The 72,089-nt window shown below is 40.8% G+C and overlaps 3 protein-coding genes and 1 long non-coding RNA gene across 4 annotated transcripts; 3 read left to right on the top strand and 1 right to left on the bottom strand.

Moving 5' to 3' along the window:
* Positions 1-16,986: 16,986 nt before the first annotated feature.
* LOC141361451 (uncharacterized) lies at positions 16,987-22,767 on the top strand. Its single transcript, XM_073862767.1, has 2 exons — positions 16,987-17,164; positions 17,731-22,767. Exon 2 carries the CDS (start codon positions 17,953-17,955, stop codon positions 22,765-22,767), a length of 4,815 nt encoding a protein of 1,604 aa, XP_073718868.1. The 5' UTR covers positions 16,987-17,164; positions 17,731-17,952.
* Positions 22,768-34,862: 12,095 nt separating this feature from the next.
* LOC129435495 (uncharacterized) lies at positions 34,863-35,486 on the bottom strand. Its single transcript, XR_012367444.1, has 2 exons — positions 35,189-35,486; positions 34,863-35,094 (listed from the first exon to the last, which is right to left on the bottom strand). It is a non-coding gene; the product is annotated as an uncharacterized lncRNA (long non-coding RNA).
* A 2,970-nt stretch (positions 35,487-38,456) lies between these two features.
* On the top strand, positions 38,457-41,801 carry LOC141361627 (uncharacterized). Its single transcript, XM_073863186.1, has 2 exons — positions 38,457-38,531; positions 39,110-41,801. Exon 2 carries the CDS (start codon positions 39,305-39,307, stop codon positions 41,666-41,668), a length of 2,364 nt encoding a protein of 787 aa, XP_073719287.1. The 5' UTR covers positions 38,457-38,531; positions 39,110-39,304; the 3' UTR covers positions 41,669-41,801.
* Positions 41,728-46,169, top strand: LOC141361729 (uncharacterized). Its single transcript, XM_073863429.1, has 2 exons — positions 41,728-45,441; positions 46,020-46,169. Exon 1 carries the CDS (start codon positions 41,728-41,730, stop codon positions 44,230-44,232), a length of 2,505 nt encoding a protein of 834 aa, XP_073719530.1. The 3' UTR covers positions 44,233-45,441; positions 46,020-46,169.
* Positions 46,170-72,089: the final 25,920 nt, after the last annotated feature.

Raw genomic sequence — 72,089 nt, 5'->3', positions numbered from 1 at the left:
ATCAACGCTGCAGACCCTGTTTTAGTTTGAGAATTCAGTAGAGATGCGCGGTTGGCGGTTACAGCCGCGGACTCCGCGGTTAAACCGTGGATCGGGCGGATGACGTGAAGAAATGTAATATTTTAATTAAATTCGGGCGGGTGAAATATAAAAATATAAATATATACATTGTTAAATTGAATTACCTACATCCTAAAATAAAACGAGCACACTTTAAACGTCAAATTTTTATCAGGCATTAATTTGGCCCATAGTTGCGTCTCTATACATGCTACTATCAGAGATGGCGACGCATGTGAAGGTGGTACGTGACAAACTGAAAAAGGGAGAACTAAAAACTAAGGAAAAAGAAGGTAGGAAAAGTGCTGCCTGGAATAAATTTTATGAAGTTGTTAATCAGGATGACACAAGTGCAGGCTATGTCATTTGCAAAACCTGCGAAGCTGTTTATGTGCATGACAGTCACAAGACGGGTACGTCTAACATGGTGCATCACACGTGTGTTAAACCCCAAACCTCCACGAACACACTGACAAGTTTCGTCTGTCGAGATCCCAACAGAGTACCACAGGATGTCAAATCAAAGCTCACAGATGCATGTGTGGACCTGTGCTCTATTGATATGCGCCCGTTTGATATAGTTTCTGGTAAAGGATTCCACCAAGTGGCCCAGACGCTGATTGACATAGGAGCTAAGTTCGGTTCCATTGACGCTGGTGCTATCTTACCCCATCGACAAACTGTGTGCGATCGGGCAAAGAACCAGGCTTCCATTGATAAGCAGAAGCTTTCGGAGGCCATCCAGAAAGCTATAAGCAGGTGGTATTGCCATAACCACAGATATGTGGACCGATGAATTTAAAAAGAGGTCATACACCGTCCTTACGTGTCATTACATCAGTCAGTGGAAGCTGGAAAATCGTATTTTGGCAACGGTAGAATTTGACCCTACACTAAAAAAAAACAGTGAAAACCTTCATGAGCAGATAACCAGTGTGTTAACGTCCTACGGAATACAGACAGACAAAGTAGTGTTTGTCAGTGACCAGGGCTCAAACATAAAGGCTGCACTCCGGTCCTACCACTGGATTCCGTGCTCCGCACACATCCTCAACACGGTGCTGAGACATACGTTCTGTACAAAGGGTTACTCCGAGTCCGATGGCATTGAAGACGTAGTGGACATGATCGATTACTGCAAAGAGCTTGTTGCATACCTGAAGAGAACCGGTGCGATCGCCAGCTTAAAGCACACCATGAATCAAGAATGTGATGTTCGATGGAACAGTAAAGTTACTATGTTGGAATCGATACAGAAACAATACAGGGACATAAGAGAGCTGCTACAGAAGAGAGACCAAGAACATCGCCTTAATGGCATCCACCAGGATCAACTCACACATTTGATCGACTTTCTCACCCTTTTCAAGTTAGCAATCAGCGAGCTTGAAGGTGAACATTACCCAACCATTCACATGATGTTGCTCTGGTTTGTCAAGCTCAAAAAACACTGTGAGCCCAAATTTGGAGACCCACCTTATATGAAAAGTCTCCGCTCTCGTGCGTCTGCCCTTCTCGACGAGAAGATGCACCCTACTGCTACACATAAAATTGCCACTTTTCTCCACCCGAAATTTAAGTCCCTGAAAATGCTGGTAGAAGAGGACAGACGAGAAGTGATTAAGCAAGTTCGCGAACTTCTACCAGAGGAAGGCGTCCATCTCAGTCATGATGGAGAAGGAAGCAACCTTGTCACCGAGCTAATGCCAGCAACAGAGCAAGGTGCCGAAGGTAGGTCGATGCTTTGCCTATAGGTTATTCAGTTTAATTTATATACTACTGTGCAAAAGTTTAGGGTCACTTGACAAAATTTTAACTGTTAAAAATAATTTAATCTGAAGATGTATGGTTAAATGCTTGAAATTACTTTTGTAGACAAAATATACCTGTGCCAAACAGATTAATTTTTGTTATTAGAAAACAAAAATTTTATTTTAAAATATTACTTTTGAAAAAGATGACTTAACACTGAATATTGAAGAAAAAGCAGTCAATAAGAGCCCAGATTAAATATGAATTTATACTATTTAAATAAACTCTTTAAAATTCATCCTAAATGGAAAATTTAAGAAGCTTAAAGTGCGTGTTGCAGGTTAACCACCACTGTCGATTAATGGGTACATAAATCACTCAAGATATGTGTATAATTTTTAAAATGTCTCAAAAATGGTCTTAAAGACCACTTTTTTTACGTTTTTGGTATTAACGGTTTTTTAACGCAATTCTGCGATGACGTCACGTTGGGGAGAAGTGGAGAAAGACTCAGCCAGAGCCATAGAGATGAGACATTTATTGCTGTTTAATACTTACGTATATAATTTGGAAATCATATATACATCGTAGGAAATATATAATGTGTTATACTGCAAAGTTACCTTGCTAATTATTATTTATGATATATGTGGAGATAAATAAAACTTCGCAAATCTGCTGATTTGATCCATTCATGTTCTGACCACCAGGCTAGAGATTTTTAAACATCCTTAATCCACACTTACTAGTCTATCAAATAATATCTCAAATATATTGTTTTGTGAAATAAAAGGATGCTTTGTTATATTGTTTATGCGATTATAACGAATCACACGATCATTTTATACGCAGAAGCAGTCAGCAGCTGCAGCACACTCGGATCCGACCGCATACATACTGTAATAAACAGGCGTTCGGCGGCTTTTTACATCACGACAGACTATGCCATTTGAGGAGGAACCGCTCATTGATCACCGTATTTTTATAAATCCTGTACATGTTTGGACCTGCCGAACAGGTTGAGCACTTTTATATACTTTGTTGAGCAGAGAGGCTGCCTGCACATCATGCCGCCAGACGGTGTGCTAATATAACTCGAAATGTATAACTATTATCAGATCAGCCCGGGAAAGTCCCGACTCTCTCGATTGCCATTCCGCTACTGGCTGTAAGAAAGTGAGTGCGTTTGGGTCGCTGGTACCCGCGAACAGACGTGACGTGCTTCACTCACCTTCAAGGATTAGAGACATGCTGCCAAAACCGTTTGTGCTGAAGATCGCATAAAGTTACACCCATTTCAGGCAGGATCATGGACCCCCTCAAGCCAGCATGCACGAGTATGTTAATTGTTTGTTTACTTTCTACACGAAGATATGCTAACCTTATGCTATCTGGCTGTCTGCCTATCTCTCTATACTAGCCTATCCATCTGTCTATCTATCTATCTATCTATCTATCTGTCTGTCTGTCTGTCTGTCTGTGTCTGTCTGTCTATCTGTCTATCTATCTATCTATCTATCTATCTATCTATCTATCTATTATCTGCGCTATCAGAACTGTACTTTACTCGTCTTTCTCTAGTCATTCTCAATGCTCTCAAGGCGGCTTTGGTCAATTCTCTCCCCAGCGTGACGTCATACAGTGCGTTGTGGGGGAAAGGAGAATCATTGCAAACCACTGTACTTTTTCATACTTTTTCGGGTTTTGTGATACCCAACAACATAAAATACAATGGATAACAGTTTAAATGTTTATTATCAACAAGCAAATTGCACAAATTTGTTGAAAAATTTTACCTGCAAAACGCCCTTTAATTCTTGAAAAAATAACACGTATACGGTTTTGCAATTTTTAGGCAAAGGGTGACTGCACTTCAGATAATAAAATATAACAGAGTTTTGATTAATTTCGGATGCTTTTAGTCACCAACATAATTCTCACAGTTACCTTTGTGTTATGCCATAGTTTGGACGAGTTTATTATTATTCTGTAATATGGAAAACATATAACTAAAGAACGAGTAACCCCAAACTTTTGACCGGTAGTAATAATTAATAATTAATTGAGAATTAACAATTATAATAATAATTATTATTAATAATTAATAATGAATTAATCAATATTAATTTTCAATGGTATGTTTTAAGGTATGGGCGCACTAACGAAAAAGCCAAGGATAGACTTCACGGAATGGGAGGAGGAGGATACAATTACCGTGGATGAAGTACAGGAGTATTGCTCTACAAACTTCCATATAGACGGATCAGCAGAAGAAAATCTACTTTCCTTTTGGGAGAAAAAAGGCCAGTCATTCCCACGACTACAGCACCTTGCTAAGAGAATTTTATGCATTCCAGCAACAAGTGCTGCGAGCGAACGCTCCTTCAGTGCAGCAGGGCGCGTTATAGAGGCAAGGCGCTCTCGCCTGAATCCTGACACTGTAGAAAAATTCTAACTAGACCTACGGTTATATTGATATTATGATATGATACAGGAAATTAACCTGGTCAGAATTTACGCTTGTTTAAACACATGTTTGTATGTTATTTTCTAATTTAAGTTTGTGGGGGTGATTGGGTGATCGATAACCTTACGATGCACATGTAGCCTATATGCCGTTTTATTTTATTTATGTTTTTATTTAAACGGTTTGCAAAACATAGTTTGTTAAAGTTCTATGCCTACATTGGGATATTTCTTTATTGAAATATTTTTCCTGCCTGCTGTTTGTTTTGGCATATAGGCATTATCTAGAAATAAGAATAAAAGTTCATCTGTGTCGTGGAATTGGTGTTTCGATGTTTCACTGCAACCACACACACACACACACACACACACACACACACACACACACGCACTACAGGTAACAAAAAGTTAAGTAAAATTAAATTGAAAGTTAAATTACGTAGCCTGCCAGCATTTTTTCCTATCAATAAGAAAGAAGAATAAGCTACAGTGAAAAAAGAAGGTAAGAAAAATAGTCGGAAAACTGTTATTAGAACATTGATCATTTATTAGATGTGACTGGCAAGTTTGGGAGTTGTTATTAAAAATGTGAACATGCACGTTGCACTGATGTGCGGTGGACTTTCGGAAATGAATAGAGTCGGCGTTTCTTTAATACCGAGGCCCCATAGTTTGTTTTGTTCGGCATGCTCATGCTGGTATAAAATGAATTGCGCTGTCTGCCTTAAAAAGACGCGCTCTCTTCCTATTCGTTCTGGGAATAGGCGCTGCTGGGTTACAACATGATGTAGGATTTTAGCCTTTTAATATCTTTCCTGCATTGGACCAGTCTCCTTTCTATAGAACAAGCAAGAGCTTTCTAGCCTCGTGTCATCAGTGCCTTGCATCACCCATAGACCTTAAAACATCCAGCGGATCGCGGACGGGTGCGGTTTTTTAAATTGGTCAAAAAACGTTGTGTGGATGGATGGCGGGTGGATGATAAGTTTTGTGATGCGGTTACGGTTGAAAAAATAGCCCATCCGCGCATCTCTAGAACTCAGACGTTGCGCTGAGTGTAAATGTAGATGGAGTCTTATGTAAACGAACAGCTGATGTTAACGTGACAGCGCATCATTTTCAAAGTAAAAATTATTTTATTCAGGTAAATGGAGGTTTGCAACGGAGGTTTTGACAAAAATAGTAAACATCTACCAACCAGCTATTATACACGATATAGGATTGTTTTAACATGTATCATCATATATAATGTCTATTTTATATTTATGTTTGAGTATTGTTGGGTTTAAATATTGTTGTAATGTGTTTGTTTTGTTTAAATCAGGGACGTCACTAGGATTGGACGACAGGGGGGGCTCAGCCCACAGAGTATTTGTAACTTGTGTTTGCAAAATTTTTGCACTCACATCTGAGCTACAATTATGTCAACAACCAGTCAAGAAACCAAGATGTTAACAAGTAAAACATGACAGACATATCCTCCTCTTCCATTTCTACTCTGTTAAATAAAAGTTACTGTAATGTTAGCTTTTAGACACATCAAAGCTGCATGGGGGAATTTAGGCCAGACTTTGCTCCTGATTAGTTATTCTATAAGCAATGACTTAAATGCTATCTGCAAATTGGTCACATGAAACATCCAAAATGTCCATAAACAGAGGTCAGACAGCTAAAAAGTTGGTAAGTTAAACAAATGAGAAAAAGCAGTACAAGAAATAGAAAAAAATTGGCATCACTGCATACTTTACCAGGTAAGCTATTGACCAGGGCTCTCAAGTTTTGAAGACAGGCAAGAGTGACACCCCTCCAAATACCCCCCCCCCCCCACCACCCCAAATATTATTTAACTATTAGGTTGTATACTACTAACCTTATTGCAATCCACTATTCTATTGTATTCCCTGTGTGTCATATATGGGACTAATTTTCATTTGGGAATGGAGATTTTTTTACAATGAAGACTTCCTGATTCATTATTCACTGTGTAAATACACGTACACATTTCCAGAACAAACACATCATTTTACTGTTTGCATTTCTATGCTCACATAGAAACCTTAGCCAAGGATTTTTTTTGACAAAATAAACTTTTAACCAGAAAATAAGATAAATGTGTGTGTTCACATAAATGTAAACATAAACCGGATTTGCTAATCTTATAGGTTAATATTATTAGTTGATAGCCACTGTGTTAATCTGGGAATTATACAGATCTAAAATATAGAAAAGGGGACTGACCAACAAGTGATCTACCTTAATACTGAGTTGTCAAGATGCATTATGATGTGGTTTTCAGGACAGGGTTTAGATTAAGCCAGGACAAGGCCTTAGTTATATTAGGATGTTTATGTAGTTTTTACAAGCATACCTTACAAAAATATGCAGGTGTGCATCTTGAGACAAAACAACGTGACTGATGTATTTTAAGATATGTTAGTGCAAGCTACTTTTAGTTAAGAACTAAAACTCAAACAGGCATTTTAGTCTTGAACAAGACTTAAGCCCTGTTTGGGAAACAGCCCCTATGTCTATACTGTAGGTCAGGGGTCTCCAACCTTTTTATAAGCAAGGGCTACCACAATGGATAAAACTATCTGGATGGGTACTTACTACTTTCTGATATAGTTTAATCAAAACGTTTTACTTGTTGTTTTATTTTACTTTACTTTACTTGTTGATACGTTTTAGTATTGTTTAAAATGTTAAGATAGGTAAACCAAGCCAAGCTAATATTAAAAATACCACATTGAACCCTCAAAAACTTACTAGGAATACACATTATACTACCATACCAAAGACAAATACACAGGTGCCTTACACTTTTTAAAAGGAAGGAGTTCAAATGTTAAAATATTAATATTTTAAATGAAATGAAACAAACATATTTAATAAGCTATAATTTAATTATATTATTAGATTTTAAAAAAGTTATTTTACTGCAAATATAAGGTGAAATGCCCATTAAAAGCTCAATTTGCACGTTTGATCCAGTTTTTCCACAAAAAAAAACTAGTTTTATAAAAGGATACACTTCACAATCACCTGGGCTGCGTTCAGCCCCGACAAAACGTTGCACAACGTTTATTAAACAGAAACGGTGATGCGTTGAACGCCCTGTTGTGATGACGTAAGCGTTGCAACTACGGTAGCTGAGAGGCCATTCTTTGTGTTCTTTTTTTAAATGTTTCTGAAGCCTGATGAAATCGTTATAAATGTGTGTTTAATACTGTAAAAGACCCTCAATGTTACAGTCACTGACCTTGCCGTCCAAAATGAAAGACAACATTCCAACTTGAACCCATTGAGCAAGCTGTCTCTTTACTACCGCGTGGTTTTATACATCTTGCCGCTGATTGGGCCGACATTTCTGACACACCCACCAAACAAGAGAAAACGCTTCTAAAACCTGTTGCATTCCGTTGCACACCGTTTCCAGGAAACATGTCGTTCAACCCGGAAACCGTAGCAAATCGTTGTGCACCGGTGTGAGATTGAACGTGCCCCTGGTGTTTCGCTGCATGAAATGATCTGCCTGTTGCGTTCAGTACAACAACTGTACATAATGCAATGCATCACGCCAGCACATGACTTTAAAACCTGTTACGTTAATAAGCAATATATAGACGCGTGCTTTTACTGGTGACTGACCTGCTCCCTTCCTGGAGAATATTTCTGTGATTGATTTTTGCAGCATCTCGCTGCGTCTGTCTCTCTCTCTCTCTTTCACATGTCAACCTGAGATGACTGCACGGCGGGTCAGAACAGCCGCCAGGTCAACATGGCCAGTCCGCCCTGCACACACCTTGTACTACTGATGATCGCTCTGCTCGGCCCCCTGCGGATTGATAAACGCGCTAAATCCATGCTGCTGACTCAGATCAGGGGAGGAGACGAAACTTGACGCAGCATGCCGCCTTTCATTGGTTGTTGCGTTAAACCTTACCCAGATACAATAGTGCTATTTTCTGATTGGCTATTGTGTAGCCTATTTCTTTTTTTTTGATTGGCTGATAAGTGGCAGGCTCTAGGGCAGGGGTGTCAAACTCATTTTAGGCTGAGGGCCGGATGGTAAATAACGCCATGATGTGAGGGCCGGATATTTTTTTTAAACTTTAGTGTGCTGATAATTGTGTTAATATTAACTAAACAAACCAATTAATTCGTTTGTTCAGCAAGAAAACTAGAGAAACACACAGCTCTGTGAAAACTACATTTCATAAGGTCACACTCATACTGTACATATTATACACACAAATTTACATCTGTACAAAATCCACTGGCCTTAGGTTGAAAAGCCTTAATTTAACTTCTTTTGCATTATTCCTTAATGCCAAAATTATTTATAAATCATTTACTTTTCTTTGGAATATATCTGTAATGAGAACAGTTATTTAGAAAATGAAAATGCTAGATGGGGCAGTGGCCCAAACCAAAAAGGGCACTAAGGGGGTTGGTACTATTATTATGGTTTTAATAAAATATTATGATGCGTTATATTACTAGCATGTGATTATAATGGGAAACATAATAACAAGAATTAAAGTGTGACAATCTGCTAAATATTCAATATGATTTACCTGCTGGCTTGATGGAGCTTTGAATCCATGTTTGCAATGTTGAACTGCCTTTAGCAGCCTCTCTTTCCGTTCTCTGTCGTTATTTTGTGAAGGCATTGGTGTTTTTTGTATTTTTTGTCTACAAAGTGTGCCAACAACAGCAAATTTAGTGTTTATATTAACTTAGATCTGATCGGGAACATCAAATCGATTAGACATGTATTGTAACGTTAATAAGAATGTGGCTATTTTGTTGATGTTTGCTTGCTAGCACTTGTTAGCACTTTTAAAACACCGACAGCAAATCATTACCGGAAGAAATACATAAACAAACTTCCAAATTACTAATTCTGTTGTTTAACAACTGATTTAATGTAATTAATCTACCTGTTAATGCAACGAACTTCGGAAACTGTCGTCTTCGCTCTCCAGTCAGAGAGTGGACACAGACATAGATATGTATATAAAGGCTAGATGGCTCAAGGCGGAGTCCCTAACGGCATCACCTGGCGGCCATCTTACGACAGGGCGCTCGCTCACTCGTAGCATTGAGTTTAATGGTGCAGGTACTTTTAAATGACCATAACTTGCTCAATTTTCTGCCGATTTTCGGGCGGTTTGGGTTTTTACAAACGTTATTAACGTGGCTATGATTCTGGATGCTTTAACATGTTTCATGAATTTATTTTTTATTTTTAGGATAGGTATGCAGTGTCATAGGTACATCTTTGACGTTTATAACAAACTAAACCGTTTGAAAATCGGTAAAAAATTAAGCAAGTTATGGTCATTTAAAAGTACCTGCATCATTAAAACTCAATGCTACAAGTGAGCGAGCGCCCTGTTGTAAGATGGCCGCCAAAATGCGGACGTTGCACTCAGTTGGCCAGCAGCGCGGACGAGCCATCTAGCCTTTATACATATCTATGGACACAGAGATGCTGCGTGCGGAGCGGTCGGGAAAACCCGAAGTGGATCACCGGAATAAGTGGATCTTTAGCGGAGCAGTAACAATACAACAGCAAGATTTTGGGCACCGTGTTTAGTCTATGTTCCGCGTTTTGCTGCTTTCCGCAAGTCTCTCATATTAAAAACGAACTAGACACCCGCCTGAAAGGGTTTTTAAAATATGTATTTTATATTTAATAAATCATCATGCGGGCCGGATTGGACACCTTTGTGGGCCGTATGCGGCCCGCGGGCCGTATGTTTGACACCCCTGCTCTAGGGGATACGCGCTTGATTCCTGCCGGTTTCCATAGTGAGAGCGGCGCGACCAGATAACTTTTGTGCGCTGCGGCATATATTAAATATATTATAAATAGTTTTTCTGCGTGAGAAATACAATGTGTGGCGGGAGTGCGTGACAAAAGACCGAAATGAGTGACTGTCACGCTCAATGCGTGACACTTGAGAGCCCTGTCATTTAGGGGGGCTTAGGAACATTTTGGGGTAGCTTCAGCCCCCCTAAAATAGGCCTAACGACGTCCCTGGTTTAAATTTAGTTAGCTTATTACGAAAGATAGACTGTAATTTTAAACGCCATATAGGGCGTTGTAAAGGCCAATATGATGGGAGAATTGTAATGGGTCAGACATTATTTTCGAGTTTTATTTAAGTTTTGTTTTCTACTTTAAAATGAATTTCGTTTAAGATAATTTGTCTCTTAATTTTAATTGATGTTTTGTTGATAAGTTTTGTGAATATAAATTAATAAAAACAATAAACTCAACGTCATTAATATTTAATGCTCGTTTAGCCGCTTGCGCTTTTAGCAATTTCAGCAATTTCTGTGTTGCTAGCTGAGGACGTGCACGGACCTCGCACACATTTAAAAATAAATAAATAGCCTAAATAAAACGCACAAATTACATAGTCTGCACTGGTATCATCCTGATTTACCACTTTGTAAAACTTATTCCAGGCAACCCTTTTCTGACCTTTTATTTCCTTAAAAGGAAAGGTTGATTATTTGATATACTGTTGTTGAACAGTTCAATCTACATCAATGTGCCATATTTTCTAAAATAAATTCATATTTTTCTGATTACATATTTATTTTAATAAGTCAGAAATGTCTCCGCTGTTTATTGCTACTGGGGGCGCGTGCAACAGGTGACCCAAATTATGGGTCCTCAGAAGGCTAGACCGTCTCATTTCAGTTCTCTTCGCGAACTTCTGAGCCTGCCACCTTGAAAGACAGAGTGCTCACCTTTTAAAGTCGCATGCTTTGAAGGACACAGCTAATAACAAGCAGTCGATCCGCCACCCGCCCGAATTTAATTAAAATATTATTTTTCGTCACGTCATCCGCCCGATCCGCGGTTTTCCGCGGAGTCCGCGGCTGTAACCGCCAACCGCGCATCTCTAGTTTGTGAGCTGCATGAAAGCAAAAACACTGATCAGCAACGCTGTGATTGGCCGGTTGTTACAATGGCCATAAACACGCCAATTTTTAACCCCTGCAGTCTGAGAGCTATTGATGGAAGGTTGTGAACTTTTTATGACACTGAATTTAGAATCCCAGTTAAAGCTACTTTTGTACATAAAATCACCATAAATAATGTAAAATATTCTGTAAAAATATCATCTTGATATCTTTATATGCTTGATTTAAACTTTGATGCTCCTAAAGTACTTTTAGTCTCTTTAAAAACAGTTAAATGCTATTTTGTCTGTTTGTAAGAGCAACTTAAAAAGCAGAATAAACACAGGTGGTGGTCCTCCATCTTCATGTGATGTGCTGGCAGGAGTAATGTCTCTAAACTGATTGATTGTTCAGATCATCTCTGGAGCAGTTGCTCTTTCTTAAACCTACAGCCAATGCAACACTTTGATTGCTGATTAATAAAATTTTAATTGTAGTTTATTATAAGATTGTGTTTTCCTCTCTTTTGTGCAGTTGTAGATAATACACCAACACTTTTAGCAGTTCTCAATAATGTGTTAAATGAAGTATGATGTGCAGTAAGTGAATGTAAATGTTATTCTACATCAAAAGATTATAAAGTGCAACTGTTTCTGAGCAATGCACATGACAGTAAAGAAATCCTCTCAGACAGAAACTATATGCAAGTGGTTAAATAAGTTTACTTCAATTGCATTATTCTTATATAACTGATTTCTGACTAATATTAGCAGGAATCCACATTAACTGAAAGTCCTGCATCTGCTGAGTCTGCACAGAAAAGTGTAGTAAAGAAGATAAATATATGTGAAAATATGTGCAAAAAACGTATTTGGTTATTTTGGTCATTTTTGTCACAGAAAAGGGACAGGGCAACATCTTTGTATTCAGAGTTTATATAACAGATAGAAATTACTAAAAGAACCCTTAAGCCTACTTGACAATCTAAAGACAAAACTAAAATAGGAGATGAGTTTATTCAAAGGAAACTTATTTCACACAGAGTAATATATGTTATTGTACATATTATAACATATATTACTGCTGGGTATGATTGATTGCTGTTTTTATTAATGAAAATTTAAATAAATTTAAAATGAAAGTGATCAGCATGTTTGTCTTGTCATTCATTCAATGATAATCAAATCTGTTAAACAAAAACAAGTTGCACAAGTACAGAAAAAATATATTTGTTATATTATATATTTGTTAAATAACATCGCTAAAAGATTTAATCGATCCTTTTTATTACGTGTTGAATTTGAAAAGCTCTTCTCGTATTTCTCTTATAATGGAGAATACACAACTGCGTCAGACTTTCTGTATCACATCCGCTTAAAAAGGTACAAACTAATCTTGTTTACATGAAATAAGTCTGCTCCTGAGCAGGTTTAATCTTATGGACCGGTTGCTATGACAGCAACTCTAGGATGAGCTTTGAAGAACCAAATAATCCAAGATCAAGCCAAATCATCAACAATCAAATCCAGCTAACCGAGTAATCCACGTACGAAGAACGGACTGCAGGACTCATTTTCTGCTTTATACTCATCTAGTCTTCCTCCTCTCACATACTTTATCCTCATCACCAATTTATGCTGTATGTTCACGAGACAAACACTGATATCAAGCTTGAAAAATACTACAGCTAGTATTGTAGCAACCAAAGCACATAAACGCCTCCAAAGCGTCTCAAGCGGTCATTTTTAAAACAACACCTGACGTTCAGACACCTTTGATGGAGTTCAGGGGCCTCATTTATCAAGCGTGCGTACGCACAGAAGTGTGCGTAAAGTGTGCGTAGGAACAGTTTTACCAAATTTTGTGTGGAATTTATCAAATTGCACTTATATGTAGAAATGTGTGTAAATATACGCACACCTCTGAGTATCCGTACGCAGAGCATCTAGTGGTAGAATAGCGATACTACACAGAATCATCCCCAGTGTGTAAAGAAGTGTGTATTTATTATCCACAAGCAGGTGCTAAAATGATTTGTGTATAGTAACAGCAAACCATTGTTGAAGTTAATGATTTATTTGTGATTTGTCGTCAAATTGGTGTCTACCACTATAAATGAAGCGCTGACAATGCAGTGCAATGACTTATCTTGCGTTATTGGAAGACTTGGGAAATCATCCATCCGCCGGGAGGGCGTTTCAGATGGCGCCGTTGATGCTGGTTATATGCTGCTGTCCAAGGTGGAAACTTCTGTCATTGTCTGTCCTCCTCCATTTGCACTGATATCACGTTGGTGTGCTGTGACACGTTTTTTAATTTAATGTCAAACCACTTTTTATTTCTAGGAGTGTTCTCCTATTGTACCCAACGTAATTAAAGTCACTGGTAACATGTTCCCATGCAGATTTGTTTTCTTTGTTAGTCATTCCTCGCGCATTAAGTGAACCAAACAGTATGTGTTATAAGGATTTAACCTCATTCGTAGGAACAAATATAGAAAATTTTCTACGCAATGTTGATAAATGAGGCCCCAGGATTTTACCTCAAGATTGTACAAATTATAATAATGACCGAATGTACTGTTCACTGAGTATGAATTTACTGTTTTGTTTTTACATTTATTTTGAATTAGATATAGAATGTGTTGTGTTTTATTGTAAATTTATTGTAAAGTTTGTGTTTGTCCACTAGATGGTGCAGTTTGACTCTGACGTTCAGAAAGCGTCTGACAGATAATCAACAGCGATAGACCAAAGCTGAAATATCAAGTTTATTATTTTATTAAACTTTGTGAATCTATTTACATTTCATTCAGTGTCTCAACTTTTTTGTAATTGATCACATAATCATCAAAAAGTCCTGCAGTCAGATCCTGAAGAACACAAAAGCAAAGACGTCCAATATTTGGATTTAGAGATAAATGAGCTGCGAGTCTTCAATGTTGTGCTGAACTTGAACACATTTCATTTTAAGATGAAGTTAAAAACCCCAACAGTGTAGAAGAAGAGGAATCTTGTCAGTATTTACTTCAGCTTATGATCCTATGAGATTTCTTGCTCCTCTTACACTGACTGATAAATCGCTCTTATAGGAAATGTGTAGACAGAAGTTGAGTTAAGATGAAGATTTACCCCCAACACTTCAAAGTCAGATTTAGATAAAGTCACAGATCAGATCCTGTACTGAATAATCAACTCATACGGTTAAGAGGAAGTGATGTCACTATTGTGTCTTCTTATTCACCAGCAGATCATACTGAAGATCAGACATCTTTACATCCTTAACGCCATCTGGAAGTCCTAAAATTGAAAGAGAAAGTCAATCAGATATGAGATCATCATCAGTGTCAGATGAAGAGATAGAAAAACAAACTATTAGTGCTGTCAGTCAGTGATAGAAATGAAATCTTCAACATAATAAACATGTCAACAATCTGTTTATCACATACACATGAGCTACAACAATACAAAAACACATTTCATCTATTTCCTCTGAATATTTGATGTCAATGTAAGAGATGAATGTATTGATATGTATGTAGTATAATATAATGACACACTGACAGTTTTATGAGTTCACACACAAACAGTAAGAAAATGAAGGTGATGCTTTATTTTTAAAGTCCTGGAGGTTGACAGTCGTGTAAATAAAGAGAAACAGCATCAATGTCAAAGCTCGACAGAGAGTTGTGTGAAGTGTTCATCAGATTTTAAGAGTTGACTTTCTCTTCTTTTTTCTAATCTTCATCTCTATCATTTATCATCTGTACTTTGTGTTTATCTGTTGTGTATATATTGTGTTTGTGTTGTTATTTCTGTCTGTATTCTGATGATTTGATAAATAATGCTTAAAACATTAAATAAAAACCAAGTTGTTATAAAAAGAGTTTAAGATGAACATCTAGTCAAGTGTGCATAACTATAGAGGTGTCGGCCTATCAAACAAACCCCATTAACAAACATCATATATAATGTGTAAGAAGAGTAAGATCACAGTATTAAATCCTGGAGTGAACAAACTCAACATCACAGTTAGTAAACAGACTTAGACATTGGATTGAATTCTTATTGTGTTTATATGACAAAGCATCAAGTGTTGTTCATGTACACTTCATATTTTCTGTTTGTTGGGTTTAAAGGATACACAGCCTATAACAGCATCAGATCAATTTACATTTATTTCTAATATTTATATTCTAGGATTTAAATGACACTGCATGAGTTTACTTTAAACATTTATTTAAATGAGCTCTACTCACCATACTGTCTGTAGTTTATAATGTGGATCATCTTTTAGATCAGAGATCAGCTTCACTCCTGAATCTGTGAGATTATTATCAGACAGATCCAGATGTGTCAGGTGTGATGGGTTTGATCTCAGAGCTGAAGTCAGAGCAACACAACCTTCATCTGTGATATTACACTTCTTCAACCTGTAGAGAACAGAGACTTTATGTGAATTATACAAAACTACAAAGTTTGTCCACAAATCTGTAACCTCCATCTCTTCATGTAATGTTCCTCTTTCAATCCGTCAGTAACTGAGACACTGTGTGTTTAAATGTCAAATAAATCCATCACACAGCTGACTATTAGTGTTAGATGTCCTAAACCACATGAACATTTCTTCATAAATCTGTATTGAGTTCATGACTCACACTTGTAATTCTCATCAGGTATTTGATGTAAAAATCTTCCTCTATTACAGGAGAAATATCAGCTGGAGGTAACATAACTCTCATCTTACATTTAAAGATGTTACAGTGTTTAAAGATCAATTTCACTCAATCTATAAAAACATTATTAATGTGTGTGTCAGTGTCAATGATGGATCAATGTTTTTAATCATCTTTATAAAAACAACACGACGAGGAGAAAATCTCTTCATACACAATAATATCAGCAAAGATTTCATCAAAGAAACACCAAACTACATTTTCTGACATTTTAATAGAGGAGTTTTGTTGAACGTTATGAAGGAAATTGAAATGAATCATAACTAATTATAACTAACATGTCCAGACCTACCAACCTTGGAAAAAACTTTTTGAGTAGCAACTTACTGCAGCTGTAAATATACACGTAAAATGCGTAATTTCCTGGTAATTTGGCGGTCTCTTTTAAATATAAAAGAGCTTAAAGAAGCATTTACTTGCGTTCTAGACAGAAAAACAAGTCAGTCACAAGTCAGTTCCTGAATAACACGACACAAACTTAAAAAAAGGCAAATTTACTTCTCAGAGGCACAGAACTGTTTCTGAAATGACGTTGTCCCCAAACTGAAATTAAACACAGTGTTTCACGTTTTCGCTCGTCTGTGTCATGTTGTTTGCACATCTGATATCTGAAAGCAAGGTAAAATGTGCACGTAATGACGAAAGGTGACGCGCTGTGCAATCGAGTTACCCCTCACACTTTTGAATGTTTTACTGAGATTTATAATCCCCTCCGAATTGACCATTCATATTACAGACATCCTGTGGTAAAATTACATTATGCCATCTACCCCTGTAAAACTAATCCCGTCCGAATAGGGCTTTAAATACATGAGACATTATAAAAAACAAAGAATCAACAAATAGCATGCTATATCCTTGCTTTATTTTCCAGCAGGCCTGTTGACATGAAGCTCCACTGGGGCACAGCAGGCCTACCACTACTTTTTCTTTAACACATCTAACATGAACACTATTAATATGTGTATAAAGGCCACACTTTAATGACAATGGCGCCCTCTGCCGGACATTTTATGCTACTTAACATGTGTTCTAATATGTGTTAACTGTGGAAAACTCCCTGCTGGACTGATGATCTGACGTCACTCCCTAGACTCACGTATTTGTGCACATGCGCAGTTTCGCCATTTTACTTTATAGTTCGCTGCTGACACGATTACAGCTGCTCCTGAGTTGCATGTTAATTGTATACTTTTCTGTTGTGTTGCCGTGTGCGTTATTGAGAACGTAAGTGCACAATATTATGTCAATGATGGTATTGCATGTGTCTTTATTTGTTTAGTTAACATAATAGTGTTTCTCTTAATTATAGTTCAGCATGCTCACGTCTTCTGTAATGATAATAACGTGCTGTTAAAATATAATTTAGAAACAATAGTTAATATCTTGATTTATGCATGTGTTGTACATTTGTTAATTATAATCCTGTTTAGGATTAGTTTAGTTTTGCACTAGCAATGGTATTTGCTTATTTAAATGTTGAAGCGCGTTCATTGTGCCGTTCGCGCCATCAGTCTGTCACGTGACTGTTGCACCTGCATATTGACGATATGTTCATTTGTGGTCTTAGACTGACATCTAGTGGCCAATAGATATAACTGCATTCTTTACTTTATTGGATTATAGTAATTTCCATTACTAATCAGTATTGTTTGTTGTTGTATAGCAGTTATTTATTGCATATAATTATTATACTTCAGAGTGAGTAGTTACTTATTAATCTTTAATCTGTGTATATGTGTAGTTGTTATGTACAGGTTATATTTACATATTCTGTATTTCTTTATTTACAGAAAACCACACCACACACACACAAAGACAATTGCACTAACACAAAGCACTGTATTTGCCTGCAAGAATGGGATGTCAATAAATCTGTTGAATAAATCCAAGGTTGCAGCGACTCTCTTACCGGAGTACATAGCCAGCTTGGGTAGCGCCAGCGAATAACGCACACGTACTTCACAAGTGGTCCTTCGAGCCGGATATTCCACCTGCTACCCCCTCACTGCGCTATGGCAACCTCTAAGGATGACAACAGAGAGCCAGATGTCCGAAATCGTCCCAGCAGAGTCAGGCAGCCTCCAGGGTATCTCGCAGACTATGAGCTCGGCCATTCAGCCAAACAGCTTCTGCCATCCAAGGGATCCCTCCATCAGGCTAATGAGCGTTGTGATCATACTCAGCCTGACCTCAACACGCCTGACCAAAACCTGCATAAGCTTCGCGAGGAGGAACGATGGCAACGTCTTGAAGCGCGTTATAAGGACATGAGTAAAAGGCTGGAAGAGCTGCAGATTACGATGGATAGTACTAAACGTATGCCTTATCCTCAAAGCTGCCCAGCTTATCCTTCACATTATCACCAGCATCCTCAACATTACAGCAGTCTGCCTCAGCTAGAGTTAGGCAGCCCAATTCACAGTCCCTTGGGGCATACTACCTCAGGTGTCACGTCCAGGCAAACGGTAGCTACGGATTATGCAGTACCTGTTCAGCACACACCTCTGCCTTCTCCTCATCTTGGTCAGGATACTGCTATGCATCAACGGTCTGTGCCACAGTCTGCTCTACATCAGGCTTCGCCTGCCCAGCCCGTCATGCATCAGGCTCATCCTCCGTCTCCTCGTCAGTCGCCGCTACAGTACCAATCTTACTGTCCATATCCTCCTTATCCAGCTGGGTTGTATTATCCACAACATGTGCCACCTCCACCAGGGCAACCATTACCGATGCAGCCAGCTGTGCATTATGCACCGTCCATGCCATTGGCAGACCCTACAGTCCTAGGTATCTTGGAAATGGCCATCGCTTCTTCATTTGGTATCCCTAAGCCTAAACTGACTCCATTCAGTAGTGGAAAGGAGAGTGACTTCATAATGATGAAGAAAGGACTGGACAGTGTGCTTGGTCCACACAAGCATCTATCAGAGGATTATAAGTACCAGGTGCTTCTAGAACTCCTTAAACTACCAAATGCCTATCAAGTGGCGAAGAGGTATGTGAACGATCCAACTCCATACACTAGCGCCATCCACGCCCTAGAACAGCGTTATGGCCAGCCACGGCAGCTTGTTCAAGGAGAGCTGAAGGCCATTCTCAACTCTCCTCCTATCAAGCCAGGTGATGCACAAGCCTTTGAGGATTTCTCAGCAGCTGTTAGTACCTTGGTGGGCCTGCTAGGGACTATGGATGGCCCCTCCAGAGCTGAGCTGAGATGTGGCTCTCACGTAGACACTCTGCTTAGTAAGCTGCCTGCCAACTACAGAGACGGCTTTGCTGAGTACTGCATATCTCAAGGCATCATCCGCAGTGGCACTGATAATACATACACGCTCCCTGACTTTGCTCTGTGGTTGGAAAGGAAAGCCCAAGCCATACAGGTATCAAGGAGAGTTACTGAAGCATCCAGGATGGAACATGCCCAGATAGAGCGTAGAGACAGGGCAACAAGGCCCCAGAAGTCTAAGTCTGCTAATGTCTACATCACCAACCGACAGGTGACTTCGGAGCCTCCTCACAGCCCTGACACACCCAGCGCTTATCACAAGCCAGGTCAGTCCTCTACTAAGAAGCGAGAGCGCTTTAAGCCGTACTGCCCCTACTGTTCTAATCAGGAACATTACCTCAGTGCCTGTACTGAGTTCGCCAAGCTCAACACAACGGAGAAGGCTAACTGGATAAAAGAAAAGAACAAATGCTGGAGATGTGGACGTGGACATAAACCAGAGACATGTACCTTAAAGAAGCCATGCTCTACATGTAATGATCAACACCTCATTGTCCTACATGAGGTTGCACTCCAAGCTAATCAGAGCGTCCTCACAGTTAGCACTACCTCTAGTATGGTGTATGTGGGCCAGGCTAGCCACTCCAGCCGTGTCCTTTTGAAAGTAGTCCCTGTTCAGCTTCACAATGGAGGCAGGACTCTGGATACACATGCCGTATTGGATGACGGCTCTGAACGAACCATCATCCTTCCAGCTGCTGCCAAACATCTTGGTCTCTACAAGGAGGATGAAGTCTTGCCCCTTAGGACCATTCGACAGGATGTTGTGAAACTTAAAGGTGCATCGGTGTCATTTGAGGTGTCGTCTCAGACCAACAAACAGGTGAAATACCAAATACACCATGCTTTTACCGCAGATGAGCTGAGTCTTGCTGATCAGTCATGTCCAGTGGAGTCCCTAAAGAAGAGGTATGACCATCTGCGTGGAGTACTAATACGTGGTTTCAATAGAGTACAGCCCATGCTTCTCATTGGTTCCGACCATCCTCATTTGATCACTCCAGTATGTCCAGTACAGATGGGACCTCAAGGTGGCCCAGTGGCTATATCTACACTGTTAGGCTGGGCTATTCAGGGACCGATCAACTTCTTACAGAACCCCACCAGAGAAGCCTCCTGTCTACACACAGCATTCCTGCCTTCTGCTCAAGACCTGCATCAGCACGTTGAAAGGCTTTGGCAAATTGACACATTGCCATACAGATCTGAAAAGGAAGCTGTGCGTTCTAAGCAAGACCAGGTAGCTATCAGCACACTGGAGAAGCAAACTATTCGAGTCACAGTAGATGGAGTAGCTCGTTACGCTACGCCCCTTCTACGTAAAGCAGCATCACCCAGGCTACATGCTCCTCCAGCTGCAGTAATGCCCCTTCTAAGAGCTACTGAGCGGCGCTTGGTCGGCAGACCAGATCTAGCTAAGGTCTACAAGGAGGAAATAAACAAGTTGGTGAAGGCTGGGTACGTTGTGAAGATCAGTAGTGATGAGGCAAGTCAATCCAATGAATCGTGGTATATTCCTCACCACATTGTTCACCACAATGGAAAGGCCAGAGTGGTATTTAACTGCTCATTCAAATACCAGCAACATGCTCTTAATGACACCCTGCTTCCTGGTCCTAACCTTGGTTCAACACTACTTGGTGTACTCCTCAGGTTCAGGGAGTATCCAGTCGCCATAAGCGGGGACATCCGTGGGATGTTCCACCAGATCAGGCTCCTTCGTGAAGATCAACCACTTCTCCGCTTCCTCTGGCGAGATATGGAGAGAGACCGTAATCCTGATATCTATGAATGGCGTGTCCTACCCTTTGGCACTACCTGCAGTCCGTGCTGTGCCATATACGCACTGCAGCGGCACGCCAAGGACAACAGCTCCGGCAATCAAGAGGTACTGGACTCTGTCATCAACGCCTTTTACGTGGATAACTGCCTGCAGTCTCTTCGTACCCCATCACAAGCAAAACAGCTTATTGACAAGATGAGAGCCCTGCTCGCTGATGGTGGATTTGATATGAGACAATGGGCGAGTAATCAACCAGAGGTCATTGCTCATCTCCCCCCCGAGGCACGATCAGAGGGCTACGAGCTGTGGCTGACTGCAGACAGAGCTGATCCCCAGGAGTCAACACTAGGTCTCCGGTGGCACTGCCCCTCTGACACCATCGGTTACAAGCACCGGCAAGCAGTAGCTACAGAGCCCACATTGAGAAATGTATACAGAGTGTTAGCATCTCAATATGACCCACTCGGATACATTATTCCCTACACCACGCGGGCTAAGGTCTTGATCCAGGCTCTATGGAGGAATGAGCAAGGCTGGGATGAGCCTATCACCGGTGAACTCCTCTCTGTATGGCAGTCATGGGAGAACGAGTTGTCTCATCTCCATAACATTAACATGCCTCGGTGCTACATGCCAGTCGGCTTTGATCTTTACAACTCTCCTGTGGACTTGCATATCTTCTGTGACGCCTCGGAGAAGGCGTATGGATCTGTCGCCTATCTGCGTGCCGAAGGTGATGAAGGACACATTCATGTTTCATTCGTTATGTCCAGATCTCGTGTTGCTCCACGAAGACAGCTCTCCATGCCCCGCTTGGAGCTCAGTGCTGCACTTACTGGAGCTCAACTGGCCAAACTGCTACATACCGAGCTCACCATACCTTTTAGGCAGACGACAATGTGGTCAGACTCTACGACTGTACTCAGCTGGATCCAGTCTGACTCGTCTCAGTATAAGGTGTTTGTTGGGACACGTATAGGTGAGATACAGGAGCTCACAGATGCTACTAGCTGGAGGTACGTCTCATCTGAGCATAACCCGGCGGATGACATCACACGGGGAAAGTCACTATATCAGCTGACACAACCTACCCGCTGGAAGAATGGACCAGCTTTCCTGTATGATCACCCTGCTCAATGGCCAGCTATCCACACGGTAAAATCAGAAGATGTAGGTGAGCTCAAGAAATTCACCTTCTGTGGTCAGCTGACTGTCCCTGATGCATCTACTCCTGACCCATCACAGTACAACACCTGGTCTGACCTACTTCAGGCTACTTACCAGTCCCTTCATGGGGCGGCAGCACTCCCTATGTCTGCTTCAGACCGACTGGACACAGAGGTAGTCCTTCTTAGGCGAGCGCAGAGTGAAAGCTTCCCTGAGGAAATCAACACACTGCAGCATTCTCACCCTATCCGTCCTACCAGTCGTCTCAGTCCACTTTCCCCAGAGTACGACCAGACTCTAGGCCTTATCCGAGTTGGGGGTCGTCTCCGTAAAGCAGAGGATTTGCCTGAGGACTCAGTTCATCCTATTGTTCTTGCGCCTGATCACCCCATTACACAGCTGTTGGTGCGAGACTATGATGATCGTTTACTCCATGCAGGCCCTGAGCGAATCTTTGCAGAGATCAGAAGGACCTATTGGATCCTTAGAGGGAGACAAGTCATTAAGAAACACCAGCGACAGTGTGTGGAGTGTTGCAAGTGGCGCAGTAAACTGGTGATCCCTAAAATGGCAGACCTCCCAGCCGCTTGACTCCGACTCAATAAGCCCCCCTTTTGGTCGACTGGTGTGGACTGTTTCGGACCATATATGGTCAAGATAGGACGGCGACAGGAGAAACGATGGGGCATTGTGTTCAAGTGTCTCACTACCAGGTATGTTCACCTTGATCTACTGCCTCGTATGGACACCGATTCATTTCTCTTGTCTCTCCGCCGCTTCATCGCAAGAAGAGGAAAACCCTTTGAGATCTTATGCGACAGAGGCACCAACTTCCGCGGTGGGGACAAGGAGCTTCAGGAGGCATTTGAGGCTCTCGAACCATCGCTCAAGGAACAGTTAGCAACACAGTGCATCACCTTCAGATTTAACCCGCCTCTGGCTCCACACTTTGGTGGAACATGGGAGAGGGAAATCAAATCTGTGAAGGCATCTCTCCAAACCATCCTGAAGGACCAGGCTATCCCTGAGGAGGTTCTACTTACCGTCCTAATTGAAATTGAGGGAATTCTCAATTCCAAGCCGTTAGGATATGCTTCATCGGATCTTGCCGACCCTGATCCAGTGACCCCTAATCTTCTGCTCATGGGGCGGCGGGATGCTTCGCTGCCTCAAGCTGTGTACGGCTCCAGTGATCTGTTAGGACGCCGCCGTTGGCGACACAGTCAGGTACTCGCTGACCATTTCTGGAGTCAGTTCACCCACAAGTATCTTCCTGGTCTTCAACCACGTCAGAAGTGGCGGAACTCAACATCAGACCTAGCTGTGGATGCTGTGGTCATGGTGGTTGATTCACAGCTCCCGAGAGCGCTATGGCCGGTCGGACGCATCACACGGATCATTCACAGCGATGATGGCAAGGTTCGCACTGCAGAGATCGACATCAAGGGGAAACTTTACACACGTCCTGTCGCCAAACTGATAGAGCTCCCTAGGATGCCTGACAACGAAGATACTAGCTCTTCCTAGCCCAGCAGTGACTTTACTGTTACTGCGCATTCGTCCCACGAATCCAGGGGCGGCTGTGGAAAACTCCCTGCTGGACTGATGATCTGACGTCACTCCCTAGACTCACGTATTTGTGCACATGCGCAGTTTTGCCATTTTACTTTATAGTTCGCTGCTGACACGATTACAGCTGCTCCTGAGTTGCATGTTAATTGTATACTTTTCTGTTGTGTTGCCGTGTGCGTTATTGAGAACGTAAGTGCACAATATTATGTCAATGATGGTATTGCATGTGTCTTTATTTGTTTAGTTAACATAATAGTGTTTCTCTTAATTATAGTTCAGCATGCTCACATCTTCTGTAATGATAATAACGTGCTGTTAAAATATAATTCAGAAACAATAGTTAATATCTTGATTTATGCATGTGTTGTACATTTGTTAATTATAATCCTGTTTAGGATTAGTTTAGTTTTGCACTAGCAATGGTATTTGCTTATTGAAATGTTGAAGCGCGTTTCATTGTGCCGTTCGCGCCACCAGTCTGTCACGTGACTGTTGCACCTGCATATTGACGATGTGTTCATTTGTGGTCTTAGACTGACATCTAGTGGCCAATAGATATAACTGCATTCTTTACTTTATTGGATTATAGTAATTTCCATTACTAATCAGTATTGTTTGTTGTTGTATAGCAGTTATTTATTGCATATAATTATTATACTTCAGAGTGAGTAGTTACTTATTAATCTTTAATCTGTGTATATGTGTAATTGTTATGTACAGGTTTTATTTACATATTCTGTATTTCTTTATTTACAGAAAACCACACACACACACACACACACACAGACAATTGCAATAACACAAAGCACTGTATTTGCCTGCAAGAATGGGATGTCAATAAATCTGTTGAATAAATCCAAGGTTGCAGCGACTCTCTTACCGGAGTACATAGTCAGCTTGGGTAGCGCCAGCAAATAACGCACACGTACTTCACATTAACCACATGACTTAAACTCGTCATTTCATTGGTAGACGTTAACTAAACTATATCGTTCATGTTCGGACATGTCTAAAAGCTAGAAAGTTTGCACAAGTTGTTGTCTATCCTGGCTGGCTGCTATCAGAGGGCTATTTCATAAAACTCGCTTGGAAAAGCGAGGATTAAAGTTACAAACTCGACTTGAATTAACCTAACAAATGAGGCGAGGCTAAAGCGTTTTCAAAAAAAGCAAATGAAGCTTATGCAATCCAACTAATGTGATCCAGATTTCCCTAGTCAAGATAATTGCGCGTGCACGCTATTCTTGGGCAGCCCTAGAGGTTGAGCGTGGATCAAATCGATCAAAGTTAAAGAGAAAGCGGTAATTTTTGATAAAAATGTATGAAAAATGTACTACTGACTGAAAATTATAATAATGCTGCAATAAACAAACCCATAAAATAGTTGGAAAGTCCTTATGGATTAAATCCTTGCATGCAAAAACTAAATTTAAATATTTTGTCTTATTTTAAAGCGATCACATGAAAGCATGAAATACCGTCAGAAATGATGGCCTAGTGTTTAGTGCTTTCAGCAGCTCATGTGGGAATCCGGGTTCGATCCCCGTCAATGCTCGTGTGACTATATGCTTTGCTAATTTTTATATACTGTACTTTTTAAAAATAACACAAATCTTAACTTTTAAAAGACAATTTGTAGTTTACTAAATAACCTATATAATACATATTTAGCAGATGAATGATTTTAATACATTTACAGTAACTTTAAATGTAACTTAAATGTAATTTTTTTTATTTGGGGGTACATTTCAAAAGCAGCAACTTGAGTGGACAATAAAGTAACAGGCGAAAAAAAACAAATATATTGTTCATAAGAAGTGTAGTTGATTTAAGCATAATCATAGAAGTGTCTAATCTCAATGTTAGATGTTAACTGGCAATGAGGAGAGCACTGTCATCTATCAGCAGCACAGCTTTATTCCTGCAGATGAACTGTTCTACAAAGAAAAAATGGGGTCACTGAGAGCATGGTGGGTAGACAGCATCTGCATTTCTGAATTTACAGTAGTACAAGAAATGATTGTGTAAAATCATGTATGTTACACATATTCTTGACCAATCATTATTACTTGACATGTTACTCAAAACATTTTTGATGGCAAATTATGTGTGCGTTATAGAGCCACAAGTCATCATGTTAAACCCTGGGAGTATGAGAGATTTTAAACCAATGGTTTATTATCACACTGTTAAAAAAATTAGCTGTAGTTATGTAGCTGTTTCCCAGTAACTTATGTAGATTTAAAGGTTTATTATTTACTGGCAACAGTTTGTTCAAAGTTAAATCAACATTAAACATTAACAAGTCTATGATTTTACAGCATTAAACTATAAAATAACAGCCTCATGCAAAGCATTTTGTGAACCAGAAATCCTCATCAACCTTTTTCTGTTGTTTCCTTCATATATTGGTTCCCAGAATGCTTTGCATGAGGCTGTTATTTGATGGTTTTATTCTGTAAATAAAAAGACTTGTTAATGTTTAATGTTCATTTAACTTTGAACAAACTGTTGCCAGTAAATAACATACATATAAATCTACAGTAAGTTACTGGCAAACAGCTGACAGTAATACTGTAAGTTCTACATAATTTTTTAACAGTGTAGTGTTAGGTGTTGATAGATAAAGGATCAGTTGAAGAAAAGCCTGAGGTATAAGCACATTATACTGTAAGTCTATACTGTAAGTCAGTACAAGCCTTGTGAGGTGAACAATTATTGTATGCAGGACACTAACAATCTTCTCTGTGATAAAAAAAGAATTGTAACTCATTACAACAAAATGCCAAGAGCATACCATCACATAATTATATTGTATTCCTTCAGCCATGCAGACACCATAATTTTTTTTTAATTTCAAGAAAAATGTAACAACTAGAGAAAGATACAAATACTGTAGATCTTTCAAATAATGTGCATTTTTATGCACACCATGCATAAAAAAAATAAATGACTGTACTTGACTTTTGTGTGTTGTATATTTAAATAAAATTTCCTCTTTGTGTGACAGACAATACATTGCAATTATATGAATTTAGATACATCTTAAATTTGTTAATAAACTATTATCCTTATATTGGGGTAGTTAAGATTATCATTTATATTCAACATTTGATAGGCCTATAATATACCATATTATAAAACACATGTATATAATTTATTAATTATTATTGTAACAAAATGTATCATATTTAATATATAAGTTGATTTTCTTTAATTGTTAGATTAATAGTGGTTAATAAAGTCAAATAAAATGTCAAAGAGTCAGCTGTAATAACATTGCATTTACATTTCAGTGTTAGTGGAAGTCTAGTTAAGCAACAACTGAGGCTTAGCCTGACAGTAAAGGGGATCGCACACCGGCCGCGCAGCTCAGCGCCGCACAGCGCCGCGCCGTTCTAAAAAAATGTAACACATTGTTTTCTATGAGTGTACGCACACCGGCGCCGCCAGGTGGCGCCTGTCCGCGCCGCCCAGCTGTGACTCAGGAAGTTGTTCAAATCCCTGTCGCGCCACACAGCGCCACTCACACAGTTTAACATTAAATAACATCATATTTGTCCACATCATTAATGATTAACATTGGCTGCTAACGTATATTTTACATTTTGATTTAGACGCTATCTGACGAAGCTCGCGCTATTTAAAGTGCACTTCCGGTTTACAATACCTCCGAGTTCTCCTAGGCGCGACGCGACGCGGCGCTGCGCGGCGCTGAGCTGTGCGGCCGGTGTGCGATCCCCTTTAGCCTGTTCCCGACCAGGCTAGTTTCCAAGCATAAGTTTCCATAGTAACCGGGGTTGAGCTAGTACAAGTTTGTTTTATGAAACGAAATCCACCAGCAATAAGCCAGACTTAACAAAATAAGCCTGGCTTATTCTGTAATCTAGTTTTATGAAATAGCCCTCTTGTCCCTTGTTGTGTTTCTACTATAATGATATAATGATTACAAAAACACAACTAAGAGTCCAAACAACGATAGGCAGTTGTTCTTTTGAGCTTTTTGCTGCACACAAACCCTGTGTTCACTTTGATTAGGCTACTATGGTTTTTAAAAGGTAACTTATAGCCTACATGTGAAATTAATTAATGTTAAATTAATGAAATTAATTATATATATATATATATTGTGTGTGTATTTACATTTAAATTGAAAAGTAAACCATCATGGTTTTACTACAGAGAAAGTTACATTCCTGTTGAACATCCCCACAAGGCTCATTATGTGGCTCATTATGCAACCCTTTTGTCTCTCAGCTGTCAATCACTGATTATTCAGGAGGTTTCCCGCCTCCACGCATACAGCCTTTCCCAAGCAAAAGTGTCTTAGAAATTGTAAATCAATATCTTGCTTTATGTGAACGAGTAGGCTGAATGATTTTCACATCATTTTGAAGAAAAAACTCTAGACTACTAGATCCTGTTTTAAAAAGTCTTGGGAAAACATGTTTAGAATTAGTTTTGTGGACTTATATCAGTGACTTAAAATTGTTGCTTTTTCAAAAACCACGCATAAACATTTTTCTCTCAAAAATACAAACATGTACATACATGTTGATTATATGATATTGTAGCCCAGTTTGTGCTGAACACAGTGTTATGAGACTTTTGCCATTAATATGTTTTTAAGCAACTGAAAAAAGCACAAATGTCAGTGCATGTCAAAACTTTCCCAGGGCCCTAAAAACCCCTTAGACCCCAGAGGGTTAACGACGACAGTGGGGTTACAGGCCTTAGTCAAATGGGTCGACAGGTTTCATTTTCTCTTAAAAATCGGAAGGTGACCCATAGTTACAATATATACCGTCGCAGTGGGCCCTCAATTTGCAAAATCCTTAACTGTGGATAATATAATTATGCCGCAATAGTTAGTCTGTCTGAAACTAAGCTGATTAAACCACATCACTGTGTGACACTTGCATTACATGTGAACGGCCCCTACGCTAATATGATTTTGTTTTTCTCTCCGTCTTGTCCTCGACCCTGAGGACAATGGGACAAACAGACCCAGTTCCGGTAGATGTGAAAGTCGGCACACCTCTGATCTACTGGTCGTCCTTCAATGTGATGCCCAGCTGATGCCTGACCAACGACTACCGGCAGGACCCGCTTAATCTCTGCTTAATCTCCGCTTAAAGGAATAGTCTACTCATTTTCAATATTAAAATATGTTATTACTTTAACTAAGAATTGTTGCTACATCCCTCTATCATCTGTGTGCGTGCACGTAAGCACTGGAGCGCGCTGCGACGCTTCGATAGCATTTAGCTTAACCCCATTCATTCAATGGTACCATTTAGAGATAAAGTTAGAAGTGACCAAACACATCAACGTTTTTCCTATTTAAGACGAGTAGTTATACGAGCAAGTTTGGTGGTACAAAATAAAACGTAGCGCTTTTCTAAGCGGATTTAAAAGAGGAACTATATTTTATAATAATTCCTTACATTTATATAGCGCTTTTCTCAGTACTCAAAGCGCTTTACATATGAATGGGGGAATCTCCTCAACCACCACCAATGTGCAGCAATGTCCAGCCTGCGCACCACACACCAGCTTATTAGTGGAGAGGAGATTGAGTGATATAGCCAATTAGTATGAGGGATGATTAGTAGGCCAATGGGCAAGTTTTGGCCAGGATGCCGGGGCACACCCCTACTCTTTTCGAAGGACATCCTGGGATTTTTTTATGACCACAGAGAGTCAGGACCTCGGTTTAACGTCTCATCCGAAGGACGGTGCTTTTTTTGACAGTATAGTGTCCCCATCACTATACTGGGGTGTTAGGACCCACACAGACCACAGGGTGAGCACCCCCTGCTGGTCTCACTAACACCACTACCAGCAGCAACCTGGTTTTTCCCAGGTGGTCTCCCATCCAACTACTGACCAGGCTCAGCCCTGCTTAGCTTCAGTGGGCAAGCTGTCTTGGGCTACAGGGTGATATGGCTGCTGGCATTTTATGGCGTAATAGCACTTTTGGGAGTACCTCGACTCGCCTGAAAAGTCCGCTCCCCTTCTCACTCTCATAATGGGAGAGGGAGGGTGTTACTGCGCCGAGTCGAAGTACTCCCAAAAGTGCCACCACGCCACAAAATGTAGCTCCTCCCCCAAATCCGCCCAGAAAAGCGCTACGTTTTATTTTGTACCACCAAACTTGCTCGTATAACTACTCGTCTTAAATAGGAAAAACGTTGATGTGGTTGGTCTCTTCTAACTTTATCTCTAAATGGTACCATTGAATGAATGGGGCTAAGCTAAATGCTATCGAAGCGTCGCAGCGCGCTCCAGTGCTTACGTGCACGCACACAGATGATAGAGGGATGTATCAACAATTCTTAGTTAAGGTAATAACATATTTTAATATTGAAAATGAGTAGACTATTCCTTTAATCTCCTTATCCGTTTATATGTGTGTATATACATGTATCACATCTCCCAAGGGTTTTTCCCTCCTAGGACTTTTTATTTTTTATTTCCTCGGCTAAACAACCCGGGGTTTTTGTTTTTTTTCTCCTAGGGTTTTTTTTACCCCGGGGAGGTAGCCTGCTTGGGCTTAACTTAGCTTCTTCTCCTAGACGTTACATTAGTAATACGCTCGCTCCTAATGTCGAGTCATAGCCGCAGCAAATTTGACTGCTTATGCTATTGTGTATTATGTTGTGCTATCTGTCGTTTTTCTGTGCTTTTACTGCTTCTATTAATGTAAAGCTGCTTTAAAACAATTGAGTATTGTGAAAAGCGCTATATAAATAAAATTGAATTGAATTGAAAAAATGAATCATTGGTGGTTGCCAATTCAATCCCTAGCAACCAATGAGAATACCTTATCAACCGTTTTTGCAAAAGCATTTTCTCTGCATCAGAACATCGTAGAGATATGGGGGTGGTCTCTTTTGACTCATTTTACTTGTTGTAACATGTTGTGACCCATGTTTTGCCACTGCAAGCATCACTCACATGTCCTTCAGTGCTCTAATGTTCCATAATTGTCAATAACAGAAGCTAATTGCAGTAAACAAGAACATAGATTATTTTTGTTGATTAATTTTTGCGTTTTTTCGTCTGAAATCATTAGGTATACCAAGATTCTTTAGTCTGCTTATCCAAACACAATTTTACATCCTTTTGTGCCTTTTTCGGCTTGACCCCGGTATTGCTGCTTGCAGCTTTATTTATGAAACTGCTGATGTATCTGCTTACTGATCTGGGGCCTCATTTATAAAGCATGCATACGCACAAAACGGGGCTAAAAACCTGCGTACGCCACTTCCCACGCAAAGGTTGTGATCTATAAAGAAAAACTTGACGGCAGAATTTAATGGGCGACACAGATGGCGAGAAAGTGAACTGAAATCAGATTAAAGAAAGTAAATATGACAAGAACAATTATAAGTATTGATAACACACACACATTTAATTTTACTATCATACGTTATATCCACGTTATCATGATGATGAAATCCAGCAGAGTTATTTGCACTTGTACTGAGTGATAATTGTTTCATATACATCTTGTAAAATTCAATCTTAAATAAAATATAATTTTAAATATTTAATCAGCGCTGTCTCATACAAAGAAGGATTAGGGCCAAGTTAAAATAAAAAAATAAAACCATCTCGAGATTAAAGTCATTAAAATGCGATAATAAAGTCATTATTTAACGAGAATAAAGTCGTTATTTAACGAGAATAAAGCCGTTATTTAATGAGAATGAAGTCGCAGATCTGCAAAGCAGATACCAAATTACATACCTGTCTTATTAATAGAACAATATGAAGGATATGTGCTTATGTAACGAGTTATAGTAAATACAATTTGAGTGTTGCTTTTTCACCAAAATCTTTCTATTGTATTTTGTATTAATTATCTTTGACTCTTTTTGAGTAAGGTATGTTAATTTTACTGTTCGCTGTTTAAAGACTTATTTTGATATTTTCTCCTGGCGCTGTATTGACGCCATTTTGAAGTGATTGCGCTCTTCTCTCCAGTTCGCATTGTTTATGCTAGGGAGAGGTTAGTCTCAGCCTCAGACGTCACGCCCACAAACTGCTGGCTGAACGTCTGATGTTTTTCGTACACTTTTCTGGAAACCCTGTGAGAATGTTAAAGTCGTCTTTGATTGGTTGGAAAAAAACGGATTTCCAGGAGACGCGAGTGTCGCGATAAGTTTCAGTCCCTGGAAAACAAAGCTCTGACGTTCCATTGAGGAAGAGAATCAGTCGTGTTCACGTGGATAATAATGAGCAGTTATCATGATCAGCTAAACATTGGAGTCTCAAAAATATGCAAAGTTCGCGGCATCGACTCTCTAAAAGACGTCCAAGAGTTTTCTTTAAGGCAATTAGTGGAGTTTAAAAGTTTGGTTCTCCTGAATTGCTTGTATGTGTTAAAGAGTGGAGAGATATGCTTCAAACAGATGTTTAACGGGAGCATCTCATTGGTGTGGCTGTTGATGAAGTGCTCAACGTTGTCCTATGGTGAGTAATGTTGTTTATTTAGATACTATTTGGTTGCGGCTGGTTATTTCAATAACTGACTTGTTGCCAGCCGGCTCGTTATTGTGGGGAGTCCGAAACGTGACGCTAGATGAAACAAACTGTGATTGGTTGTTTGACATGTCGGTCAAACAGCTCGTGGGCGGGCTTTGTCCAGAGAAGGCAGCGAAGACTAGGGAGACTAGGGAGAGGTAAGCATTTTCAGAGCTCTTCATTTTATGAGTAAATTAAGTTACAAGATGTATAAATCAGCTAAGTATTTTGTTCTAAACGTTATTGAGACTATATACAGTGTTCTGTTTTATGTTTTATTTGTGAGTGGATTGGGAATGTGAAGTTATATCGTGTGGTTGTTAAGATGTGTTATCGCTTGGTTTTGAGTCATTAATTAGCTAACACATGTTATATCATACAGGAATGTCTCTTTATGAAATGCCCATGAGAGATATATAAACTTTATTCATGTTAATCCACAGGTATTTCACGGTTTATTTGCTTTTATGTCATTTTATAATATTGTATTGTGTTAATACTATGTTTTAATGTTAATGTTATTTTTTTTAAACTGTCACATACATGAGTTTGCATTGTTTATGCTGGGAAGATGAATGTCTCTTTTAGATTAATGTCTACGCAACTGTTTAAATGCAGCGCTTGCGTAAGCTGCGTTAAATCGCCCATGAATTTGCTTGCAATGCGAGTGCAACAGCTGGTTTACTTAAGTGCTTGAGTCAATGTGCGCAGGTAATTCTCACAGAACCCGCCAGTCCCAAGCAGAGCAACCGGCTACTTCTCCATAAAAGCGCTGCTTGAATGATGGGTTTAATATTTTTCTTGATGAAAAACACAACAACAAAACGATCTCGCTTATATTAAACATCATATATTTATATTATAACAAAAACAAGTAAGCACGCAGCTTCTGCCATCGTCTGGTTAGTCAGCTCGCCTTGCAAACTCTGACAGAAATAAATGAAATCTGACACCTGCGGCTGCTCTGTGACGTGACGTGCGTTCAGCCCCGCTGAATTCAGACAACAGACACATTCAGTTGTAAGTGTTTGCTTTCTCTAACGAAACTAAATGATTTAATTACTCGAAAATATCAAAACGACGGTGAAAGACGGTGTCGCGGTGGGCAAGTGATATAACCGGTGAGAGGCTGAAGCACCGGTTATCACCGTTTCACCGACTATCGCGGCAAGCCTAATGCTGGTCATCCCAGCTAACACAAATACGTAACTGTTACGTAACGTCGACGTAATATGATGACCAAACTTACGTCGTGGCGACGAACCGAGTTACGTCGTGGCGACCGGAAAAGTGAAATTCCTGGGGCCTCATTTATCAAGCGTGCGTACGTACAGAAGTGTGCGTAAAGTGTGCGTAGGAACAGTTTTACGCAAAGTGTGGAATTTATCAAATTGCACTTAGCCTATACTTAGAAATGTGTGTAAATATACGCACACCTCGGAGTATGCGTACGCAGAGCATCTAGTGGTAGAATAGCGATACTACACAGGACCCTGTTCCAGTGAGTATAAAGAAGTGTCTATTATCCACAAGCAGGTGTTAAAAATGATTAATGTCAGTATTGTTACAGCAAATAATATAATGATTTATTTGTGATGTGTATCTGTATCTGTGAAAGCACATGTGATTTGTATTAATGAAGTCTCCGTCAAATGCTTGACACAGTGCAATGGCTTATCTTGCGTTTTTGGAAGACTTGGCAAATAATCCATTCCGCCGGTAGCGCGTTTTCAAAGATCGCGCCAATGATGCTGGTTATATATGCTGCTGTCCAAGGTGGAAAGTTGTCTGTCCTCCTCCAGTTGCACTCGTTTCACGTCGGTGTGCTGTGACGCGATTTTTTTTTTTGGCTGATAATTTAATGTCAAACGACTTTTTTTATTTCTAAAAGTGTTCTCATACCCAACGGAATTAAACACATTGGTAACATGTTCCCATGTAGATTTGTTTTCTTTTGTTAGTCATTCCTCCCGCACTAACTAAACCAAACAGCATCTGTTATTAGGATTTAACCTCATCCACCAGTAACTCAATTTCTGTGTCTGTAAAATTCCTCTTTTACGCTTTCTTTGTCATTATTGCGATGAGGGAAAAAGCACAACCACGTGACATATAACGGGAGGTGTTGTCACCATATATGGTTCATTGGAGGCGTTTCGGAATGCAAATGACTATGAACGTGCACGAGCATGGTGCTTAAGAACAAGTGGGATTTATCATCAAGGATTACTTACTGATGTGCGTACGAACCACGTGCGCACGTTTGATAAATCCCGATTTTTTGTACTTAGGCACATTCTAAATTTTATTCGTAGGTACAAAAATAGAACATTTTCTACGCAATGTTGATAAATGAGGCCCCTGGATCCGTTGCCTGCACGTAACTTTGCAACGTAATCTGCCTGTCGTGGGCACGTCATGACAACGTAATGGATTAAAAGTTTTATGTTAGTAACCAGTTAGTAATTTAAATCTTTTATTTAATATTCTTTGGGCGGACATCGGTATAACTAATTTAACTTGTCCTTATTTGCCCATTACTAAAAGAGTTACCATAACATATGAATGACAGACTCAGAGCCTGAATACTTCATTTATTGAACATGAACATTACAAACATTTAAATAAACATATGTTAAAATGAACATTTAAATGGATTCTCCATATAAGTTAATTTAAAATGTACTTTCTGAATTGTGCAGGCTTAGTTTTGTCAGACGGAGAGAGAGCGCGCGGTCCTCTTAATGTTTCGGTTGCCAGGGTAACGCTGCTCTAACCTTCACCAGTCCAAAACGCCAAACGTGTCCCACAAAACTTTAAAATAAAGACAATAAAATAAATAAAGGTTAAAAAATATCTACACGTTTTCATAAAAATCGATTTATTTGTTGTGAAGTTAGTATCTTACCTGATAAAACGAAATTTCCTGTCAGATGAACATTCCTGTCAGATGAACATTCCTGTCAGTGCAGCATAAAACGCTGTTTATACTATCGGGCGAGATTCTGTGAGCCTTAATAAGTATGTTAACATGCTGTTTTCATAACTTTTAAGCAACTAAAATAAGTTCTTGTGTATTTTAAACGGGTCTCAGTTCAGAGAAACAACACCGCGTCCTGTCAGCCACCGTTCTGCTGTGCACGCGCGATCGCGCGCTCTGGTTGAGGTCAGCTGGGCGGGAGGCGCGTGCTGTTTCATGTTTCCCATTTAAATTGCAGTTCGTGTGTATTTAATCTGTTTTGACTTATTTAAGGGAAACTTTGAGACTGAAGTTTTAATAAGCTAACCTAAATAGAAAACGAAATTAATGTTTATAATTGTAAAGGTAATTAAATTACCTCCCTGGGACGTAACAGTTACGTTCCCAGTAAGTTATGAAATTACCAAAATAGTACGAATTTATTACGTAACTGGGACGTACTTGGTTATCTTGCGACGTAAGGAGTCCGTACTGGCGACGTGGTGATTTGGTACTGTAATGGTAATGGAATTACCTCCATAGGACGTAACAGTTACGTTGTTAGCTGGTAAGTCATGAAATTACCAAAAATGACCAATAAATTACGTAACTAGTACGTTGTGTGTTAGCTGGGATGGCTGTCAATAAATCCCCTTTTGGTGAACAGAAGTGAAAGTGTCCTGGGCTTTCTTACACACAACGCAGATGACTGTAACGGCGGTCAAAGGACCGGTTACATTAGTGCCGTGACCCGGATCTAAAGATTTGCTTCCAGACAGTGCTTTAAGTGGCCCAAAAGAGGTGCCGGTACTCTATTTGTTTTTTTTTTGCTGACTCGACTCCTATATTGAAGGGGTTTTATATTTAGCAGTCAACAGACGACCTTGTAAAAAATAATTAATCCTTTTATAAATTTGTGGATTTGCTTGAGCTAGAAATAGCTACTGAATAAAATGTGCAAAAGGATTTTGAAAAAATACCATTAGAAAGCGCTACTGTAGAAAGAGTTTTTGAACATAAATAAAATGTGCAAAAGGTAGATATGCGAGTAAAATGTTCAGCATGGTTAAATGCTAAAACTAGTGGTTCAGATAGAAAAAGCTTGAAAAAAAACTTTAAAATGACACCAAGACCATGTCTATGGGGTCAAGAATAACAAAATACTGGCCATTTGAAACTCTAAAGTCATTTATTTTGTCCCATTGTTTTCCATTTTGCGGCTGGTAAAACTACACTCTTAAAACGAATGTGTTAAATTAACACATCTTGTGTCTAGTTAAGGACAACACACCTAGTGTGTTGTCCTTAATTTGACACATCTCTGTGTTATTTTTAGAACAACACACTTTGTGTTGTTTTAACACATCTTGTGTTGTCCCTTTTATTTATATGAACTCTAAATCAGCACGAAATGACACATAATGTGTTAAAATGAACACATAATGTGTTAAATAGTTTATGTGTTATGTGTTAAACACCCTGGATGTGTTAATTTTAACACATTGCTTTGTGTTAAACTATTTAACACATTATGTGTTGTTTTTGGCACATTATGTGTCATTTCGTGCTGATTTGGAGTTCATATGGATAAAAGGGACAACACAAGATGTGTTAAAACAACACATTCGTTTTAAGAGTGTACTGTGCATGTCGTTCAAATACATTGAAATTTCGTTTACTTTTAGTTTAGCAATTAAACTAAATGTATATTACAATTTCAAGAATGTTTTCTGCACATCGCCTGAGGAAATCCGAAGTTGCATCGAGGGGAATCAACCTGAAAGCCGCGACAGCGGAGATTATCACGTACCTACAAGGCTTGCGTCTGACCTGCAGCTTCTGGCTTGGTGGGATGTCAGCGAGTCCTCTGATTCTGACGGCGTTCTTTTACTACTCTAAAACAAGGAGGGCATATTACGTGTTCATTGTATTTTCATTTTAACCGAGCAGCTATGGTTGTGCGTTTCACACACACACAAACACACACCTCTCCAGAGCACGTTGACACTGACTGAAGGACGCATGCGCTTTTAACTTGTAAACGCAAGGGTGTATGGGTAATGTAGTCTCTGCTCTCGGTGGAACGAATTAGGAAGCGTACATTAAGGGCGCTCTGAAAAGCGGCAGCGCAGCCAAATGATTAAATTAAACTTCTGATTTTTAAACAGATGAGCGTTCTGGTACGCTAAAAGCACGTTCTGGGCGCACGTAGAGGTGGTGGTACGCTCAAGAGTTATTTTTAGAAGTGGCGGTACTCAGTACCGGGGCGTTCCGGCCCACTTAAAGCACTGCTTCCAGATCTATGTCAGTTGGGTCGCAGAGGGACGCTGGCTGCATTGAGGTTCACTGTTTTCATTAGTAAAGAACTGTCAGAATACAATGGACATTTAGTATTATTAACACAGATTTTTGCATTCTTCCATTTAAGTGACTTTGAAAAGTGTTTACTCTGATTATAAATTTATTTTCAATTGTATTTTTTGTGTGAAATTGAACATGCCATTCAGTTTGAAAGGAGATGATTTTGATGCATTTGAAACAATGACGGGATTAGGTCTTGGGAGGGGGAAGTTCCCTTTCGAGGAACTCGAGCTGCGTCGCCATAGCAACGCTTTGGAGAATGCCTCGGCGTGACTGATCTGAAGCATGGCTGTTTCTCAATATGCGTTCTTCAGCGATCTTGCGTCCTCGTGTCCTCGCTCTACGTCATCATTAATGGTCAAAGTTCATTCCAATTCTCAAGAACGCAAGGACAGAGGACGCATGAAAATACCCGGATGTGTTCTTGATATCGAGGATGCATCGAGTGCAGACTTGCTGAAATCGCTTTACGCCCCAGAAGTCATTGCGGCAAAACTTCCGAGTTCGTTCTTCCAAGGTCACCTGGCAAGACCGATCTCCACGAGGACGCAAGACCGTTCTTTGCATTCTTGGAATTGAGAAACAGCCCATGTGTAACACATAATCAATAATTGATTGGATATAGGCTGGATGCCGTGCGGACCAGGGGTATAAGAAGGCATCCCACACAAACATACTCGCTTTTAGTGCCTCAGCAAGTGACTACGTGTATGTTTGCATAAATTTGAAGTATGTTTAAGAAGTTCAAGTATGTGTATCTCCCTGTCGGCGTGTTGGAAAGCCTGTCCACCCCTGCTGGTGGACGGCGCTACTGTGGTTTGATGTCAGTTGAGTGAGTGCTAATGCGTTTTGAAGTCTGTTTAGAAAGGCAGCGGACTTTTTAGTTATTCCTTTCATCATTCTGTCTGGTTTGTGCGTTCGTGAGGAAAAAGTGAGTATTTTTGAACATTTACAAGAGTTTGTTGTATGACTACATACAGGAACAATATGTGTGTTAGTTTAACTGTATAGTTTCATTATTTGAATCGAAGTTATGTAAGAGATGTCATTAAAGCCTAATTTTCCTTTCTTCGCGGCGCACTCGATTGAGATTACTTTGCTAATTATCGCCGATAATTTATGGTAACATTGTTGTATATATCACTTTGTGTGTTCTATGAGTGTTTATATCTTATAGTTGACTGTTACAATTTAGTGTAGGAGATTATTGTGAAGTGAATCTCCGTTTATGTTCTCCGTGAGCTATGTGCAGTTAATCACCTCGTGATTTATTCAATACTCCATTTTGTAGTCTATTTGTAATGTTGGTAACCGCTACAATTAATATTTGTGCACTTTAAGTTAAAAGCTGCTGTTTCTGCTATTAGTGACTATATTAACCACTGTTGATTAATATATTATTGCTATATGGTATTGCTATAATGATTATTGCTATAGTTAATTTATCTTCACATCATTGTTTTACAGCTTAAATTGATAACCTCATTATATGTTTATCTTTTCTTGTAGACCACAAACTCAAACACAAAACAAATACCAATACAACTAAATAAAGCTCTGTTAATTAAACATACATCCTCTGGAGCCTGATTCTCTGACCGGAGTCAAGTCCATATCTGCCGCCTCAACCAGTTAAATTGTGGGAGGTCACGCCCCTCCATTACATGGTCCTTCGAGCCGGATTGAGTGCACACTCTTGACGATATGGACAGCACGGCTGCTACAGACATACCAGCAGAGAACAGGGAACGTCCTCACACAGAACATCGTCCACCTGCTCACTTGGCAGATTATGAAGTTGAATATGTACCCCGACAGGATCATCCCCCACCTGCTATATCCTGCTCCAAAAGCAAGCACTGTGGCAAATCGAGGACAACATCCAAGAAAAGTATATCCAGCTTAGGCTCCAAGTGCAGTGGGCGGACCTCAGTATCTGGAGGTTCTGCCCCCATTCTTGCTTTATCTACTGTACACGCCGCCATTCTGGAGGAGAAGGTTAAAGAGATGGAGCTTAAAGAGGTTCAGCGTCAGATACAAGAGGATTTATGTGCTGACATAGAATGTCAAAGGCTCGAGCTTCAGGCTAAGGAGGCCGCGCGACAGCAAGAGGAAGCCCTCAAAGCTAAAGAAGCCCTAACAAAGCAGTTGGAGCGCCAGCGTCGCCTCAAGAAGGCTGAGAACAGATTGGAGGTAGCAAAGCTAGTTTCGTCCTTGCTTCAAGAACAGAATGCAGAGGCTCCACCGGATAATTTCCCAACCCCAGATAGCTTTGTTGCTCCTCCCCAGTCACAAGCCGACAAGGCCACAGTGATATCTTCCTCTCACCAACGACATTCAACTCCTCAGCATGCAGCTGTTCTTTACTCTGCCCCAACATCCACGGGTATAACACCAGTGCTACCTTTAGCGCCCTTACAGGCAACATCACTTCCCTTTGCTTCCTCAGCAGCCCAACCTGCAATGGCACCTCCAATCTTAGCACAGCAACCTCTAGCAGTTTCCACTATGGCACAAAATATTGGCGCCACAGCCAATCTTATGCTGCCAGCACATCAAGGTGCGCATCACTCCCGGTCAGGACATGCTACACATTACCAGAGTCCGACACTGGCATACGCTGCCTTCCAACCCCCACAGGTTGCAACAGCCCTCACGGCCTCGTATCCAGCATATATGCAAGCCCCCGGAGCTGAGATGCTGATTGCTTCTGCCTATGGCATTCCTAAGCCTACTTTACCAGTGTTCGAGAGTGGCCGTGAGAGTGACTTTGCTTTACTCAAAATGGCTCTAGACAACTTACTCAATGCCCATGGACACCTCAGCGAGCAATATAAATTCCAAGTGTTAATTGGCCACCTGAAGCTTCCCAGCGCACTACAGCTTGCTAAGGCATATATGTATGATGCAAGACCATACACTATGGCTCTGTATGCATTGCAAGAAAAGTATGGCCAACCAAGACAGCTTGTCCAATCGGAGCTAGGTGCCATTCTTAACAGCCCAGCACTGAAATACGGTGATGCCAATGCCTTTGACACCTTTGCACTGTCAGTTCAGTCCTTGGTGGGGATGCTGAGGACCCTAGAAGGAGAGACTGGATATGAGCTGCGTTGTGGCTCGCACGTGGACCGGCTCCTGAGTAAGATGCCTCCTGCTTATCGTGATGGGTTTGTTGAGTACTGCCTGAGTCACCACATTCTGCAGACTGGTACAGATATAACCTACACTCTCCCGGATCTAGCGACTTGGTTGCAAGTTAAGTCACAAGCTAAGCGTATCTCCAGTCGAGCAGCATCCTTGTATCAGAGTGAAGTACCCAAGCCAGTCAAGAAAGATCCACACACTACTCATTCCAAGGTGCAACCAGCGTCAGTCTTTCACACAAAGGAAGGGCAGGTAGACACAACAGAGCTGGTTAGAGCCAAATACGCTGCTAAACCCAAGCCTTATTGCCCTTATTGCGATAATAAGGAGCACTACCTTAACTCCTGTGAAGAATTCAAGAAGTTAACCACCAGCCAGATCGTCAAGTGGATTAAAGAGGGGAGAAGGTGCTGGAGATGTGGTAGAGGCCATGCTGTGGATAGCTGTACCCTTAAGCGGCCTTGCAAAGTCTGTAAGGAGACACATCTCACTATCCTGCATGAGTCAGTCCAAGAGGTGCAGCACTCCGTTCTCATGGTCAGCCTACCACCTACTAGGATCTATCTGGACCACCCTAACCGATCCCAGAAGGTCATGTTGAAGGTCATTAAAGTCCTCTTGCACAACGGCGACCTTACAATGGAATCGTATGCTGTACTTGACGACGGATCAGAACGTAGTATTGTTCTCCCACAGGTGGTGAATCAGTTGAAGCTTCTCAAACATCCAGAGACTCTTCCCTTGCGGACTGTTCATCAAAGGTCACTCAGCTTGATGGTTCATCAGTTACTTTTCAAGTGTCCCCCAGTCATGCACCTATGGAGAGGTATCAGATCTCACATGCCTTCACTGCTGATAGCTTGTGCCTCTCTGACTTTACCTACCCAGTGGCTGCCCTACAAAGGAAATACAAGTACCTGAGAGAGCTCCCCTTAGCTCCAGTGGACCGGGCTCAACCATTGCTTCTCATTGGGTCTGATATGCCACAACTACTTACCCCCATTCAACCAGTGCGCATCGGACCAACTGGTAGCCCTATTGCTGTGTGCACTAAACTAGGCTGGTCACTTCAGGGTCCAACAACACTCACCCAAGACACAGTGACAGAGCAACAGTGTCTACACCTGGCCACAGCACCATCTGAGGAGCTTCTCCGAAATGTTGAGCGGCTCTGGCAGCTGGACACACTTCCCTACAGTGCTAAGGTGGTCACCCGTTCCAAGCAAGATCAGCAAGCTCTCACTCTGCTTCAAACAGCTACAACGCGGGTAGACATCAATGGCACCCTGCGCTACGCCACACCACTGCTCTGCCGTACTCCGGAAATAACTCTTCATGCTCCCAAAGAAGCTGTACTGCCTAGTCTTCGCAGCACAGAACGTAGAATTGCCAGAGATCCTAAGAAAGTAGAGTCCTACTGCAATGAGATAAGGAAGCTAGAACAAGCTGGATACGTGGCTAAAATCTCTTCAGATCAAGCTGACGAATCTGCCAAGTCCTGGTTTATTCCCCATCATATGGTCCATCATAACGGTAAGGATCGGATCGTCTTTAACTGCTCGTACTTGTATCAAGGACAGTCATTGAATGAATTACTCCTGCCTGGACCTACCTTAGGACCGACCATGCTTGGTGTTCTTCTCAGGTTCCGGCAGCACTCAGTGGTAGTGATTGGAGACATAAAGAGTATGTTTCACCAGATCCGCCTGCTGGCCACCGACAAGCCGCTGTTGCGGTTCCTTTGGAGAGATATGAAGAGGGAGCAAGAGCCAATCATTTACGAATGGCAGGTGTTGCCTTTCGGAACGACCTGCAGTCCGTGTTGCGCAATCTATGCACTGCAGCGTCACATCCAGGAACACGGAGAACAAGCTCTACCAAACGACACAGTAAAGCAGTCGTTCTACGTTGACAACTTCCTACATAGCTCCTGCACCGTAGAAGAAGCCAAAGATCTGGTTGACAACCTGCGGAAGTTACTTTTGGATGGTGGTTTCGAGATAAGGCAATGGGCAAGCAACCTACCTTCGGTTATTGAGGATCTTCCCCCTGAAGCTAGATCAGCAAGCAGTGAGCTTTGGTTGTCTAGGACCAGTGGCGACCTCCAAGAGCCAACCCTCGGCTTGAGATGGAATTGTCTAAGCGACACATTAGGGTACAAACATCGACCGGTGGAACCGTCCGAACCTACCATGCGGACCATGTATAAGATCCTGGCTAGCCAGTATGACCCGATAGGTTTCATAGTGCCATTTACTACCAGGGCCAAGGTTCTCATACAGGACTTGTGGAAGCAAGACATCGGCTGGGATGACCCAATACATCCCCAGACTTTGCGGGATCAGTGGCTCAGATGGGAAGCGGAACTCCCGAACCTACTTCACCTGGAGCTTCCTCGACCCTACACTCCAGTCTGTGCGGACAACCCTGCTTCGACAAGACAGCTCCATGTCTTCTGCGACGCTTCAGAAAGAGCTTATGGTTCTGTCGCTTATCTGCGCACAACTGATAACGCAGGCCAAATCCATGTCTCCTTTGTGCTTGCCAGGTCTCGCGTGGCACCTAAAAAACACCTGTCCATGCCTCGCCTTGAGCTGTGTGCAGCTCTCACTGGTGCCCAACTGGCCCGTGTCCTTCAAACTGAGCTCACTTTGCCCATTGAACAAGTCTTTCTTTGGTCTGATTCTACCACGGTGCTGCACTGGCTAAGGTCTGATTCGTGTCGCTACAAAGTTTTTGTCGGGACTCGTGTAGCAGAAATCCAAATGCTGACAGAGGTGACAAACTGGAGGTATGTGGATTCAGCAAGAAATTCGGCCGACGACATCACCAGGGGTCTGACTTTGAAGGAGTTGGCATGTCCCCACAGATGGACTCAGGGACCAGACTTTCTGCATAGACCTTCAGATGAGTGGCCAGTCATGCCTACCCCCAGTACAGAGACTGAGGAAAGTGAGCTCAGGAAGTCTGCCTTCATTGGCGTTGTGTCAATGGCATCTAAATCTCAACTGCCTGACTCAGGTCAATTTGACACCTGGAAAGACCTTGTTAAAGCTGTTGTTCAGTCCTTTCACGGGGCGGCCCCCACTGACTCCAGTCAGTCCTATGATGCAGCTGACTTCATCAAGGCGGAGAAGATCCTTCTGGCACAGGCCCAAATGGATTCATTTCCTGATGAAGTTAAGGCCCTTACTTCCAATCAACCTGTCCTGCCTGACAGTCGGATTGGTTCTCTTTCTCCGGAATATGACCAAGACACATCACTCATACGAGTTGGGGGTCGTCTGCGCCACACTGAACACCTAGAAAGGGACGCCATACATCCTATTCTCTTGGATCCCAGCCATCACATTACCAAGCTACTGATCCAAGAGTTTGATTGTAAGCTTCATCACCCTGGACCAGAGAGGGTATTAGCGGAGTTACGTCGACAGTATTGGATACTGCGGGGATGGGAAGCTGTACGGAAACACCAGCACGCTTGACGAGACTGCCAGTTTTGGAGGGCAAAGCCGGAAATCCCAAAGATGGCTGACCTCCCGCAAGCACGTCTACGCCTTTACAAGCCGCCGTTCTACTCAACAGGAATGGATTGTTTTGGCCCATTTATTGTAAAGATTGGCCGACGGAACGAGAAGAGGTGGGGCATTGTGTATAAGTGCATGACCACGAGATGTGTTCACCTTGATTTATTGGAATCTCTGGATACAGATGCCTTCTTGATGTCCCTGCGACGTTTCATTGCTCGACGTGGGAAGCCCTTTGAGCTATTGTCAGACAATGGCACAAACTTTGTCGGAGGGAACAGGGAGCTGCAAGAGGCATTCAACACCATGGGCCCACAGTTGCAGTAACAATTGGCAGAGCAGCGAATCTCTTTCCGCTTCAACCCACCAAGTGCTCCTCACTTCGGTGGGACCTGGGAGAGAGAAGTCAAGTCAGTTAAGACAGCTTTGAAGGTCATCCTCAAAGAGCAGTCGGTGCCAGAGACTGTGCTGCGGACAGTCCTCACTGAAGTTGAGGGTATTATGAATGTGAAACCTTTAGGCTACGTGTCTGCTGACATTGCTGACCCGGATCCCATTACGCCGAACATCCTGATTATGGGCCGCAGAGATGCATCACTTCCTCAAGCTCTGTACGACCCCCACAACCTGCTGGGGAAGCGACGATGGAGACACAGTCAGGTGTTGGCTGACAATTTCTGGTCTGCGTTCATACGCAACTACCTGCCCAGTTTACAAGAGAGGCAAAAGTGGAGGACGGATAGCAAAGAGCTTAGTAATGGACAAGTGGTACTTATTGTGGATCCCCAACTACCACGTGCCCTTTGGCCAGTTGGCACGGTTACAGAGACTTATTCAGGATCGGATGGCTGCATACGGACTGCTGCTGTTCAGGTCAAGGATAGGACCTATGTACGTCCTGTGGCCCGACTGGTAAAACTGCCCAAATTAGAAGACGAAGACGGACCTGCTGACAGACTTTCCTCGTGATATCAAATGTCCTGAAGGACATTTGGGGGCGGCTGTGTTGGAAAGCCTGTCCACGCCCCCTGCTGGTGGACGGCGCTACTGCGGTTTGATGTCAGTTGAGTGAGTGCTAATGCGTTTTGAGGTCTGTTTAGAAAGGCAGCGGACTTTTTAGTTATTCCTTTCATCATTCTGTCTGGTTTGTGCGTTCGTGAGGAAAAAGTGAATATTTTTGAACATTTACAAGAGTTTGTTGTATGACTACATACAGGAACAATATGTGTGTTAGTTTAACTGTATAGTTTCTTTATTTGAATCAAAGTTATGTAAGAGATGTCATTAAAGCCTAATTTTCCTTTCTTCGCGGCGCACTCGATTGAGATTACTTTGCTAATTATCGCCGATAATTTATGATAACATTGTTGTATATATCACTTTGTGTGTTCTATGAGTGTTTATATCTTATAGTTGACTGTTACAATTTAGTGTAGGAGATTATTGTGAAGTGAATCTCCGTTTATGTTCTCAGTGAGCTATGTGCAGTTAATCACCTTGTGATTTATTCAATACTCCATTTTGTAGTCTATTTGTAATGTTGGTAACCGCTACAATTAATATTTGTGTACTTTAAGTTAAAAGCTGCAGTTTCTGCTATTAGTGACTATATTAACCACTGTTGATTAATATATTATTGCTATATGGTATTGCTAAAATGATTATTGTTATAGTTAATTTATCTTCACATCATTTTTTTACAGCTTAAATTGATAACCTCATTATATGTTTATCTTTTCTTGTAGACCACAAACTCAAACACAAAACAAATACCAATACAACTAAATAAAGCTCTGTTAATTAAACATACATCCTCTGGAGCCTGATTCTCTGACCGGAGTCAAGTCCATATCTGCCGCCTCAACCAGTTAAATTGTGGGAGGTCACGCCCCTCCATTACACGGCGCGATATCAAAGACAAGGATACACATAACATGTATATGTGTCTTTGAGCGCAGCACGCACAGTTGGCTTTTGAGGAAACTGGCTGTGTGCACTGTGAGCATTCCCGTGGATGTGTTGCGCTCCAGCTTCGCGCTTAAGAGAATGATATCTCAGGCTCGCGCCCTCACGGATCCGGTCCCGTTTCTGTCGAGGCAGAGCGGTGACTGCACTTGTGCGTGCAGGCGGCGGTATCCCCGCCTACAGCCGTGACATCTGTCTTTCGCTCTCTAGGAAGCTTGGGCTCACGGCTGCGATCCCGCTTCTCAGCGGCGGTTGCACTCGTGGGAGTCGCCATATGATTTCCATATGAGTTGCCATTTGGTATCTCTGCCTGCACGGGAAGTCCCCCTCTCTCTCTCTCTCTCTCTCTCGCTGGATCGGGAAGGCGCCCTGCGTGAGAGCAATATATTTTCAGATGGCTATCTCCGGAGAGATGGATCATCTTCATAATCCGCCTACTATTTAAGGCTAAACATGCAGTTTCCACGTGAAGCCTCCTCTTTTTACAGTACGAAGCAGTGCTTTAAGTGGGCCGGAACGCCCCGGTACTCAGTACCGCCACTTCTAAAAATAGCTCTTGAGCGTACCACCACCTCTACGTGCGCCCAGAACGTGCTTTTAGCGTACCGGAACGCTCATCTGTTTAAAAATCAGAGGTTTAATTTAATCATTTGGCTGCGCTGCCACTTTTCAGAGCGCCCTTAATGTACGCTTCCTATTTCGTTCCACCGAGAGCAGAGACTACATTACCCATACACCCTTGCGTTTACAAGTTAAAAGCGCATGCGTCCTTCAGTCAGTGCTCTGGAGAGGTGTGTGTTTGTGTGTGTGTGAAACGCACAACCATAGCTGCTCGGTTAAAATGAAAATACAATGAACACGTAATATGCCCTCCTTGTTTTAGAGTAGTAAAAGAACGCCGTCAGAATCAGTGGACTCGCTGACATCCCACCAAGCCAGAATGATAGCTGCAGGTCAGACGCAAGCCTTGTAGGTACGTGATAATCTCCGCTGTCGCGGCTTTCAGTTTGATTCCCCTCGACGCAACTTCGGATTTCCTCAGGCGATGTGCAGAAAACATTCTTGAAATTGTAATATACATTTAGTTTAATTGCTAAACTAAAAGTAAACGAAATTTCAATGTATTTGAACGACGTGCACAGTACACTCTTAAAACGAATGTGTTGTTTTAACACATCCTGTGTTGTCCCTTCCATTTATATTAACTCTAAATCAGCACGAAATGACACATAATGTGTTAAAACCAACACATAATGTGTCAAATAGTTCAACACAAAGCAATGTGTTAAAATTAACACATCCAGGGTGTTTAACACATAACACATAAACTATTTAACACATTATGTGTTCATTTTAACACATTATGTGTCATTTCGTGCTGATTTAGAGTTCATATAAATAAAAGGGACAACACAAGATGTGTTAAAACAACACAAAGTGTGTTGTTCTAAAAATAACACAGAGATGTGTTAAATTAAGGACAACACACTAGGTGTGTTGTCCTTAACTAGACACAAGATGTGTTAATTTAACACATTCGTTTTAAGAGTGTAGTTTTACCAGCCGCAAAATGGAAAACAATGGGACAAAATAAATGACTTTAGAGTTTCAAATGGCCAGTATTTTGTTATTCTTGACCCCATAGACATGGTCTTGGTGTCATTTTAAAGTTTTTTTTTCAAGCTTTTTCTATCTGAACCACTAGTTTTAGCATTTAACCATGCTGAAAATTTTACTCGCATATCTACCTTTTGCACATTTTATTTATGTTCAAAAACTCTTTCTACAGTAGCGCTTTCTAATGGTATTTTTTCAAAATCCTTTTGCACATTTTATTTAGTAGCTATTTCTAGCTCAAGCAAATCCACAAAAAGTCTGTTGACTGCTAAATATAAAACCCCTTCAATATAGGAGTCGAGTCAGCAAAAAAAAAAAATAGAGTACCGGCACCTCTTTTGGGCCACTTAAAGCACTGGTACAAAGGTATTATATATATATATATATATATATATATACATACGTTTTTACACCTGTATGTGTAGGCTATGTATGTATATCTGCCTGTCACAGCCTGCATGAGCTGTTTGTCCTTGGGTCAACACAATATGTTGCCCTGAGGACATCAACCACTTGGCAAAATCAGTTCGTGCGTCCAATGCCACCCTGGACTCCCCTCTGGCTCCGCCACTGGCTGTGTGTTGCTTGTACAGGTGTGCACAGCATTTATTCTCCTGATCGGCCGCTGCTGCGCCATAAGTCAGATAATGATTTTGTGTGTTACGATTCGAGACCCTCATCTGCTGAGGCGGGTGATGTCTTCGTTCGTGGCACTCACTTTCTTATTGAAGCAAAGTAGCTCACACCTCATTTATGGTGCCTGCTTCCCTTCGGTGCGTAGTACGACAGGCAGCCACCATTAACCTTCACCTGCATTAGCTCGAACTGATTTTGTCAAGTGGTTGATGTCCTCAGGGCATCATATTATGTTGACCCAAGGACAACATTTTTCTAAATAAAACCTAAAATCAGAGGGACATGATAAGTGAAAAACAATGGTCTAGAAACAGCTAATCCTGGTTGTAAACTTAAACTTAAAACAAACTGTAAACACATTTCTGAAATCTGATTGGTTGATTGAAATGTTGTCCCAGGGTCAACATAATGTTGCCCTGAGGACATCAACCACTTGGCAAAATCAGGAGAGCTGGCTCGAGTAGTGGAGCATGGCTACATTCTTGTACAGGAGGCTGTAGAACCTCCACAGTTTTTTTCTGTCCACTCCCAATAAAAACAGAATGTTGTGCTTTTCGCAAAATTAAGAAAATAAACATGATGCACGTTTTGTTCTCTCTCCCTCAGTGAAGTCATTTCAGAAACGCGTCAGAAAATTAACTGTAACTTCACAAATACATTTCATAAAAACAAAAGATAAATGTCTACATAATGCTTGGAATGTCAGCTTTTAAATGATGTAAGTGAGATTGAAAACATATATTGTCATTCGGTGTAAACTGTATGAGAAGTAGGAAAGGGACTGTCTCTCTAATGTTACCTGATTTTCTCTAATGAGATGAGATCGCCACACCCATTGAAGTGAATGAGCAGAGACATCCATATGCATAACTTCTGCCTCCTGCAGTCAATGGATACGCAATCCACAACCCAGTCTCTCCATTCCTTGTTTCTTCATCTGATTGCACCAAAACATAGGGGTATTAAGACCTCTATGCCTATGGAGCTGGTCTGTCTGGATTTCTGGACTGCGGAGGATGGGAAGAAATGCTCAGTTGGTGTGCTTTTTGTGATAGACCATTTCACAAAGTTAGCTCATGCCTTCCCTTGTCCGAATCAGTCTGCAAAACAAGTCACGAGGAAGTTGTGGGACCGTGTTTTTTGTGTTTATGGATTCCTGAGTCGTATCCACACTGACCAGGGAGCCAACTTCTAAAGTGCCCTTCTAGCCATGTTGTTAAAGCTATCAGGGGTCGCTAAATCTCATACCCATGGGAAACGGAGGAGTAGAGAGATTTAATCACATTTCTCAGCAGTTTATGTGCCAATGCAGCTGGGGTGTCGACCAGACCCCTGAAGCCACAAGCCCGTCGTACGTGGCTACCCACCCTGTGTCCGAGGCATCTTTGCATACTATTGTGTGCCTGGAGACCTGTCTCAGAGGCACACCGGCTCGGAGAAACGCACAGTCTGACCACGGGGCGAAAGTGCGACGACACGCAGGTGTAATGAGAATGCACAGTGAATGCCGCGCAGCCACGCTCTCCTCAGGACTCGTTCGTGAAGCCAATGCTGAAGCGGTCGCATATGGAGCAGCCCAAGCGGTGTCACAGCCGCAGCTGCTGCCATATGCCCCAGAAGCTTCTGAAATTGTTTCAGCGAGACCGCGCTCTTGCTCTTGAACGTATTCAGCCAAGTCAGAATCGACTGTACACGCGTTTCTGTTAGACGAGCTGTCAAATCAACCGAGTCCAGTTCCATACCGAGAAAAGGGATTCTCTGAACGGGGCAAAGCTTGCTCTTTTCCCAGTTGACCCAAACGAGCACGGTGTTTTAGGGCTAAGTCTCTGTGATCGCAAAGCGTCTGACGTGTTTGAGCTATTATGAGCCAATCGTCTAGATACGCGAGAATGCGCACACCTTTCTCTCTCAGGGGTTTTAAAGCTCCCTCCACTGCATTGGTGAATATGTGGGGAGAGAGCCCGAATGGGAGGACTTTGTACTGATATACTCTCCCCTCGAACGCAAAGCGGAGAAACTGCCTGTGCCGGGGGATAATCGATATGTGAAAGTATGTGTCCTTCAGGTCGATGATGCGAACCAATCGTTTGTACGAATGCATGGAAATATGCATTTGGGCGTCAGCATCTTGAACGGCATTCTGTGAAGTGCACGGTTCAGCAAACGCAGGTCCAGAATCGGTCGCAAGCCGCCGTTTTTTGGGTACAATAAAGTAAGGGCTGTAAAACCCTGACCTCATCTCGGCTGGCAGGACCGGCTCGATCGCGCCCTTTGCCAGTAGAGCAGCGATCTTCGCACAAAGGACGTGCGCATCGGCAGCTCTCACTGCAGTGAAACGAACCATGGAGAATTTGGGGGGGGGGGGGGGCGCCGAGAAAATTGGATTGCATAGCCGAGACGAATCATGCGTAAAAGCCAACGCGACGCCCTGGGAAGCTGTTTCCACGCCCTCAGACATTGTGCGAGAGGGACTAAGGGCACGATAGGTGTACCCGCGGCGGGTGCAGCGGAGGTGATCACCAGTGTGTGCGTTTCGGCCGCTCCGACAGGAGTGTTGTTTGTGGTAACACTCACCCGAGCCTGCTGGTGAGTGGGCGAGCAGGAGAGGCTATGTTGACGATGCACCCTCTGGCAAAGGAGGAGGAGGAGAACTGTGGGTTATGAGCCCGTGCGTCACTCCTGCGCTCCTCTGACGAGTCGGAGAACGAGGGGGGGTTATGAGCCCGCTCGTGTCTCAGGTACCGCTCTGAAGACCTGGAGATGAATGTGGATTTCGCTCTGTTTGTGACTGAAAAGTCGGCGGAACAGAAACAAAATGAAACCAATTATTCCCCAACCGGCCCTCCTCCGTTGGGGGGAGTGGTGCCTTCACCATCTCCTGATGAGCGATCCCCTCCATCTCCAGGTCGCCCATCTCAGGGCCGCTTCAACTTATGCTTGCCACCCTTTGAAGCGGACTGAGCGGGCAGGGCGGGCTGCTGACGACCGGTTCCTCGCTTCTTAGAAGGGCCCCGGCGAGGGGCAGACTGAGGCGCCGACGTGGACGGGGCAGGCGCAGGACGCTTACGACATGGCATGATGTGGGCGATGGCCTCAGTCTGCTTCTTGGCCGCGGAGAATTGCTGCGCCACCTGCTCGACCGTCTCGCCAAACCGGGCGGCCTGGGAAACCGGAGCATTCAGGAGCCGGGTCTTATCAGCGTCCTTCAGGTACGCCAGGCACAGCCAGAGATGGCGTTCCTGGACCTCCAGGGTGGACATCGCATGACCGACGACACGTGCGGTGACCTTGGTTGCACGAAGCACCAGATCAGTAGCCGCACGGAGCTCGGAGAACTCCGCCGATTCGTGACCTCCCATGTGCAGGTCCCTCAGAGAGCCTTAGCCTGGTGAGCCTGCAGCAATGCCATAGCATGCAGGGCTGAAGCTGCCACCCCACAGGCTTTGTAAGCAGTGCCAGTTAGAGCGGACAAATGCTTACAAGCCCGTGAGGGGAGAGTAGGCTGGTCCCTCCAGGAGGAACCGACACCGGCCGGACACAGCTGCATCGCGACCGGCCGCTCCACTGATGGGATACCAGTATACCCCCTGGCATCTCCACCCTCGAGAGAGGTGAGGGGTGAAGGCTGATACGTCCGGATCCGGGAGGAAAACTGGGTTTTCCACGACCATGTCAGCTCTTCATGCACCTCGAGGAAGAAGGGCACCGGGGGCAAGGACTGAGAAGCCCTGGCACCCTCGAAGTACCAATCATCGAGGCGGGACGGTTCGGGTGGGGGAGGTTCAGTCCACTCCAAGCCGAATGCCGCCGCCGTCCGAGCGAGCATGGCTGCCATCTCTGGGTCGAACGCAGGTCCCGCAACTCTACCCGAAGGGTTGATAGCCCCCCTCCAATGTTATGGCGGACATAGTCTCCGGTGGAGGCTCGACAGAGCACAAGGACACCGTAGAACAAGGGCCGCTCGTCTCCATCGGGACCTCCGCTTGCAACGGATCAGGGTGCTGGGAGCCACTGGACGAACCAGCGGACCGACCCAGCACCGTTATACGGAGGTCATCCTTTGCAAGCCTAGTAACTGCGCTCTTAGCAGCACTAGGCTTGGAAGGCGGGGGCTGTTCCCGGAGAAACGACACCCGTCTCTGCAAATCCGCCATAAACATGCCCTCACAGATGGAGCATGAGCTATCACGGACTCAGCGTGCTGGAGCCCCAGACACGAAAGACAACGCTCGTGGCCATCCCAGGGGGCGATGAACACACCGCATCCAGAAACGGAGCATGGGCGGAATGCCATCTTTAAAAAGATGCACCCAACCGTGACACGATTGAGTGGCTGTCTTTAAAATGACACAAAGCTCAAACGTGCTGCTCTTTTAGAGAAATCACTTTTTGTGCAAGTTGATGAAGCACACAGGGAGAAGCAACGTGCTCACTCGAACTCAAATCCTAAAATTGAGTGAGAGAGAAAGAGAGAAAGGGTGGAGAGAAAACACTGTGAGCCTCCGCTGAGGTGCCTTGGTCCAACCAACTTCGGCAAGCTGAGATATTTTTCTCTTAGAAAAGGATCTACGAAGATCAGTTCGCTTCTCGTAAGCAGATGTCTGCCGGCTTCGAAGCAATAAAAGCTAATTTGGTATTGTTCACCTGCGGCTTATATACGCACCTGGCGAGACGGCGCCTGCATTATGCAAATACCTGCATACCAAGTTCATTGCCGTTTTTATAGTTTCTCGAAGTAGATAGGTCGCCGCAGAGCGGTTCCCCAATTCGTTGGGGACTGAAAGGGAACCATGGTTTTACTACACTAACCATGGTTTAACTATGGTTTTTGAAAAAGACATCATCAACATTGAATACACAGTAATATTCAGCAAACATTTTCTTAATAAAACATTCTGTGTACAGGCAAGCAGAAGATCCCAGAATAAGAACACAAACCGCTAAAGTGCACATTTGTTTCCTTTAATGAAAATGAGCACATTCTGGGCATTTCTGCTTGACATGCTTATTAATAATATATTTTAGTGTGTAGTGAATTCAGTGTATTTATATCACTGTCTTAATGCAGTAAACAATGTAAAGAATAGGCCCAAACTGAATTGACTTAAAGGAACAGTATGTAAGAAATGTATATCAATTAATCATAAAATGGCCCTGATATGTCACTCGACATCAAGAAATCATTTTCATTTCAAATACTTATATCACTGACAACAGTGGTCTGGCCAGGATATTGTCATTTAAAAAGTGGAGTTGCAGCCCTCAACTGATGTTTATGTTGTCATTTTGTGTATTGGCCACCAGTTGTGTGATTGCAGTACCAGTTTTAGCCACAAGTTTTGTGATTGCAATACCAGCTTTGGCCACAATCCTACATACTGTTCCTTTAATTCTCAAAATTTTACAACTTTATTTACGTTAAATAATGACTTGGTTCTCGTTAAATAACGACTTTATTCTCTAAATTATATTTATTCTGAGTTTTTTCTCGTTAAATAATTACTTTATTCTCACATTTTAATGGCCCTAATCCTCCGTAGTCTCATGGTCACATTGTCCACTACCGGAGCGCAATATAAACCGACTGATGGATAGCATCAAATATCCATTAGATAACTGCACAACACAGTGTAAATTAGGGCTGTGTATCGCCGACAATTTCCCGATACGATGCGTATCCCGATACAAGGGTCCCGATACAAGACTATTTTGAATTACATTTTTTGTTCAGAATTTAGTAACATTATTATTATTATTATCTGTTTATTGTAGATTGAATTAGCAGTGTTGTAACAGTTGTGTTTTTGCCATTCATTTATTAGCTTCTGGAGTAACTCAGAAATAAATCCCAGAGTTAGTACTTTTACAAAGATAGTGCCTTACTTTAGGCACTATATTTGTCTCTCACTTAATTATTCTATATCTATGAATATATCTATAAACCTGCAGTTAGAGTTAATACTATTTAGTAGAAATCAGATTATTAATGTGACAGCTATAGTTTGAAGTAGTTCTGTATCTCTTCTCTAGACATACACTTTTCACATGGAAATCTTTGTCGTGTTTCTTCTCAAATGTGTTAGTACTGTTTTATAAGAGAGTGGCTAATAAAGCCCTTTGCAGTAATATAGGCTAAGATATCTGCGCTTTCATACTGAACTCATTGATTTTAAATACGAACGCGCACACAAGAGAGAAAGCGTGAGTACGCGGCCCGCTATGCAGACACGTGCGCCAGCGAGACAGACACGCAAGGTGAAAGTATACCCCGCTACCTTTAACTCTACGTACTCCACGGGACAGATGCGTCCTTTCCTTATGCATCACGGATCAACAGCGATTCGTCACGTTACTTTCAAAAGTGCATCCGAATCGATACGGAAGGGGCTGTTTCGATGCGCACATTATCAGGCGTCCATGACGATGTATCGTCGTATCGATATTTTGAACACAGCACTAGTGTAAATAACCAAAAATTATCCTTAATCAATGTGCATTTTTATCATCAAGTGTCAAAGTGTGGAAATACAGCCGTCAAGCTCCCAGACAATAGTTTCTCTCTATATTATCATTATAATAGTCCTTTATATGATGTGAAAACCTGCATGAACATGCGTTCGCCAATGGCTGTGCGCATTTTGCTTACGAACTAACAATTGGATGCTAGTCTAATTAATATGAGGATCAGCATTCAGGAGGTGAGTTGCAATGACTATTTATGGTTAATAATGGGCGTATATAGGGCGGGATTTGAGGCAGATTCACGTACGCACATTTTCAGGTGATCTGTGATTTATTAAAGGAATATTGCTTGCTAGTGTGCAATTTTTGGCCTATATGCGTACATAGACTTTTAGTAAGGATCCTACCCACAGTTTTATAAATGAGGCCTCTGATCTCTCATTGACTTTATAAATCCTTTACATTTTAGTGTTTTTTTCTTTTCATACAGTTTATGTTTAACTAAACCTCAGAACATGTGTGAATAGCGGAAAATTATCTTACTCCAGTATCTTCAGTTTACAGTCAGGATTCTTCAGTACATCAGAGATCAGCTTCACTCCTGAATCTCTTAGTTTATTCAGAGACAGATCCAGTTCTCTCAGGTGTGATGGGTTTGATCTCAGAGCTGAAGTCAGAGCAACACAACCTTCATCTGTGATATCACAATCACACAACCTGTAGAGAACAGACAGTTTATGTAAATTATGCTAAACTACAAAGTTTGTTCACAAATCTCTAACCTCCATCTCTTCATGTAATGTTCCTCTTTCAATTCCTCAGTAACTGAGACAGTGCGTGTTTAAATGTCAAATAAATCCATCACACAGCTGACTATTAGTGTTAGATGTCCTAAACCACATGAACATTTCTTCATAAATCTGTATTGAGTTCATGACTCACACTTGTAATTCTCATCAGGTATTTGATGTAAAAATCTTCCTCTAATACAGGAGGAATATCAGCTGGAGATAACATAACTCTGATCTTACATTTAAAGATGTTACAGTGTTTAAAGATCAATTTCACTCAATCTATAAAAACATTATTAATGTGTGTGTCATTGTCAATGATGGATCAATGTTTTTAATCATCTTTATAAAAACAACAAGACGAGGAGAAAAACTCTTCATACACAATAATATCAGCAAAGATTTCATCAAAGAAACACCAAACTACATTTTCTGACATTTTAACAGAGGAGTTTTGTTGCACGTTGTGAAGGAAATTGAAATGAATCATAACTAATTATAACTAACATGTCTTTTCCTTATAGGTTTGAACATTTGTACTGTATGCTTTTGACAACAAAATGTGTTAAAATAGAGGAAGTACGTGTGGTTTAATGATTTCAATTTAAAACCCCATGACTTGTCAAAGCTGAGGTCATCAAGAAAGTAAAATTTATTTTTGTCTGCATTGTAACAGAGAGGAGTTTCTGAATTGCAGATATGAAGAATAAATCATATTAGAGATAAATGATGTGACTTTGTCATGTATCTATCCTATATAAACTCTTGTATTCTTTCTGATGAGGAGCTTTCGGCCGTGATTAACCCTCTGGGCTCCGACCATTTTGGGACACTGTCAGAGGTTCTGACATGCTCTTACATTTGGTCTTTTTTCAGTTGCTTTTAAAACATATTAATGGCAAGTGTCTCATAACACTGCGTTCAGCACAAACTGGGCTAAAATATTATATTAGCTACATGTATGTACATGTTTTTATTTTTCAGAGAAAAATGTTAATGCATGGTTTATAAAATAGCAAAATTTTTAAGTCACTGATATAAGTCCACAAAACCCATACTAAACATGTTTTCACAAGACTTTTTTAAACAGAATCTAGTAGTCTAGAGTTTTTTCTTTAAAATTATGTGAAAATTATCCTGCCTGCTCATTCACATAAAACAATATATTGATTTAGAAATTGTAACATAGTTTTTGTTTAGAGGGGCCGTATGCGAGAAGGATTGATTGACAGCTAGCAAACAATGAGCTGCATAATGAGGCAGTAATGTGAGAGGAAACTACAGTAAAGAATGTGAGGACAAATAAATGTATACATGTTTGTTTGAGGTTTATTAAGAAGATAACAATATAATCAAAATAGAAATGAAGGTCAGTAGGACAGTTAATTTGGAAACAAACTCTATTCAAAAACTTAACTTGTATAAGAAACTGATAAACAACAGAGCTGTAAACTTCATGTGGCTCATGTTACCATATAACTTTAATTCCAAAAAGTGTGAATGTTTTTCCACTTAATAGTTTTGTACTGATGAGAGGGATGCAGACCTGTAAGAGAGTTATAAACAGCTGTTAGCATATATTGTCCACAGAAATACCCTTACATACATGACTGATGGGTACATATCACTGATAGCACTACATTCAGATAAACTATGTACATAAACTAAATTCAGAACATCTCAGATAAACATCTGCAGTGATTAGTTATATAAAAAGCTGTTTTCAGATGACTGTTTTCAGATGCCCATCCCCTTATCGTCTAGCTTCTGTTTAAACGCGTTTCTGTAAGTGAGTATGAACTTTAAAAACACATCGCATATGGCGTCCATGTATACATGTATGTATGGAATGCGTTGCGTGTAAAAAATATCATATTACAGCAGATCCCGCAGTGCAGCATTACTCAAAGTTGCCATGAAGGATACGAAAGTGAATAACTGTGCCTAACACTGTACAGCATGTAACAATGAAATCCGCCATTATGTGAAATCACGCGTTCTTGTTTGTAAACAATGCGAAAGTTTTTCAATCCGAAGCGTGCAGTCTGCTGAGGTTGCTTATGTAGGCTGAACTGCACAAGCCATAAGCATATTACATCATAGCAAATATAAATGGTTTACATGAACTGTTACTTACTTCACATATCCTCCTCCAGTGCGTCCTCCATTGTTCTTCTTCTTAGGTAACGTTAAAGATAAACGCTTTTCTTCCTCAATGTCCAGACATAAATGAAGATATTCCTCACGTGTCTGAATAAAGTTTATAATCCAAACATGCGGTAAAGTCTTTAAATCTGATAAAACTTTACGCTTTGTTTATTATTGTTGGAACTGCTCGTCTCTTCATTACCATGTCAACAGCCTGTGGGCGTGACCGCATTAAAGATAATGAAGTCAGCCAGGAAAAACAGTACACTCTTTACTTCAATGCAGATTATATAAACAGGCATTATTTGTTTTTGATTATAATTAGCTTGTTTAAAAGTAGACATTTCAGGCTTTCTTTGGATATGTGTATCATGTTTGTGTGACGAGTTTTGGCGGAGTTTCAACTGATTTTTGTAACGTGATTTGAGAGACAGCTGGCGGAGACAGAAATGTCTGAATGCGCACCCTGTTTATTTTCTTTATTTGACAAAAACACAAAGATCTCTTGTTATTGTGAATGTACAATAATTAAAGAGGACCCTACACAGTTTCAAATGGTGTCAAACACATAAGTGTATGATTATTAATGATGGAGTATTTTAAGTTGATTCTGCTATGATAAGGAAAAAACATCTCAAAACGCGTCCCAGCGTTTTTGGACCCCTGGGGGTTAAATCATATTCAAAGACATTGACTGGAGTCTGTCAGGTTGAACACATGATCTTATTTCCTCAAGTGTTTGTGTTCATTAGGGGTGGGAATCATTTGGACCCTCATGAATCGATTCAGAATCGACGTATAATTAATATGTTAACCGGCATATCGATATGTAACTGTAACTGACATATCGTCTAATCATCATCATTATACACAGTGATTTTGGCAGTATTACTGTATTTATCTAATGCAGCACACCCAGCGCCTCTGTCTGAATAACAAATTATGTTTTCTTCTTTTTACAGAAGTATATTCATGTTCTTATCTATATCTAAACATTTAGCTGCAGGTTTTTGGAAACACTATTAGCACATCAGATGAGTCTGTAAATGAAAGTCACTGTTTCTTCCTGCCGCTCACTGAACAGAGAAAAGGCAGAGGAAGATCATCCCAACATGTATTTTGTTTTCTTGCAGTTCAGAATTAGTCAAATAGGACTAGATGTATTTGTTTTTTCTTTCTCTACTGCTCGTGTAAGCTGCGCTGTGGGTGCTCGTGTGGTGCGGGCTCTCAAGCTGTCTGTGTGCAGCACCCCTCCTGCAGTTGAGTTCCGCCTTTTGGTTCTGATAACGTCATGTTATTATTTTGTAAAATAGCTCTTAAGAATTCTTGACATTTGTGAATCGATTTGGAATTGTCCATGTCCGCATCACAATGAATCGAAGAATCAATTTGTGTTGTCTATAGAGGCACCGGTTATGTAACTTAAGTCAGTCAGGTGTGTATTGGAAATCTAACAACACAACATCATTCATTTTTATTGTAGGAGAATGTATCTTAATTTTAAGCTTTATCTCAGTTTTTATCTTCACAGGTTGTGTTGTGGTGAAACACTGCAGTACTTTGACATATTGATGTCTCATAATTATTCATGAGACTGCTGATGTATCTGCTTACTCATCAGATCTCTCACTGACTTTATATTTCATTTACATTTTAGTGTCTGTTTATTTTTCATAAAGTTTATGTTTAACTACACCTCAGTACATGTGTGACTATCAGAGAGATGATCTTACCACAGTATCTCCAGTTTACAGTCAGGATTCTGCAGTACATCAGAGATCAGCTTCACTCCTGAATCACTTAGATTTCTATTGAATGACAGATTCAGAAATCTCAGGTGTGATGGATTTGATCTCAGAGCTGAAGTCAGAGCAGCACAACCTTCATCTGTGATATGACACTTACTCAACCTGTAGAGAACAGAGACACACAGTTTGTTCACACACAGATCAAATCTACAGTGAGTTGAATTTGTTTCTCTTCCTGTCATCATTTAGTGTTCATGGACATTTTCATTTTAGTATAATTTATGTGTGTTTGTGTTTTACTGAAACACATCAATGAGAATTACGAGGAAATTAACTTCATCAGTTTATGTTTATATTAACTGTGTGATTTATTTTATACAGTAATGGAATCAGATTTCTCTCATCAGACATCACAACATTTTCTCTTATGTTTTTATTTCTGAATGACTTTTGTTGCTTTACTTTTTTCTCATCATAATTCAATTTTAATGTTTTATGTTTGTGACTTTCAGTAAGAGTTAAAGTGTTGTGATGAATGTTGAATAAAATCAGCATCAGTTATCAAATACATTACTGAGATTAAATTAAAATTCACCATTTAACATTTAAAGTGGACCAAAATTTTTATAAATGTTGTCTTTGAATTTTGAACAATACTTGTCTGAGGACATCTTATGGTGTTTTCAGACCTGAGTCTATGTTTCATAACCTGCTGCTTTTTCTCCTTGGTTCAGTTTGTTTAGGCATATGTGAACCTAGCAGCCACAACTACCTGATGAAAATCAAGAAAACACTCCCAGGAGGTTCACAACAAGATTATAATTTGCCCGGGATATGTTGTGCTGTTGGCGGTAACAACAGTCGTTAGAGGAACCACGAACTACAATTGAATTCTATTCCAAAGGAGTTAAATCAGCGGAATAAAGGATTGTTTTCAATCAAAAGTGACCACTAAGATAACATAAATGCTTGCCTAATATTAATGAATAGTAAAAAGTTCTCAAGTAATTAAATAATCAAGTAAACAGTAAGTAATAAAATAAGAACAGAGAAACAAATGAAAAAAACAGACAAATAAATATAACATTAAGTAGCAGATTGTTTTTTGATTAACATATAAGTTACAGCTGTCACTTATACTTACAAGCCTATAGTAATGGATTCATACGTCCTTAACCACTTTTTCCCAAAAAAAATGTACTTTACACACAACCTTTTTATATACATTTATATACGCCAATGGACATTTTGACTTAATTATGAGCGTATGTGATAGTCAAAGCCGAAAGATCACAGTTCTGCATGTGCACGTTTGTTCCCGCTGAGATGTTATCAACAACAGACTTTCTTTTGTGTCCCAGCAACTTATTTTCAGGAGCAGATTAACCATATGGGCAAACTGGGCGAGTGCCCGGGGCACCAAAGTCTTAGGGGCACCAACTGAAACCAGCAATAAAAAAATATTTTATAAAATTAGAAAAGTACTTGCTCTTTAAGACGCAAGTTGTGCATCTACTAAGTAAGCGTGACACGCACAACAGCTATCTGGACAGTGATTGGCAGACAGCCGAAAGCTCCAAAAACAACGAGAAGGTATCTGAGAAGTGGCAGCAGCTAAGTGGCAGTGCCAAATGAAAATTTAAAAAAGACAAAGAAAAAGTGCATTAAGCCACTTTACACAAAATCCCACAAATATGCAGTTTTTTTCGTGCTGGTGCGAGTAGTCTGTTAGCAGCACTAACAATGATGCAAATTTATGCTCTGTTGAGCAATCAATTAACAACGGAGACACCACCAATCAAATAAACAGGAGTGCACCCGATGAGCCCAAGCATCCAGAAACAATCAACCAACAGCTCCTACACCCAGGCTGAGGTGGATGATGAAACAGACAATCGATGGTTTGCTGTTCCTGGTGATCTGGGCTTGTGGGGGTTCATCACAGAAAAAGTGAGTGAAGAGTAAACAACATGGAGCTGCAGTCTATCAGAATCAGGCTGCCAAATATCCAACATCTGTATGAGATTGTGGAATGGAGGAAGAACAAGTTCTCTTATAAATTAATTATTACAGTCTCGTCTCCAAAACAACTAAATTGTTCCTAAGGAATGGCTACTGTACTCCCCGTCAACTGGATTGGTTTATTGCTATTCATGCAAACTTTTCTCCTCACATAATCGTACATTTATTACAGGCTTCTGTGACTGGAAACCTCCTGAGAGGATATCTGACCACGAAAAGAGTGCAGATCACCGACGTAACATGCTTGCTTTAATAAACAGAGCAAAACAAATATCTGTAGTCAATGCTTCAATTTGCTGGCAGATGAAGGCCGAACAAAACTACTGGAAGGAGGTATTGAGGCGTGTAGTAGCCGTTGTCAAGTTTTTGGGAGAAAGGGGGCTTCCGTTTTGAGGTGTTGTGGCAAAAAGTCTTAGCTTGAATCTTCATAAGAAAAAATACTCAGGAGACAAAGGTTCCAGGTGCCAAACAAAAATTACTTTATTCGCTCGAGCCAACACAGTGAGACAATCAATACGCCTCAAAGAGGTGCTCAAAGATCATCTGCCCTCCCAACATCTGACTCCATTTTTATACACTAAGATCAAACACTTCCTATCTGAGATGACGTACATTCTTCTCATTGGTCTCGGTCTGCCACAATTAATTTTATTTGTTTGATGTGCAGCTGAATCCTTCTTCATATCTAAAATGACATATACAGCTGGACTTCTCAAATCTTAAAATGATGTACTCTGTTTGTTTCGACCTTGTTTCTCAAAATTATTGTGGCGAGAATAATCGAGGTATATTCGCAGGATTGCACCTGGTCTCCTTTAATTAGAAAACTGAGAAAACGAAAGTTAACTAATCTAGAATGACGTCCTCTTGTTTATCGGTTATGTTGACCTTTTCTCATAATAATCGTAGCAAGAACAAGCGGGGTATAGTCGCAGGATCGCACCTGGTCTCTTTTAATTAGGAAACTGAGAAAACGAAAGTTAACTAATCTAGAATGATGTCCTCTTGTTTATCGGTTATGTCGACCTTTTCTCATGGCCTAGTGTAGAAACAACAGGCCTTAGGCCTAATATAATATTAATAAAGTATATGATCAGTAATATACCAAACAGAAACCACTATATATTTCCCCCCTCATGGACTTCTAAGTCCATCAAACATGAGGGGGAACTTTTAAGAAAACCATCACATAATGAGAGTGCTGCAGCAGAACGCTGTCGCACATGATGTTATACTAGCTAAGAGCTTTCATGGATAAAAGTTCCATGCAGATCCTAACACAGACGCAGTTAAGATGCAGCACTCACTCCCTTAAGGGAACAAGAAACAAAATCCTTCCCAAAATGGCACCATTCTTGTTTGTTTAAGTGAGTATATTAGCTTAAAGGAAGGGAAAAAGATTCTTGGACCCTGTACATACTAAAGGAACGCAAATATGAAAGTGTTCAAAAACAATTAATATTGCATTATTTGTAATTAAGAAAAAGAAAGACACATGTGAAATCAAATTCAGTAACTTTAAAAGGTGTAAAACTTATCATTACTAAAGAAGTAAGAAAGAAAATCAATCAAAATAAGTCCATAATCTTGATCAGTAGTATATATATATATATATTGATTAATTAAAGATGTGCTCAGTGCAGGTAGAGAGATACAACAGTAGTGTAATACAGCAGTGACAATTCAGTAGTGTAATATATCAGTAGTCAAAACATCTAGACAATCTACTTTTAATAACATAATGGTGATGTGTGTAACTTTAGTGCAACGATTATATTTCCAGCGACTGCACAATAATGGATCTTTGTTCTCAGAGGAACCCCTAGCTTTTCCGGTTACCAGGGGCGCTATCTGAGACACTCTTTAGCATAGTGGTTGAGGTGAAGTTGTGCTCTCATATCTGCGTTTCGTTATATGTGTCTATGTGTATTATATGGTATATATCACATCTTTACATTGTTCCCAGTTGTGTGGCCGAGCTAGACAATTTGTCCCCTGGATTTTATATCTAAAAAAGACACCAGGACCTACAGTCACCACACAAGAGGGGAAATTAAAGATGAAAACAAAGATGAAAACAAAATTTCTCTAACTTCCTGCCTACTCAGAACAAATGATTTGTAACTAACACTGAAAAACAATAAAAGAAATACAATTAAAATCTAGCTCCCTCACTTACCAAAAACATCACAAAATGGTGTAAAGTAAAAACAAAGTGTTGTGACATTTTAATTCATAGTTTCATAAGCATAGTAGGGCTAATGCTGCAGTTTGTATGTTTTAGTGTCACAGGTCGGGGCGGACCACAGATTGTAACAAGCCGCGCCCCTTCCTAGTTTCCACCTCGAGGAGGTCCCAAAGCCACCCCAATGACCAGACAGACAGAGTATAAGTATAATTTAAAATGAAAACCTTATTTAAATATTTAAAATGCTATGGGGGGGAAGGGAAAGGGAAAGTTAAAATGATTCTCCTCTTCTGGCCTCCAGGTATGGCTTCCACGTGGGACAACGGGACAGGACTCCTTTATTTTTGGTTTCTTGGACCCGTGGCGCCCTCCGCTTCTCCTGGAGGCAGATGTACAAGAGAGACACAATTAGTATTCTGGTAAGTATTAGCTACCTGGTCCTTATCGTTACGGGGGTTTCCGGAGGTGCACCCAACCCTTTCGGGTCCTCTACGTGTCTGATGCTCTTCTCTCTCGCCCCTTTAGGGTCGCTGTTGCGGACTAGGAGGGACCCTTTCCAGCCGACGACTACACTGGGGTAAGTATTGCGCGGATGCCTGGTCGTTTTCCTTCTCCTCCTCAGGTTCGCGACTGTAAGCAGAGGTAAGAATTTCGCAGGTTACTAGGCTTTTACCTTTTCTCCTCAGGTTCGTGGCTGGAAGCAGAGGTAAGAATTTCATAGATTACTGGGCTTTCACTTTTTCTCCTCAGGTTCGTGGCTGTAAGCAGAGGTAAGAATTTCACAGGTTACTGGGCATTCACTTCTCCTCAGGTTCGTGGCTGTAAGCAGAGGTAAGAATTTCACAGGTTACTGGGCTTTCACTTTTTCTCCTCAGGTTCGTGGCTGTAAGCAGAGGTAAGAATTTCACAGGTTACTGGGCTTTCACTTTTTCTCCTCAGGTTCGTGGCTGTAAGCAGAGGCAAGAATTTCACAGGTTACTGGGCTTTCACTTTTTCTCCTCGAACACAATGATGTTTTACACACATGCACTCTGGGGCAGTGGACTTACAGGGCGATGCTCATACACAATGTGCATTCAATTTACAGGCCTACAGACGGGCAAAGGTAGCACGCAGCCTACATGAGGCTCCTTGTGCATCAAGAGGACATCGGGTATAGTTGTGCAGAGCCAAACGCTTCCCTAGCTCCCCCTCCTTTACGGTTCCAGGGATATTGAACAGGGGCGAACTTCTTGAAGAGGCTCCACACACACACAAGATGGTTATTTCATGCAGATGTTATTAGCAGTGACCCTCCGTCCAAACTAATAGTATCTGAGATGGTCTACTCACACTGAATTGTAGGTAGGTTTTACCACTGCCCTCTTCCAGAGCCAGAAAGGGTTCGTCGCTTACACGCAGTCCTATTTGCAGCTGTCTTTACCTCATGTTCCTTTTAGCCTCAACGTGCTGTATCTACTCACGATTCCTCTGAACTCGTAGTGGCTTCTGTCAACGCCAGCACAGCACTACACTGCAAGCTCTAGTGCACACACACACACAATGAAGACAAAGACTCACCCACGGCACTCCACACCTTTAAGTAGACTAAGGACTTGGCCAGACTCGTTCAGTGTTCGTCGTGTGGCTGGTTGGGCGTTGTTCTCAATAGAGGGGGAAAAGCACCTAGATATGGTTGTCAGACCTCCTGTGCTCCCTCCTAGTTGAACTCCTCGGCTCCCCCATGTTTCTCTTCACAGTGGGGCCGCTGATCTGTTAGTTTGACTTACTACACACGTTAAGCAATATATCTCCTTTACTACCACACACTGCAGTGGATGCAGATTAAATCACTTCTGACATATCCTTTTTGCCAAAATATATATTTATCCAAATGTCAAATTGTGATACAATTATGATGGAATTTTTCCCACATTTATTTCCCCTGTTCCATTAGTTCTGTTAAGACATTATCATCTAGTGAGAAATCGTCATCACAATTGGGGCTACAGTTATGTCTCATTTTTATAATATGAATGCTGTAAAATGAAAGTAAGGCACTTAAATTTTGTTGCTTCACCGAATTATGAATGATTTTAGGGATATGCAATCTTTGTTAAATGATCTTCTATCCTATCAAAGCTAAACTCTGTTATGTTTTTTTCTTTGTGGCATAAGAACCTTATTCATGCCTTCTAATTTGCTGGGTCATAATTTCAGTCTTATATGCAATAAATCTTATCAAATAGTTAACCTATGTTTAACAATGTTGTAATTTAGCTCTAGAGGCTTTGTGCCTCCCCCCTCAGATAATTTATTTAATACTTTTATAATCTCTACAGCATTGCTCAAGTGTGGGATAGTAAATTAATAGGTCATCCACATATTGGAACAGCGCATTGTCCAGCACTAGATCTTTTCAAATCTGTTTTTAATAATTAAAAAGGAAATCTTGCAGTAATCTAGAATAAGTGAGTTGTTTACCTTTGTAGGTAAAAGTTTCTGCATTTCTCGTCCAGTTAAATACTAAAGAAAGCAGAGCATAAATTAATTTCATTGAAACATTTTACTTCAGGAGGGATACTAGTTAACAGTGTGTGTGGATCTGGAACTTACTGTGTGCTGGCCAATCTTCAAATACATAATTTATATTTCTCCAATCATGTACAAAAATAAAGCTTTAGCTACAGAAAATATTGGTGTTTTACAATAGCTTGTTGTTTCTACTAAAAACTCCTAATGCCTCAATCGTGCTTCTAACATTTTCTTGTTTCCTGTCACAATGGTTACCGTACTCTTGTTTTCTATTTTAATTCTTACGGACTTTGCTAATTTTTGTTAAACTTAGATATGTTTTAGCTTTTCCAGAAATTAGTTTGAATCAGCTGCTCTATTTCTGATGTTAGGCCTGCTCTGGGATGACTGCCAAAGCATCTCTATCTTATCAGTTGCAACTACTGCCAGAACCATGGTGCACACAACTTTCTTGTTTCTCCTCTCTTCCAAAATGAGCAGTATAGAATTTTACTGCGTTACCTATTTTATAGAGCTGGGCATAGATTAATCTAGATTAATCTCATACAAAATAAAAGTAACTTTTTGCAATAACATATGAGTTTGTGCTGTGTGTAATTTTTATGTATATATAAATACACACACATTCATGTATGTATTTAAGAAACATTTACATGTGTATATATATTTATTTATATTTTAAATATTCTAAATTATATATAAATAAAAAAACAATATTTAAATAAAACATTTCTTAAATGTATATATATGTATGTGTGTGTGTTTAAATATACATAATATTTACACACATCACAAACTCATATATTATGCAAAAAAATACTTTTATTTTGTATGAGATTAATCTAGATTAATCTATGCCCAGCCCTACTATTTTATTTTTCATCATATGGCTAAGATCTTAATACTAAAATTATTTGCCTGCAAAATAGTCACATGTGCTGTAGAGTCAAAAATCCTTTTTTTTTTTTAAATCAAGTGTCTATCTGTGAAGCTGTAACTTGGGGCTCTATTCTATATATGGGGAAATCAGGGGAACTTTTTATCCTTCCTTCTCATTTATTCACTCTTTTTCTAGATCTGTTCTGCATAAGGGGTCATATATCATAATACAGTAAAAATTCAGACTGTACCTTCTATGTTCATTAATTTGCTCTTTCACCAACTTTTTCCATTTTGTAATTATCATATTCTATTCTAAATTTTCCTGTCCAATATACATTTACTTGTGGTGTCATCATTGTAATTTTTCTAAGTATTTCACTGTTAAAGGAATAGTCTACCCTTTTGCCATATTGAACTATGTTATTACTTCAACTTAGATGAATTAATACATATCTATCTTTTTTCGGTGCGTGCACTGTGCAGCGCGTTGTGGGTGTGTTGGCATTTAGCCTAGGCCCATTCATTCCTATGGTACCAAACAGGGAAGCCACCAAACACTTCCATGTTTTCCCTATTTAAAGACTGTTACATGAGGAGTTATACCAGTAAGTATGGTGCCACAAAATAAACCCTTTTTTTTTTGGTACCATAGGAATGATTGGGGCTAGGCTAAATGCTAACACATTCACAACGCGCTGTACAGTGCACGCATTGAAAAAAATAGGTATGTATTAATTCGTCTAGGTTGAGGTAATAACATAGTTTAATATGGCAAAAGGGTAGACTATTCCTTTAATATAAATTCCATCCGGGGAACAAGATATCTGCAATTTTAATCTACACCAGGCACCTCTTTCTAATAATTAATGGGTGTGCTTAGAAACTAATATTGCTAAAATCACTTGTTTGACTTTTGATTACAGACAGACTGGAGCAGTCAGAGGTGTCAGCTGGGAGTTTTCCTTAAAATCCTGCTTGTTTTCAAAATTTTTCAAACAGGTGGAGGTGTGTGATATAATTTGGACTTACGCATGTGTAAGTTGCTCCAGTGTCAGTCATCATAGGTTCAGACTTGCCTTCAACTTCAACCTGCAGAGTCAATAATCTCTTGTCAGCATTGTCAGTTATCATTGGATGTTAGCCCCTCCCGTTAGAATCCTCTGGGCAACCTGAGTAGCTTTGATCTGGCCAAAAACACAGATTCACTGGACCACACTGTGATTGTTGCTGTGATTGCTGCTGCTGCTATGGGTGGGCTTTACTGTCTCTGGTTTGACTGCCAGTCTTGTTGGTTCAACCGCCGCCTTTTTAATTCTGTTGTCAGTTTTGTTGATCTTAATTATACCATGGGTTATTCGGAAATTCACTTCTGAAGTGTCCAGGCTGCACCAGCATCTTCACAGCCCCAGCATCTATCATGTGATCTTTTTTTCTGTCTTGTCCTCTGCCTCCTTGCTGTTTTTATCCATTCCTGCTGTTTTGGCTTTGCACAGATAACAATGAGAGTTGCTTGCTGTTGAGCATTTCCCGGAGTGGGTTGGGCTGGTGTTGCTATCTGTGTTTGCCGGATGGTGGGGGCAGGTGTGTTGATGAGCGCCATTAAAGCTGGTTGTTTCTCCTTCAGAACAGCTTGTGCTTTTTTCTTATTTTTGCTCACAAAGTCGTCCCGCTGTAACTGTGGCAGCCCCCTCTGCATCTCTCTCTCTCTCTCTCTCTCTCTCTCTCTCTCTCTCTCTCTCTCTCTCTCTCTCTCTCTCTCTCTGCTGTTGTTGCCTTTCAGCTCATTCTTTCGGTGCTGCTCGACTGCATGTGAAACATGATGACAGAACTCCTTGTGTGATTTGGAGTTTAGTCCCACCCCATCTTTGAGTTTGGTTTCAACCGGTGGTGGCATAGCTTCCACTATTGCATTTCTGAACATTGCAGCTAAAACAAAGTCTTCTTCCGGGTCTTTTTCCAGTTCTCCACACCACCGTTTCAGCTGTTCTTGTATATATGCTGTTGGATTTTCTGTTTCACCAATCGGATCACCTCTCAGCATCTTCGGGTCAATCTGCATGGGGTATTCTCTGTGTATTGTTGTCCACGTTCTCTTCCTGAAGGGGGCAAAGGTCATTTTATCTCTTCTGATGTTGTCAATTGCAATTCTCAGTCCAGCATCATTCAAGAGTTCATTCAACTTTGTTCCACCGACACACTTTGCCAACAGGGCCTTGATATCTCCTATGGCTAAGACACACCATGCTGTCTTTTGCTCAAAAATTTGTATCCATTTTCTGGCTCCTTCATGTATTTCTGGAAGGCGTGCAGCTAGTCCATCAAAATCCTGCGTGGCCCAGTGTATATATTGTCCTTGTTGTCCGTTTATCAAAAACAGGCACATTGATGTATTTCTGGGTTCTTCAACATAAACATTGTCTTTTGGCAATAAATCCATGCAGCTTGCTGTTCTTGTCCAACGTTTACCCAGCGTCCAGTCTCAAACTTTAAATCCTTGCACCCTCTCTCTCCATCCTTGAGATACCGGCTGCTTGCTTGAATTTTCCTCTTGCTTGTAGCTTTTACTGGTCTGGTTTCTCCAGCCTGCCTGGTCCCTACTCTACACTTCCTGTCGGTGTTGTATCATTTAGTTTTTTTTTAAATGTCATTCCTAAATTTGTCCATCCTTAACTTAGGCCTTTCTGTTCTGCCTACGTCTAGGGGTGTTATCTGATGTAGGGCTGTGGCTACACTATCATATGCCTTATGTATCTCAGGGGGTGTTAACATCTTTCCTAATGTTTTGGCTGAATCTTTTATCATCTCTTCTCATATTTTACTCTGAGGGTTTGTAATTCCTACAAATTTTCCATGTCCTCACACACTGTTACCTCAAATGTCCCATCCTCTAGCCATTTTGTCCTCAAGTGTTTGGTACGTTTGGTCCATTTGTTTGGAAGTTCTTGTAATCAAATCCCTTCTGATAGGATATCTGGACTTCAGCCTGTCCAATGATGTGGATGCCATGTCTGCAAACACACTTCACCATAATTAGAATTAATTACATAGGTTAATTTGGAAAATGTATTTCTTCAAGGTTCCTCCCTCAAATTCTCACACAAAACTCTAATTACACTTTCTCTGTCACAGGCAATCAAAGGCCTACGTTCACAATGCACCGTTCCTATTTATGCATATACTCTTATCACAGATTACTTTTAATTATTCATTTATTTATTCATAATATTGTTTATTATTGTTTACGTTTATGTAATAATTATTGTATATTCCCTAATACAAAATAAGGAGTGACCAATTAATAAATAGACACACTCAACAATAATATTTCCAAAATATTATTATTTCCAGTTTCAGGCGTACGTGGCCTACTTGATCTCTGAAGGTTGTATGAGCAAACCTCATCTTAATATTCTATCAACATGACATTCCACAAAGGATTCTAATTATTACTTGTCAGGTTATCTATGGCCACTTTTTCTCTACTTCTGGTAACTTTTGTACTTCCACTAATTATCTCAGATACCAGTCTATTAATTTATATTATATTACTGCTAAATATTTGCAAAATGTTTTTCCAAAAGTGATTGTTAATATCTCTTATTTCAGTTTGAATTTAAGCATTTCACACTCTTTCTGCTGCTAATAGGGATGTTCATATCAGTTAATTTTCACAACCGACAACCGCAGCTTATTAACTAAACATTAACCATTAACTTATAAGATTTTAATATTAAATTGTCATTGAGTAAAAATAGTTGACGGTTGTCTGTGACCTTATAAAAACAAAACATTTTATCTCATTTAAACGTGTAAACAGCAGCGACAGATCAACAACAGAATCAGTATTTATACAATTTCAGATATTCAGGCAACATTACCTCATCAAAGAGCACGCAATCAGCTCAGATGATTATTATCCAAAAAGGGCAGATTGTCTTTTTTTCATCTACCACAGAGGTCATTTCTAAAGTAGGACGCATTTCAAAAAGTTTTGCTTTTGCTAATTTGTGTCATTTAGGGGCCACCTTTGTGTCACCATGCATTAACAATTATTATTATATACAATATGAACATCCCTAGCTGCTATAAATACACGTCTCTTATTTTTTAAGTTATTATCATCCATAATTACTTCAAGTCTATTAAGGAAAAAAGAAAATGAGAAAATGAAAAATAAGATCAAAAGCTATGTTTTTTAAAGATAAAATCACTCATATTTACAGTTTATATTTACAGAGGCCTCACTTTCTCCTTATCTCTTTACTTACACACACATATAGCCACACACACTGAGGGCCCTATTTTAACGATCTGAAACGCAAGTCCGAAGCGCAAAGCGCAAGTGACTTTGTGGGCGGATCTTGGGCGCTGTTGCTATTTTCCCGGCGGGAGAAATGAGTCTTGCGCTGGGCGCAAATCAATAAGGGGTTGGTCTGAAGTAGGTTCATTATTCATAGGTGTGGTTTGGGCGTAACGTCAAATAAACCAATCAGAACGTCATCCAACATTCCCTTTAAACGCACGTGCGCAAGTTCCATAGCGGATTGCTATTATTATGGCGGATTTACCAGGCGCACGCCAGGTTCATCAGCGTCGGTTAAACAGGCGTGGGAGGAAATAGCCACAATTGTTTCGTCAGCTGGCATCCCCAGGACGATGCACCAGTGCCGCAAGCGCTACAATGATATCAGGAGACGGGGGAAGTCCAAGCTTGCCAGCATAAATCGGGCACGCCGTGTAACGGGAGGTGGATCTGCCTCTACACAGGACCTGACGCCAGCAGAGGACATCGCTGCGTCCACTCTCACCGCTGAAAGCGTTGAAGGGTTTGGGGGCTTTGAA

This window comes from Misgurnus anguillicaudatus, chromosome 24 (genome assembly GCF_027580225.2).
Source record: "Misgurnus anguillicaudatus chromosome 24, ASM2758022v2, whole genome shotgun sequence".
Lineage (NCBI taxonomy): Eukaryota > Metazoa > Chordata > Actinopteri > Cypriniformes > Cobitidae > Misgurnus > Misgurnus anguillicaudatus.
The sequence above is the reverse complement of the archived record's forward strand: the minus strand, read 5'-3'. Positions and strand labels throughout refer to the sequence as shown.

Bases quoted from the DNA above. Each gene is read 5' to 3' on its own strand.
- LOC141361451 (XM_073862767.1), top strand. From the start codon at position 17,953: ATGGCAACCTCTAAGGATGACAACAGAGAGCCAGATGTCCGAAATCGT.
- LOC141361627 (XM_073863186.1), top strand. From the start codon at position 39,305: ATGGACAGCACGGCTGCTACAGACATACCAGCAGAGAACAGGGAACGT.
- LOC141361729 (XM_073863429.1), top strand. From the start codon at position 41,728: ATGCCACAACTACTTACCCCCATTCAACCAGTGCGCATCGGACCAACT.